Below are 68,083 nucleotides of genomic sequence, written 5' to 3' on the forward strand. Positions count from 1 at the left end.
TTATATAACAACAACAACAACAACAATAGTTGGTTTTAGTAATGAATTAAAGTTTTAAATTTGTGTAACATACAATATGATACTGTATTTAATATGTGCAACCAAGCAATGGTCTTGATTGTTTTTTAATTTAATTTTGTAAAATTTATAAATCTCTTTTCATATTTACTGTTTGGGTTTTCTATATTTCTCTCTGTTTTTCTGCCCCCTGGTTTATGTTTTCGAATATTTAATTTGAAAAACACCAAAAATAGGGACCTAAGGCTTGAATTAAATAAGGATAACTCCCCTGATATATTTATTTATTTATTATTTATTTATTTTGTCCAATACATATTGAAGAGAATAGACATGAAGTATTATATATAAAGAGAAGATATAAAAAAAGAGGAGAAGATATATGAAGGAAGAAAAGATATATGAGATATGAGATAAGGAGAGACAATTGGACAGGGGACGAAAGGCAGGCTAGTGCACTTATGTACGCCCCTTACTGACCTCTTAGGAACCTGGAGAGGTCAATCGTGGATAGTCTAAGGGAGAAATGTTGGGGGTTAGGGGTTGACACTACTGAGTCCAGTAATGAGTTTCACGCTTCGACAACTCGATTGCTAAAGTCATATTTTTTACAGTCAAGCTTGGAGTGATTAATATTAAGTTTGAATTTGTTGGTGCTCTTGTGTTGTTGCGGTTGAAGCTGAAGTAGTCATTGACAGGCAGGACATTGCAGCATATGATTTTGTGGGCATCGTAGGCGTCGTAGTTCTAAGCTGGTATATGGTATGATCTTTGTTATTCACCTGATTTCCCCAGTTTGGGGGCTTCTAATCTCACTGTACTACAAAACCCACATTCCTCAACCTGCCTTTCTTTTGGAATGCACCGGAAATGTTGTCCAATACCTTTGGCATTCTTTAGGTTTCCTCTTTAAATGCAGGTGACATTCCTTGGAAAATTCAGCATGCAGATGGCTGTCACAGCAGGGTAAGTGTTCTTTCTTGACATGTTAACGTTGCATAGATTTAGATAATGTTGGGCTGCTGTTTTTTTAATGTCTGATTACATTGAAGCTTAGAACAATTTGTCCTTACATTATCCTGTTTGGAATAGTTTGTTGAACAAGTTTTGTCAGACTTGTAAATTGTGTTAATTAGTCTTTAACATTCTCACATCTTGTTGATATTATGCCCAGTCATGTCACAATGTTGTTTCAAGCAGGGGGCAGCAACCTGCATTCAAAAGATCTTGTTCTTGTTCTCCTACTTCTGAGTAGCTAAGAGCACCATACTAACAAAAAACTTTGGAGTCTCCAAATTACTCACTCTAGGAAATCATTACATGCTGACACCAATATCATAATAAATCTTCCCTGGGAATTGACTTGAGTTAACAAACCTTTCTACAGGCTTAAGACAGAGACTAACAAAGTCTTTTTCCAGATATACAGACTTTCAAAGATGCTTTCCAGATATTCCCAAACTACCTTATTCCAGCAGACTTGAAATACTGGGAATAGATAATTTACAACTACATCACCTCCAATCTGATCTAAATGTAATTCAAAGAATCATATACCAAAATGTCCTTCCTGTTAATGACTACATCACCTTCAACTGCTGTAATACACGAGCACATAATAGATCCAAACTCAACTGTAGAAAATATGACTTCAGCAATAGAATGATCAATGCCTGGAATGCACTACCTGACTATGTGGTTTCTTCCCCAAACCCCAAAAACTTTAACCTTAGATTGTCTACAGTTGACCTCTCCCCATTTCTACTGTCCCATTCTCCTCTTTTATTGTTATTTTTTTACTTATGTTATGTTTTATATCCTATACATGTTTGACAAATAAATAAAATAAATAAGTATGCAGACTTCAGCTCTCAGAATTTGCCAGCCAGCAGGTCTGGTGCTGAGAATTCTGGGAGTTGAAGTCCAAATATTCAGAGGGCTCCCTGATGGACTACAGCTGGAGTACAGGAAATACCAAAGGACAACATAACTTTGTTGGCCTCCCGCTGGTTTGTCTATGCAACTGCCCACCCTTTCCATCACAGTTCTCAAAACAAAACTGTCAAGGTTGGGGAGGTGGGGTTGTTTTAGGACTGGCTGTTCTTTTCCAAAGTCAAGGTCTCATCAGGAACTTTGATGTGGTGCATGTTTGTTTATCTTTAATTTTGGCACACCCAAGACCTTTATTGTGGTGTTTTTCCTATGGAATATCATTGCTGATCTTGTAATGTGGCGAATAGTGCCCAGTGTAGGAAGTTAGCACCCACCCCTCTCCTAGGAATAAATGTAATATCCTAGGAAATATAAAAAAGATTAGATTAGATTAGATTAGATTTATTGGATTTATATGCTGCCCCTCTCCGTAGACTCGGGGCGGTTCACAACAATGGTAAAAAACAATACATATTTAGCAATCTAAATTACAGTTTTAGGTTAAAAAATCCAAAAGAAACCCCAATATATGAAAAACAAGCACACAATCGAATCATATACAGAAACTACATGGGCAAGGAGGAGATGTTTCAATTCCTCCATGCCTGATGGCAGAGGTGGGTTTTAAGGAGTTTCCGAAAGGCAAGGAGGGTGGGTGCAATCCTAATCTCTGAGGGGAGCTGGTTCCAGAGGGTTGGAGGCACCACAGAGAAGGCTCTTCCCCTGGGTCCCGCCAGACGACATTGTTTAGTCGACGGGACCCGGAGAAGGCCGATTCTGTGGGACCTAACCGGTCGCTGGGATTCGTGCGGCAGAAGGCGGTCCCGGAGATATTCTGGTCCGATGCCATGTAGGGCTTTATAGGTCATAACCAACACTTTGAATTGTGACCAGAAACTGATCGGCAACCAGTGCAGACTGTGGAGTGTTGGTGTAACATGGGCATACTTAGGGAAGCCCATGATTGCTCTCGCAGCTGCATACTGCACGATCTGAAGTTTCTGAACATTCTTCAAAGGTAGCCCCATGTAGAGAGCATTACAGTAGTCGAACCTCAAGGTGATGAGGGCATGAGTGACTGTGAGCAGTGACTCCCGATCTAAATAGGGCCGCAACAAGGCAGATTATTATATAGAATATCCCCGGAAACATACTTTTAGGCAGAAAAAAAGACTCACTCTTACTAGCCCCCTCTTTTGTCAATGTGCCATCAAGGAATGGCCCAGCTCACTCATCCTCCCACCTTTGTTAATAGCCTTGGACCAGTCTATTCTACATAACAAAGATCTACCTCCTTCAGCCAGCCATATAAGGAAGCGCTTTCATTTCACCATCACCCAGCAAGGCTCAGCCAAACACGAACTCAAAAACCTAGCCTACAGAGATGCCCCTGCATGGGAGTCTGACCACCAATTATATCATATCTATCATATCTCAAGACCTAAAATGGTCCCCTAATATCAAAAACATCATCAAAAAAGCACAACAAAGAATGTTCTTTCTGCGCCTACTCAGGAAGCTCAAACTGCCCAAGGAGCTGCTAATACAGTTCTACAGAGGAATCACTGAGTCTGTCATCTGCACCTCTATAACTGTCTGGTTTGGTTCTGCAACCCAACAAGACCGACACAGACTTCAGAGGATAATTAGAACTGAAGAAAAAACAATTGCTGCCAACCTGCCTTCCATTGAAGACCTGTATACTGCATGAGTCAAAAAGAGGTCGGTGACCTCTCACATCCTGGACATAAACTGTTTCAACTCCTACCCTCAAACCATTGCTACAGAGCACTGTACACCAAGACAACTGGACACAAGAACAGTTTTTCCCCAAATACCATCACTCTACTAAACAAATAATTCCCTTAACACTGTCAAACTTTTGACTAAGTCTGCACTTCTATTTCTACTAGTTTTTTCTCATTATTCCTATCACCCTTTTGCTCCCACTTAGGACTGTATGACTGTAAATTGTTGCTTGTATCCTAAGATTTTTAATATTGATTGTTTCTTCATTGCTTATTTGACCCCTACGACAATCATTAAGTGTTGTACCTCATGATTTTTGACAACTGTATCTTTTTCTTTTATGTACGCTGGGAGCACCAAAGACAAATTCCCTGTGTGTCCAATCACACTTGGCCAATAAAGAATTCTATTCTATTCTATTCTATTCTATTCTATCAGAGTGCGTTTTTATACAGGAAAATGAAAATCTGAGGTGGGGCCCAACAAAAGTTATAAAAACTCAGGGACTATCTCTTCACCCAACATCTGGAAGTATGTGATCCCCTTTTTCTGTTCGGGAACTCAGGACACGTGCTCCTCTCCCCCATTAAAACTTCTTTCCAAGAAATTTCCATGAATCCAGTGTCTTTTTCCCCACTTGGAACTGAACCCAGAAGAACATTCCTTACAACACCAGAAAACACAGTTCAATCTCATTCAATTTTGGACCACAATTTTGCAGCCCTTCACTGCAACTGGCATGTAGATATGATGATTGCAACACCCTGGGTTCATGTCATCACCATTTGGGACCTTCCCAGGCCAATCTAAGCATGGGTCTTGTGCCCCACTAATGTTCTGGATCCCAGTTTCACCTACTTTCAGGCCAGAATAATTTCACTCTAAAGCTGCTGCAATCTGTTCTGTCGGGCTCTCTGGTAGACTCCTCCCAAAAATTCACAGGTACAAATTTCAGACACACACACACGTTTGAAAATTCAAAACAATGTTCTTTATAATGAAAATTCACTTAAACTAAGCCCTCTTTTGGTATAGCAAAGAGCACTCGTCTCCAAACAAACTGGTCATTTGTACAAGTCCCTTATCAGTTCTGTGAGGCAATTCACAGTCCTTCTTCTTTCACAAAGTGAAACACACTTTGCTCTGGTTTAGTTTCAAAGCGGGGAAAAATCAGCACACAAAAAGTCAAAGTCAGTAAAGCAGTCACGAAACACAAAGATCAGATAATCCTCCACAATGGCCAAACCCACAGGCTGCTATTTATAGCAGCCTCACTAATTACCACAGCCCCACCCAACCACAGGTGGCCTCATTTTCTTTGATAATAATCTATCAGTTGTTGTTGCCTATGCATCGCTCTCCGCATGCGTGGCTGTCATTAACTCTTGTTCTGAATCCAAGGAGGAGCTAGATAATTGATCTCCTTCTGAGCTGTCTGCCACACTCTCCTCCTCCCTGTCACTCATGTCTTCTTGGTCAGAGGAGCCTTCATCTTCAGATTCCACCGGGGGCAAAACAGGCCTGCAGCATGTGGATGTCTCCCCCACATCCACAGTCCTTGGGGCAGGAGCTGGGCCAGAGCTAACCACAACACAATCCAAGTACAACAATCCAATCACAGCCAAGTTTATAAACTTTTCCTTTGATTCTGTTTTTCAACCTCTGTCTTCTTCCAAAACCCAGCCTTTCCAAATGCTGTAGTTTTCCAGCATGAGGTTAATTGCCAGCTACATAATTGTAGATATTATGCTGTCAATGGCAGGCACTTGTAGAAATAAAATAAACATTGTTCCCTTCACCCCACTCCCTCACCCTTATCATGCTGGCAAGGCAAAATTTGAACTAATGAAAACTGTATTAATCAAGCTTGACTCATTTGATACTGACATGTTAATATTCCAAGGCCCACTTCAAGGTCTGTTGGTGTTGGCTGAATGGACAAAGAAAAATGTTGCATTCATGTTGCGTTTCTCTTGATTTCTGCTAAAAAACAAAATAAAACATGAACTTTCATCTGTCTATAGAGATTTTCAGTCATCCAGGTCATGGTTGTCCCAAAGGTGCTTTTTTCAAGAGGCTACTGGACTTTCTGGTTTTTCTCATCCAAGATGAGATGATTATTATTATTATTATTATTATTATTATTATTATTATTATTATCATCATCATTATTATTATCATTATTATTATTATTATTATCATTATTTATTATTATTATTATTTATTAGATTTGTACGACGCCCCTCTCCGCAGTGAATGGCAATTTTTTTTACTATCACACTGTGGGCATGGCTTATTTTGTGGGTGTGGCTTGCCAGCCATGTGACCAGGTGGCAGTGGCTTGACAATCATGTGACCCAGGGTGGCTTAAAGGTCATGTGACTGGCTTAAAGGTGGCCAACTTGACGTCACTCACGTCAAGGCTTTGGGTTTGGGTTAGGGTGCCTGGCCTCTCCTCGCCTCAAAGAGATACAATTTCCCCATCTATTTGCTATTACTGACCATCCAAAATACACTATTTAATTCTATGTATATATGCCATATGTGTACATACATATTACACACAGGCACACAAAAATATACATTATCTACTATATAAACTGTATGTGTGTGTACACACCCACATGCATGCACAGCTCTTCTAAAACGATACACATTGAGCTTCATTTACTGCGATAGGAAAAACAGTGTGGTGACCAAAACTGGATGCAGTATTCCAGGTGTGGTCTTACTAAGGCTTTATAGAGTGATATTAGTACCTCGCTTGATCTTGGTTATATCCCTCTGTTAATGCAATTTAGGATTGCATGGGCTTCCTTCATATAACATTTGGTTAACGTGCCCTTATTTATTCCAGATATAATTAGTTTTAGTTGTTTTAGTATTGGATTGTTACATGCTGTTTTTATTATTATTGTTAGCCGCCCCGAGTCTGCGGAGAGGGGCGGCATACAAATCCAATAAATAAATAAATAAATAAATAAATAAATAAATGAATGAATGAATGAATGAATGAATGAATGAATGAATAAATAAATAAATAAAAAATAAAATAAATAAAATAAATAAAATAAATAAAATAAATAAAATAAATAAAATAAATAAAATAAATAAAATAAATAAAATAAATAAATAAAATAAATAAAATAAATAAAATAAATAAAATAAATAAAATAAAATAATAATAAAAAAAATAAAATAAAATAAAAAATAATAAATAAAATTAAATGGCCTGATCTACCGCTTTCTCTCCCTCTCTCCATCGCTCTCTCCCTCCCTCCCTCCTTCCCTTCCTCCCTCTCTCTCTCTCTTCTGAACCAAGAATGAAACCCCATTTGGAACACACCTGATTAGGCAACTAGAGATTAAGGGAGACTGCTTTTAGCCCTGACCATGTAAGGAAAGTTCTGCAGGATCAGATCAAATGTTTAGCACTCTATTCCCAAAGATCTCAATTAAACACCAATTAAAAACACCAAAGGGAGACATTAGCCTTCCCCAGTGGTGAACTCTACTAACCTTCCACTTAGGGAAGGATTTAGAGCAGGGATGGCGAACCTTTTCCCCCTCAGGTGAATAAGTCACCATTAGTTTAATGTTTCTGAGTTCCTATATTAAAGGAAGAAAAGTGGCATATAATTTTGGATGTGTTTCATGCTGTGCATCATTTTATATTGCCATTTATATTGTGTCTTCCCTTGTTCAATTTTTTTTTGGTTAAATACACACTTTCTCAGAGAGCAGGGCTGTCAAACTGATGTGTCACATGCTGGCCATGCCCACACCTGGTTTGTCGAAGAGGGGAAAAGTCCCAATATATCATGTGCCAATGACGTGAGTTTGATACCCCTGTCAAAGAGGAATAGATCTAATTACTTGAGCCTTTGTGCTGCCCTCAACTGCTTGTTCTTATGGACAAGCTCAAATAGCAATAGCAATAGCATTTAGACTTATATACCGCTTTATAGTGCTTGTACAGCCTTCTCTAAGCGGTTTACAGGATCAGCATATTGCCCCAACAATCTGGGTTCTCATTTTACCCACCTGGGAAGGATGGAAGGCTGAGTCAGCCTTGAGCCGGTGGTGAGATTTGAACTGCTGAACTACAGCTAGCAGTGAACTGAAGTAGCCTGCAGTGCTGCACTCTAACCACTGTGCTACCCTGGCTCTGATAGACCAAGGTAGCTATGGACAAATGAAAGATGAGAGTCCATTCATTCTGTAGGCTACAACTCTGAAAAGAAGCTCTTGACTATTCCAAATCCAAACCTGAGACCCAAAGTCCCACATTTTGAACAGTAGACTTTGCAAGCAGTAAAAATGCATGGAGAGAGGAATGGTTTCCTTCTATTGTACTATATCAAACTGGCAGATAAAAATTTGCATTGTATTTCCTACACAAGGGATCGTGTGCTCCATTACTATTGCAGAACAATGAGGACACCCTTAGCTTTTATAAATTGAAACATTCATATTTGTACATGCACAATATGATTGAATACAAAGCTATAGAGCACTATGCGATAACAATGTAGTATTTAGGAATGAGTTGCGTTCAATAAACCATGATGCTTATTTTACTTGTGAGTCCGTGTGATGTGAGGATGCAAGCCAAAAATATTCCTCAGCATCTTAAAGACAGATATACAGTATATTGCTCTTGAGTTAAAACGGTATGTCCCCATTTTGGTGGAGGGGTATGAATGTTGTCTGGTGGCAGGCACTTGAACACTGAGCACATTGTTATATGTTGTGTGTAAGTTCCATTGTTATTGATATTATAAAAATTAATAAAAATATTTTGAAAAAAAAGCATCTTAAAGTCACTGCTCCATCTACTGGGGAGAAAAGTCATTATACTTTATCCTTCCATTCCAGTCTTCTCCAATTTCATACCTTCTAATAAGTGGTTATCTTGGCAGGTTTAAGATGTGTGGACTTCAACTCCCAGAACTCCCTAGTAAAATAACCAGGATGCTAGGGAATTCTGGGAGTTGAAGTCCAGACAGCTTAAAGTTGACAAGGTGGGGAGACATTGCTCTAAATGTATAAAAACTCTGAATCCTCAGACTACCTAAACAACATTGAGGAATTTTGTGGCTGTGTGCATACAACATACTCAATCAGGGGTAAATGTAGACCTAAAAAGTGCTCTCATGCAACATGCTAAGCTTGGATACTCTCATCTTCATAGTTTTTCTGATCGTACGGGTGGGAATCCACATTTTTTAGTTAGAGTTTTTTAGGTAGATCTATCTGGAACCCACACCGCATTTCAGACATAAACACTCTGGAAAATGTCCAGAGATACTTTACTAAAAGAGCCCTCCACTCCTTCACTTTCAACAGAATACCCTATGCAACTAGACTTACAATCCTAAGTTTGGAAAGCTTAGAACAACGTCGCCTTAAACATGACCTAAGCATAGCCCATAAAATCATCTGCTACAACCTCCTTTCTATCAACTACTACTTCAGCTTCAACCACAACACACGAGCAGACAACAGATACAAACTTCAACCACAACACACGAGCAGACAACAGATACTTCAGCTTCAACCACAACACACGAGCAGACAACAGATAAAGTAAACCGCTCTAAACTCGACTATAGAAATACAACTTTAGTAACCGAGTAGTTGATGCATGGAACTCACTACCTGACTCTGTAGTATCATCACCTAAGCCCCAAAACCTTTCCCTTAGACTATCCACTGTTGACCTCTCCTGATTCCTAAGAGGTCAGTAAGGGGTGTGCATAAGTGCACCAGATTGCCTTCCGTCCCCTGTCCTAATGTTTCTCTCTTATAAACATTGTTATATCTTTGTATACTACCAATACGTACTTGAAAAAAACAAATAAATAAAAATAAATAAATAAATTATGCAAACCCAGAATGTGCGCTAATTAAGGAACCAAATCAATCGTGTCCTACAGTTCCCCACCCAGGTTAAGATTCATCCCTCATCCCCACACTCACAAGTTCATCACATGGACCACTCCAGTCTTCTCAGTGTCCATGATTCACCCTCTTCTTCCGGCTGGTGCTGAACAAAAGATGACCTTGAATCTCCTGGAAGGAATGTGTTATGACTAGTAACTTTCCCTTCTCATGCAACCACCCCTCCCCAATTTCCCACAGAATTACTATAATTGTGGCAGGCCAAAGTCTCTACTCAAATGATGGCTTGGGCCTAACGAAGTGACCTTCTGGTGATGTAATTTTGGCATCACAGATCCAGTTCTGTCTCTGCTGGTCTGTGAGTGCCGCCATCTTTGTTTTGAAATTTTGGGCATTTTTTTCTGTGTTTGGATGGCTATTCCTCGCCCTCTGCTTTGAAAAAAGTCCTCCTGCTCACACCCGGCTTAAAACCAACCTTTATTTCTTGGCCCGAAGCACAGCTGAGCTCTGTTTCAGGTTGAAACCATCTTTTAATTTTATTTTTATTTATTTATTTTGTCCAATACACGATAATACACAATGAAGGTTATAGAGGATATAGTAGAGAAGAAATATGAGATATAGGAGAGACTATAGGACAGGGGACGGAAGGCACTCTAGTGCACTTATGTATGCCCCTTACTGACCTCTTAGGAAGCTGGAGAGGTCAACCATGGATAGTCTAAGGGTAAAACGTTGGGGGTTATGGGATGATACTATAGAGTCCGGTAATGAGTTCCACGCTTCAACAACTCGATTACTAAAGTCATATTTTTTACAGTCAAGTTTGGAGCGGTTAATATTAAGCTTGAATCTGTTGTGTGCTCTTGTGTTGTTGTGGTTGAAGCTGAAGTAGTCTTTGACAGGCAGGACATTGCAGCATATGATCTTGTGGGTAATACTTAGATCATGTTTAAGGCATCTTAGTTCTAGGCTTTCAAGACCCAGGATTGTAAGTCTAGTCTTCTAGGGTATTCTATTTCGAGTGGAGGAGTGAAGAGCTCTTCTGGTGAAGTATCTTTGGACATTTTCAAGGGTGTTAATGTCTGAGATGCGATATGGGTTCCAAACAGATGAGCTGTATTCGAGGATTCTGTATTCTGAGCATGCATGGAAGTGAAATCGCACAAGAGGATGCACACACATGTGCAAACTACTCAAGACTCACTTATACCGCCAGGCATGGGGGAGTTGAGACACCTTTCCCCCGGGCTTTTTTATACTTTGTTTTATGTTTGGTATGAATGTGCTGTTTTGTTTTTTAAATAATGATAGGGTTTTATATGTTTTCAATATTAGATTTGTTCCACTGCTATATTGTTTTTATTGCTGTTGTGAGCCGCCCTGAGTCTTCGGAGAGGGGCGGCATACAAATCTAATAGATAGATAGATAGATAGATAGATAGATAGATAGATAGATAGATAGATAGATAGATAGATAGACAGACACAGACAGACAGACAGACAGACAGACAGACAAACAAACAAATGTCACAATGCTTTGATTGATCTGCTGATGTTCTTCCAAATCCACATGGAAGTGCCAAACATTCAATCTGATACTAGGTAAAAACCGCCCCTGCGTTCTGATGCAAGAATTTGAAAAAAATTCCACTCGATTATCTTCCTGGGCTCAGGATGGACTCAGGAAACAATTAATGCTTCCTTTAAAATACCGTTTCGGGAACATTTAAAGGGTGTGGGGGGGATACTGTAAAACTGGCAGCTTTGCAAATAAAACCCTATCAGCAGAAGCAGCGATAAACGCTTCGAAGCACAATGCCTGTGCCCTAGACAAATGTTGCTGGATGAGCAAGTTGTTGTAGTTTGGAAAACAAAGGCTATTTTGTCCAAGCTGATACTTGGTTAAAGAGTTTTTTTCTGGCTGGCTCGGTTTCAAACACACAGATTAGCTGAACATTGACAAAGAGGCATGCGAGGGCGATGGGGGAGAGAATGCAATTTTAGAAATAACACCCAACATTTCTTAATGCAGAGCGCCCCACAAAGATAACAATGGACTCGCTTCTAGGACTGGTAATAAACATCTGATTAAAATCCCCATTGACCTCACACTCTGATCTGATTTCAACACTGTCAAACTATTTACTATGTCTACACTACTATTTCTCCTAGTTTTTTCTCATCATTGCTATCACCCATTTCCTCCCACTTAGGACTGTATGACCGTAACTTGTTGCTTGTATTTTTAAGATTTTTATTAATATTGATTTGTTTCCTCGTTGCTTATTTGACCCATATGACCATCATTAAGTCTTGTATCTCATGATTCAATGCATGGGGGAATTGAGACATCTTCCCCAGGCCTATATAGTTTATGTATGGTATGTTGTGTGTATGTTTTTTAAATTATGGGTTTTCAGTTTTTAAAAAAATATTAGATTTGTATTTTACATTGTTTTCTATTCAATTCAATTCAATTTATTAGATTTGTATGCCGCCCCTCTCCGAAGACTCGGGGCGGCTCACAACAATAAAAACAGTATAACAATGGAACAAATCTAATAATAAAATTACATTAAAACCCCCCAACAATTTAAAAACCATACAACACATACATACCAAACATAAAATATAAGAAAGCCTGGGGGAGATGTCTTAATTCCCCCATGGCTGGCGATATAGGTGGGTCTTGAGTAATTTGCGAAAGACAAGGAGGGTGGGGGCCGTTCTAATCTCCAGGGGGAGTTGATTCCAGAGGGCCGGTGCCGCCACAGAGAAGGCTCTTCCCCTGGGGCCCACCAAATGACATTGTTTGGTCGACGGGACCCGGAGAATGCCAATTCTGTGGGACCTTATCGGCCGCTGGGATTCGTGCTTACAGTATTATTGCTGTGAGCCGCCCCGAGTCTACGGAGAGGGGCGGCATACAAATTTAATAAATAAATAAAATAAATAAATAAACTATTTACGACAAAAAATGATGCGTTATATCCAGGGATGGGCTGCAGGAGTTTGCAGGGGTTCGGGGAAAACCTCTACCTGAGATTCTGTGCAGTTTGGAGAACCCCCAAAACTCACTCCTGGCTGGCCCTGCTCACCTTCCCACCCCACCTCCTTCCCCACACAGGTAAGTGCAGGGGATGTGCAGAGGCTTGGGGAGGACAAAAAACAGATCTGTCAGAAATGCTGGGCATGCGCAGAAGCAAAAACACACTAAGATGCATGGACACACGCGAGAACCCAAAGCTGCATGCACAGCTCAAGTTTTACTACCGGTGTGCTGTCCTTGATCGTCCTGGTAGGAACCTGCTACAGCTTCAGCTCTAGAAATACAAGCTGTCTCTCAAATACCCAATCTACTGAGCATACAGTATTTTATTTCCAGATTCAATGTTGGCCATGTGCTGCCACCTGCTGACAAATCATGGTATGTTGACCAACTACATACCCTAAGGCAGTGTTTCCCAACCATGGGGGGAAAAATCTATTTATTTATTTATTTATTTTGTCCAATACACAATAAGGGTTTCAGTGGGTATATATCTATATACACATAGTAAAATACATGGTGAAGATTATAGAGGATACTCCTAGTAAAATATATCTAATAAATAATAGTAAAGAAGATATAGTAATAAAACATATCAATGAAAGAATAGAAGAGATATAGGAATAGAAGAAAGGTATAGGAGATATAGGAGAACAATAGTACAGGGGACGTAAGGCACTCTAGTGCACTTGTACTTGCCCTTTACTGACCTCTTAGGAATCTGGATAGGTCAACCATAGATAATCTAAGGGTCAAGTGTTGGGGGTTTGGGGATGACATTATGGAGTCCGGTAATGAGTTCCACGCTTCGACAACTCGGTTACTGAAGTCATATTTTTTACAGCCAAGTTTGGAGCGGTTAATATTAAGTTTAAATCTGTTGTGTGCTCTTGTGTTGTTGTGGTTGAAGCTGAAGTAGTCGCCGACAGGCAGGACGTTGCATTCGCTGACTGGGGAATTCTGGGAGTTGAAGTCCAGATATCTTCAAGTTGCCAAGGTTGGGAAACATTGCTCTAAGGCAGTGTTTTTCAACCTTTTTTCTTCAGGGGAACCCTGGTGGTGGTGGTAAATGGAGGCATCATGTCAGTCTTTCCCCTGCTGTGCCCCCTTTTCTCCACTCGGTGTAGACACTATGTTGGCTGGAAGAGAAGATGACGAAAGGCAGCTGTGGGACTAGCGGCAGGAGGCGGTCAAGGATACCGGGGAGCAAGAAGTAGGCCGGAGAAAAGCTGGTTTGTTTCTCCACAGTCCCTCCTCCTCCAGGGTCTCTGTTAATAGCCGATGGTTAATGGAAGCCTCCCCAGAAGCCGAAGTGGAGGAGCGACTCCTTCTCTCCTCTCCAGCCAGAATGAAGATAGACCCCCATCTCTCTTTATTCGTTCTGGCTGGAGAGTGTTTTGTCGAGGTCTCTGGTAGAATCCTCCCAAAAATTCAAAGGTACAAATTTCAGACACACACACATTTGAAAATTCAAAACCATGTTCTTTATACCGAAAAACCGAATGAACTAAGCACTCTTTTTCTATAGCAAAGAGCACTCGTCTCCAAACAAACTGGTAATTTGTACAAGTCCCTTATCAGTTCTGAGATACTTAGCTTGCAGCTGTGAGGCAATTCACAGTCCTTCTTCTTTCACAAAGTGAAACACACTTTGCTCTGGTTTAGTTTCAAAGCGGGGAAAAATCAGCACACAAAAAGTCAAAGTCAGTAAAGCAGTCACGAAACACAACGATCAGATAATCCTCCACAATGGCCAAACCCACAGGCTGCTCTTTATAGCAGCCTCACTAATTACCACAGCCCCACCCAACCACAGGTGGCCTCATTTTCTTTGATAATAATCTCTCAGTTGTTGCTGCCTATGCATCGCTCTCCACATGTATGGCTGTATCATTAACTCTTGTTCTGAATCCAAGGAGGAGATAGATAATTGATCTCCTTCTGAGCTGTCTGCCACACTCTCCTCCTCCCTGTCACTCATGTCTTCTTGGTCAGAGGAGCCTTCATCATCAGATTCCACCAGGAGCACAACAGGCCTGCGGTATGTGGATGTCTCCCCCATATCCACAGTCCTTGGGGCAGGAGCTGGGCCAGAGCTAACCACAACAGAGAGGAGAGGAGCCGCTCCTCCACCTTGGCTGCCGGCGACTTCCATTATCTGTCGGCTGCTGAGGGAGACCCCGGTGAAGGAGGAGGAAGAAGAGGCAGAGGAGGGACTGTGGAGAAACGAACTGGCGGGGGCAATGAAAGCCCAGACCTAAGGTGGAGGGGGTGGCGAGAGTTGCTGCTGCTACGTGATACTGTCCTGGTCGATATTTTTTTTCTCATTAAGTCGCGGAACCTCTGGCTGGCCCTTGTGGAACCCTTGGGTTCTGCAGAGCCCCGGCTGAAAAACGCTGCTCTAAGGATACTAATCATCCTTGATTTACGACAACAATTGGGACTAGAACCTCTGTAGTTAAGCGATGCAGTCATTCAGTCACCATGTGACTTCACCCATTTTTAACAACCTTATACCCCCTGTGGTTAAAGCAATTCACAGAGTTACTAGGCGAACTCCTAGCTTCCCCATCAACTTGGCTTTTGGGGGGAGCTGTCTGCCTGCTGGCTACTTGCAATTTGGCAGATAGAATCTCACCAGGCTCAAGGTTGACTCAGCCTTCCATCCTTCCAAGGTGGGTAAAATGGGGACAATATAGGCTGACTCTGCAAACTGCTTAGGGAGGGCTTTAAAGCATTGTGAAGCAGCACATAAGGCTCAGGGCTATTACGATTTCAGAAGCAGACATTCCAAGGTGACGCTTAAAAGGAATTTACTTAATATCCGGGTGATTCATAAATCATGCCAATTTCTTTTTAAAAATATGATTGGGTTTTATATGCTTCTTTTTTAATATTAGATTTGTTTCGCTATAATATTTTTATTATTGTTGTGAGCCGCCCCGAGTCTGCGGAGAGGGGCAGCATACAAATCTAATAAATTAAAGTTAAATTAAATTAAAATTAATTCTTGTCTTCGGAGAGGGGCGGCATACAAATCAAATAAATAATAATAATAATAATAATAATAATAATAATAATAATAATAATAATACTATAGCACGTACTCCCAAGTCTGAAATCCCAGAAAGAATTTTTTTAAACTCAAGTTTTATTACCCAATCAGAATTGTTCATACTTTCACAAATGTTTTGGTTATATATATATATATTTGGTTGTATATTGCACGAGTCAAAAAGAGGGCGGGTAAAATATTTACTGACCCCTCGCATCCTGGACACAAATTGTTTCAACTCCTACCCTCAAAACGTCGCTACAGAGTACTGCACACCAAGACAACTAGACACAAGAATAGTTTTTTCCCGAACGCCATCACTCTACTAAACAAATAATTCCCTCAAAACTGTCAGACTTTCTACTAAATCTGCACTTCTATTCTACTAGTTTTTCTCATCATTCCTATCACCCATTTCCTCCCATGTTGACTGTATGACTGTAACTTGTTGCGTATATCCTAAGATTTTTATTAATATTGCTTCTTCATTGCTTATTTGACCCCTATGACAATCATTAAGTGTTGTATCACATGATTCTTGACAAATGTATATTTTATTTTATGTACGTTGAGAGCATATGCACCAAGACAAATTCCTTGTGTGTCCAATCACACTTGGCCAATAAAAATTCTATTCTATTCTATTCTATATGTTGCTGTCTATTTGAGGTAGCCAAAGCAGCCGTTTTAGAATAAAGTTCTCCAACTTTATAAATGAAATCCAATATACCTGGCGGAGGGTTCAAATAATCTCTGTTCGCTCATTGTGTGCAGGGGTGGATTCACGATTCCACTGCTAACGCTGTTAATGTTCCTTCTGCTGCAAGCGTGCCCCAGGGAGATTTTGCTGGGGGGGCGGCATAACAGAAAATAATTGAGAAGCACTGCATTAGGGTCACCTGAGTGGTGCAAATTGGCGTGGATCCTTCTTGGAACTGTTGAAAGGACTGTGTTGTATTTTGGAGACGTCACTGTGATCGCTTTTTGCAATCTTCTGACAAAGTCAATGGGGAAGCCAGATTCACTTAACCAAGTTACAGACTGCCGTAGTTCACTTGACAACTTTGGCAAGGAAAGTTGGAAAATGGAGCAAAATTCACTTAACGTTTCACTTGGCAACAGAAACGTTGGGCTCAACCGTTGGGCCAAAATTCAAGGTCTACTGTACTACACTTGTAAGGTGATCTGGCAAAGCACAGCCTTCCCCCACCACTTTTTCAATTATATTTATTAATGTTCATGTTTTGGCAGTTTAGCAGTGCTTTGAAGTTAACCTTGGAATGCAACAATGCGGCTTGGCTCCATAAGATGCAGTCCCTATAAAAGCAAGGGAAATTGGAGCAAATGAGATCCAGTGCTTTAATGTGAAGCGCTCTTGACCTTCAACCTCCTTAAAGTGCAAGACTCAATTAAAAGGGAGGTTAGGATGGAAATAGAGTAGTACCAAGTTGAAAGGCAAGTCTAATGAAGAAAAGACTTCCACTGGGCTATCAAAATTGAAAGATTTGTGAGAATTTTTGGAATGCTGGAGAACGTTTGGCCAGGAAAGAAAAGCAGGGAGGATGTGTAGGTAGATATATTTAAGAAATGACAACATACCATATGTTGTGGTTAGCTCTGGCCCAGCTCCTGCCCCAAGGATTGTGGATGTGGGGGAGACATCCACATGCCGCAGGCCTGTTTTGCTCCTAGTGGAATCTGATGAAGGCTCCTCTGACCAAGAAGACATGAGTGACAGGGAGGAGAGTGTGGTAGACAGTTCAGAAGGAGATCAATTATCTAGCTCCTCCTTGGATTTGGAACAAGAGTTAATGATACAGCCACGCATGCGGAGAGCGATGCATAGGCAACAACAACTGAGAGATTATTATCAAAGAAAATGAGGCCACCTGTGGTTGGGTGGGGCTGTGGTAATTAGTGAGGCTGCTATAAATAGCAGCCTGTGGGCTTGGCCATTGGAGGATTATCTGATTGTTGTTTCGTGCCTGCCTTGCTGACTTTGACCTTTGTGTGCTGATTTTTCCCTGCGTTGAAACTAAACCAGAGCAGTGTTTCACTTTGTGAAAGGACTGTGAATTGCCTCACAGCTGCAAGCTAAGTATCTCAGAGGGACTTGTACAAATTACCAGTTTGTTTGGAGACGAGTGCTCTTTGCTATACAAAAAGAGTGCTTAGTTTATTTAAGTTTTCGGTATAAAGAACATTGTTTTGAATTTTCAAACGTGTGTGTGTCTGAAATTTGTATCTGTGAATTTTTGGGAGGATTCTACCAGAGAGCTTGACAGAACACTATATAGTGGGCTAATAATGTAGGAATGGGAAAGAGATCCAAATATTGGTGGTGATTCTTAATGCGATATACTAAATTCAGGGTCAAATTCTTTTCACTGGTCTTAAAAACAGACTTCTTTGATAGCACCCATCAATTTTTCCAAATTTCAAGTACAGTGGTACCTCATCTTACAAACGCCTCTTCTAACAAACTTTTCAAGATACGAACCCGGTGTTTAAGATTTTTTTTGCCTCTTCTTCCGAACTATTTTCACCTTACGAACCCAAGCAGCTGCTGCTGGGATGAAGGGGTTTCTTTTTCCCCCCTTTTTGGAAGAAATAAAAGGGAGGGGCTGCTTGGAGTAGGAAACATTTTGCAGAGAACGTGCTTGCAAAGGAACTGAAAGGGTGTCTTTTGAAGAAAGAAAAGGGAGGAGGGAGGGGCAGCTTGGGGGAGGAAAAATTTTGCAGAGAACGTGCTTGCAAAGGAACTGAAAGGGTGTCTTTTGAAGAAAGAAAAGGGAGGAGGGAGGGGCAGCTTGGGGGAGGAAAAATTTTGCAGAGAACGTGCTTGCAAAGGAACTGAAAGGGTGTCTTTTGAAGAAAGAAAAGGGAGGAGGGAGGGGCAGCTTGGGGGAGGAAAAATTTTGCAGAGAACGTGCTTGCAAAGGAACTGAAAGGGTGTCTTTTGAAGAAAGAAAAGGGAGGGGCGCCCCCCTTGCCTTTCTTCCTTCCCACTCACCCTTTAGCCTAGCCTTGCTTCTTCCACCCGCCCCCTTTAGCTGCTCCTCTCTGCCCTCTGTTCGCCTCCAAAGTTTGGGATTTTCCTGAAGGATTTGCACACATTATTTGCTTTTACATTGATTCCTATGGGAAACATTGTTTCGTCTTACGAACTTTTCACCTTACGAACCTCCTCCTGGAACCAATTAAGTTGGTATGATGAGGTACCACTGTATAGTCACCAGGACAAAAAGGCTGACATACAATTGTATGTTACATGGTAACCATTATTTACAAAAAAACCAGAGGACAAAAAGGCAAGTTTCTAGCACATTCTGCAAAAAAATATCAGAGACCTGTGCTATACCTACCCTTTCATTTAAAAGTGTTAGCAAAACTAAAGGTTTCACAGTACATAGTTACTTTAAGGAAATCAAGCCTTTCCTACAACTTGCTTGAAAATTATGGCCATTTTGTGTTTCAACATACCACACAAAAACAATTAACCTGGGCATGCTCTTATGGAACTTCACAGGCCTGCCAATCACGTGGAACCATCTCTTTCCCTCACCGCCAAGCCAGACAAGTTTGTGGTTCTTCCTCTGTCATTAAAGTGATATTCTGAGACAGTATTCTCCTAAATATTGGCAGTTTTACTCGAGGGTTTAATTAGAAAATAGTCCATCATTACACGTTATTGAATGTACGCATTATATAGTTCAAAAATAAGATTTTGCAGATAACTTCAATGCAACTCATCTCCAGACATAAAATGAAACTTCTCTCAGAATAGCTATTTAATAACACTTAAAATGAATCTCAAGAGGTGACAGATTTAAAGCAGCATACAAGATCTGTTTGGTAATAAGTTAATGCATGCTCATAAATAGTTGATTGTATGTATACTGTTCATTCAGTAGCATGCTGGTCCATTTCAAAACTCTTATTATTCCTCAGCTTCGGATCCTTCATCATCGTGACTGATCTGGAAATAACGCAGCTCATAGGTCTCCTTGTCGGATGCTACCACTCGCAACCAGTCACGAAGATTGTGCTTCTTGAGATACTTCTTCGTGAGATATTTAAGGTACCTTTAACCGTATGAAGAAAAATGAATTAGGGTCAATATTTGAGTGTCTACCAATTTAAAAAAAAACAACCCAGAAGACAAGAATTATGAAAAAGCAACCTTAGCAGTTGTTTGTTGAGTTCACTTTAATCAGTAAGACAAACAGGAAGGCTACGAAACCGAATTCTACTGTAACCTAATTTCAGATGAATACACCTCTATCATCTCCAGTCCTTATTTACTTCTAATCTTGCAAAATTGTCATGAGGGTGGCTAGCTAGGAATGATATGAAAAATTGCAAATGTTACCATATGTATTTAGAAACATAGAAGATTGATGGCAGAAAAAGACCTGATGGTCCATCTAGTCTGCCCTTATACTATTTTCTGTATTTTATCTTAGGATGGATATATGTTTATCCCAGGCATGTTTAAATTCAGTGACTGTGGATTTACCAACCACGTCTGCTGAAATTTTGTTCCAAGCATCTACTACTTTCAGTAAAATATTCTCTCATGTTGCTTCTGATCTTTCCCCCAACTAATCTTAGATTGTGCCCCCTTGTTCTTGTGTTCACTTTCCTATTAAAAACACTTCCCTCCTGAACTTTATTAACCCTTTAACCTATTTAAAAGTTTCGATCATGCCTTCTGTCCTCCAGATTATACAGATTGAGTTCATTAAGTCTTAATGCTTAAAACCTTCCACCAGCCCGTCTTTGAACCCGCTCAATTTTATCAATATCTTTTTGTAAGTGAGATTTATTTATTTATTTATTTGATTTTTATGCCACCCTTCTCCTTAGACTCAGGGTGGCTTATAACATGTTAGCAATAGCACTGAACACAGTATTCCAAATGTGTTCTCACCAGCACTCTATACAACGGGATCACAATCTCCCTCTTCCTGCTTGTTATACCTCTAGTTATTATTATTATTATTAATTAGATTTGTATGCCGCCCTCTCCGTAGACTCGGGGCAGCTCACAACAACAACAATGTAAGAACAAATCTAATAATTTAAAAAATGCTAAAAACCCCATTATTAAAAGCAAACATACACACAAACATACCATGTATAAACTGTATAGGCCTGGGGGAGATGTCTCAGTTCCCCCATGCCTGACGGCAGAGATGAGTCTTAAGAACTTTACGAACTTTAGTTATGCAGCCAAGCATTCTATAATTTATAATTTCTCCCTACTCTCACCTCCCCACTCCCCACAACAGAACAAGATTCCAGTGGTTAAGGATCTTACGTGGTAATACGGTAAAATGGCAAGTCCAATTTTTATAGGGACTTTCCATTAAACTTGTCATCTAATGCAATATATTTTGTTGCAGACATTCCCCCGCTCCTAGTGGGTTGCCTCGGGGTTCTCCAAATCAGAAGGCACAGACATGAATTTGTTCAAGGTGAGACGAACCTGGCCGAGGTCAGGGGAGTTCCTTTCACTATAAACAGACATCTAGAGGATAGGATACCTGTGACAAACCAGGTCCAATACAAAATGATTGCACAATACTGCTGCAAAGTTCATCCAATTGGAAAGGTACAACACTACAGGTGAGTGAGTGAGGAATTTGCTGAACCATGCCTTTTGTGGAATGTGCTTAGGTCAGGAAAGGAAGACATGGGTTTGGACTTTAGCATAGGTTAAACCTGAGTATGGCCCTTCAGCTATACACAGGAATTTCCATCTGCTAAAAGTCAAACAGGGGACAACACACACGTGTTAGGTTAGATCCCACAGTGGGCCTTCTCCGGGTCCCGTCAACTAAACAATGTCGTTTGGTGGGACCCAGGGGAAGAGCCTTCTCTGTGGCAGCCCTGACCCTTTGGAACCAACTCCCTCCAGAGATTAGAATTGCCCCCACCCTCCTCGCATTTCATAAGCTTCTTAAAACCCACCTTTGCCGTCAGGCATTGGGGAACTGAGATATTCTTTCCCCCTAGGCCTTTACAATTTATGCATGGTATGTTCGTATGTATGTTTGGTTTTATAATAAGGGTATTTTAGTTGTTTTAGTATTGGATTGTTATATGTTGTATTTTATCACTGTTGTTAGCCGCCCCGAGTCTAAGGAGAGGGGCGGCATGCAAATCAAATCAAATCAAATAAATAAATAAATAAATGTCTTTCAGCAATAGCCTGGACACTATGTTCCAACATTTTACAATATTTAAAAATCACTAACGGTGATGCAAAGATCTAAAGAAAAGCTGCAATACAAAATTAAAGAAAACCAACCTTTTTGAGAACTGCTTTTCTGACGTTACTGTGATCTTATTTTTAAAGCGTTCAATGTGAACTACATTTCCCAGGTTTCCTGTTTTTCCATTGACTTTAATTCTCTCGTTCAAGAACTGTTCCTAATTAAAAACAAAAACCAAAAGAACACTAGGGAATGGTGCCCTAGGTGTGGGTCTAGGGAAGGAACCCTAGCCAGGCAACATTTGTTATTACACTCACTGAATATAATTATATCCTGCAAGCACTTCCCCATGAAGCATATTAAAATTAATTCCACCCAAGAAACTTAGCAAACATAATACGTACTGTATCTGTATGCAAGCTTTCTGATATTAAATTAGACATCTACACACAGGGTGTCCAGAGGTGAAAGATTTTGCAATTCCCTGATATTTCCCTGTAACTTGCGATCTAGTTAAGGCAGGGTCGTAGATGACGTTATACCAAAAGGCTAAGCCATGGAGAAATATTTGGAGCTGAGGAAGCAAGTTATTGCCACAGTTATGCTCATTTAGCGATCTGGTTTTTTAAAAACATGATTTTCCCCTGACTTTTAAACATTTTAATATAGTTTGGTTTTTTTCCTTGATTTATTCCATTGTTTTTCACAAATTCCCTGATATTTCCCTGATTTTTGGACACCCTGTACACAATATACCGTATTTTTCGCTCTATAAGACGCACCTGCTGATAAGACGCACCTAGATTTTAGAGGAGGAAAATAGAAAAAAAATATTGGCGGGGCTTGGCGGCGGGCGGGACGCGCGAGGGAGCGAGCGATCCGGCGTGTGATGGCGTTGGGGTGCGGAAAAATTGTTCTTGTGTCTAGTACTCTTGTTGTGCTGAGCTCTATCGCCGTCCCACAGTCCTCCAACCCAACCAGCCGGCAGCTGAGTCGGGCTGCCCAGGAAGGCGAGCGGTGCGCGGTAGGCGCGGGACGGGGACAGGGGGGGGGAAATCGTCTGAACGTGCTGGAAAGCCCCCCAGGCCGGCTGCGATCTTTTAAAACAGCCGCGCCGCTTCCCAGCTGACTCCTGAAGCACGGAAGTTCGCCTTTGGCTTTTGGCTTCAGGAGTCAGCTGGAAAGCGGCGCGGCTGTTTTAAAAGATCGCAGCCGGCCTGGGGGGCTTTCCAGCACGTTCAGACGATCCCCCCCCCCGTCCCCCGCCTACCGCGCACCGCTCGCCTTCCCGGGCAGCCCGACTCAGCTGCCGGCTGGTTGGGTTGGAGGACTGTGAGACGTTTGACAGCGTTCGGATCCCCCCAGCAGAAGCCAAGGACCCCCAGAGTGGGGCGGCAGGGGAGGTGACCGCCTCTCCGCGTGCCGGGATACCCCCCCTCTGCTCCAGCGCCTCCCCCCCCTCCCTGCCTGCATCTTCGCTCCATGAGACAGGGCTGATTTTTCATCCTACTTTGGGAGGAAAAAACCTGCATCTTATGGAGCGAAAAATATGGTATCTGTTAATGGACTAAAGTAGATGCATTTATTAAGAAGCAATTTTAAACTCAATTACTTTTTTAGGGAAGGATTTTTTTGGAAAAAATTACTCTCCAAGTTTGTTTGCCTGAAATTAGCTACACCTAATTTTTCTCTGAAAAGAAACTACAATGATGAGACTCTTCTATCTTCCTTAACATTTAAACTCTTGTGCTACATAGCTCGTTAAATGGGTAAAATGAAGTTACTTACAAAGTTTCCTGAATCAAATATGCCATCTTCCACAGGATGGGTAAGATCAAGGTTATACTTGCAAGTTGCTTTTTTCACTTTGTCTTTTTGCTAAAAACCAAAAAAAACCAAACACATCCTTCAGGTTAATATCTGGTATTTTTATTTTGACAATTTCATAGTTTAAATATTCTGTAGCGGAGAACTTTCCTAATCTGACACACTGCAATGGGCAGGATTGTAATGCACTGAAAATCAACCCACAATGACAGAATTGTAATCCCAAAAATCTTTGAATGTGCAGAGCTTGATGACACTAGAACTGAACAAGAAAGCAGATTCCAGATTCTATGAAATTTGGAGTGTATTTTAGAAACATAGAAGATTGACAGCAGAAAAAGACCTCACGGTCCATCTAGTCTGTCCTTATACTATTTCTTGTATTTTATCTTAGGATGGATATACGTTTTTATCCCAGGCATGTTTAAATTTTGCGAATGATTAGCAAAGAGGAAATAATAGAAAGTTGTATATAGTGAAATCAAACATTTTAAATACTATTAAATAGATAGAGGAATAGATATAAGATTGTACTGTTAAGGAAATAAGTGAATAAATATATAATACAAGATATCCTGTATGTGTGTGTGTGTGTGTGTGTATGCATGCATGTATATAATAAAAGTGTATTAGGAGGCTTTATGTTATATTTTATCTGTATTTGGTTGTGAGCCGCCCAGAGTCCTTTGGGAGTTGAGTGGCATATAAGTCCAAATAAATAAATAAATAAATAATAAGCATAAGATTATATAAATAAAGTATAGAAATGGGGGGGGGGGGGGGGGGGGTTTAAAAAAACACTATGTAGAAGATATGTGTTGTATAAGAATTGAATATTGACTGTTGATATCTAGCACTGTAAGATCACCAAGAGGTAAAGGTTGACCTGTCAGTATAGACAGTTGGTTTTTTTCTTTTCTGTATTGTCTGTATTTCTTTTTCGTTGGTATGTTGCATATGTCATTTTGCTTAAGGTCTGTGTTCCTTGTTTTTGTACGGTCTCTTAAATGTATATAAATTTAATTTAAAAAATTTTTTAAAAAGAAAGAAAATCAACACTCAATGGAATTGTTACAGGTTTTGTTTAATCTCTTATCCATGGCTGGCTGGGGAATTGAAGTCTATCCTAAGGGGTCTGAAACTGAGAAATATTGATCTATAGCAGGGGTAGGCAAAGTTGGTTCTTCTATGACATGTGGACTTCAACTCCCAGAATTCCTGAGCTAGCATGACTGAGCTAACATCAGGAATTCTGGGAGTTGAAGTTCACAAGTCATAGGAAAGCCAACTTTGCCTACCCGATCTATAATCATGAGAATATTCCTCTCCCGAAAAGCATCCTAGGTCTTTTATCATTAATCCATAGATACATATTTCATCACTGACTAGGCTGGTCTTCCCTCCAAGAAAGGCTGGCAGGATGTTTCATAAGGCAACCCTCGCAAAAAGAGGTTTAAGCGTCCAATCGTAACGCGGCCTCCGTCCACCTCGGAGCGGCTTCTGCCCAGTTTCCAACGAAAGGAACGAGGCCACCAGCCATCTTACAAGGTCTCGGTTCCTTTCCTTCCCTTGAAACCACCCGCACCCGCTTCGCCTCGTCAACGACCGATAGCGCATGCGCGCGCAGGCAACGACCGCTCACCAGCACCATGTCGACCGAGTCTTCGGATTCCGAAAAAAAAGGCCGACAGACTCCGCACGGCCTGCTTTTATAGCGATCCGCCTATGACGCAATCTACGTAAGGCGTGCCGCACGCGCCCGAGAGATACTGTAAGTAGGCTCCTCTAGGAAACGCTACTCTCTATGGTTCCGGTTGGGGGCCTTTTATTTCAATGAGGCAAGGCATGCCGGGTAAAAGCGACGCTTCGTTCACGTGCGTTGAGACTGCAGCTTCCGGGGTTCTAAGCCGAAAGATAGTACGTAGTTTGGAAGTGATGGTTGCCAAATGTCTGATTGCACTCTTAACCCCGGGCGGTTGTTTTCTGTACATAATTATCTGCTGCAATGTCCTGCCTGTCAACGACTACTTCCGCTTCAACCACAACAACGCACGAGCACACAACAGATACAAACTTAAAGTAAACCGCTCCAAACTCGACTGCAGGAAATACAGTACTTTAGTAACTGAGTGGAACTGCATGGAATCCACTACCTGACTGTAGTATCATCACCTACCCTCCCCCCCCCCAAACTTCCATCTAGTCTGCCCTTATACTATTTCCTATATTTTACCTTAGGATGGATATGTTTATCCCAGGCATGTTTAAATTCAGTTACTGTGGATTTACCAACCACGTCTGCTGGAAGTTTGTTCCCAGCATCTACTATTCTTTCAGTAAAATATTTTCTCACGTTGATTCTGATCTTTCCCCCAACTATAAATATAAACCATAAATATAAATAAAATAAACTTCAGATTGTGTCCCCTTGTTCTTGTGTTCTTTCCTATTAAAAACAATTCCCTCCCAAACCTTATTTAACCCTTTAACATATTTAAATGTTTCGATCATGTCCTCCCTTTTCCTTCTGTCCTCCAGACAATCCAGATTGAGTTCATTAAGTCTTTCCTGATAGGTTTTCTGCTTAAGACCTTCAACTATTCTTGTAGCCCGTCTTTGGACCCGTTCAATTTTGTCAATATCTTTTTGTAGGCGATGTCTCCAAAACTTTACCCTACTATCCACTGTTGACCTCATCAGATTCCTAAGAGGGTTGCTCAGAAAGTAATACACATTTTTCTCAGCGTACAGTAATGGTACAAATGCAAAACTTCAGATATACATTATTTGAATTGTCGGGAGTGCATGTCAAAATTTTGCATTTCTTCAGACAGATAGCATAGCTGCAGCAGCGTTTCGAAATGGCACCTGTAAGTGATGTACATTACAAACAGCATGTAGTCATTGAATTTCTCACTCTGGAGAGACTGTTGGGAGCATTCACAAATGTTTGTGCACTTCCAGTTGTGTGTAGACTTCCACTTGTTTGGGCCAGAATGCCATTCGCGGAAGACATTTTTAAGGATGACGAAAAGGTGATTTGCACAGTGCAGAAATGGCTTCGTGACCCAAGGAGTGGTACCGACAGGGCATTCACGCCCTTGTGTCTCACTGGAGAAAGGCCATAGAACCGGATGGAGATTACGTGGAAAAATAGGGAGTGTAGAAGAAACATTATTCTTTGGAGAGAAGCTGCTTCTCTGGCAATACTACACTGCTAACCAGAGCCGGGGTGGCGCAGCAGGTAGAGTGCTGTACTGCAGGCCACTGAAGCTGACTGTAGATCTGAAGGTCAGTGGTTCAAATCTCATCACCGGCTCAAGGTTGACTCAGCCTTCCATCCTTACGAGGTGGGTAAAATGAGGACCCGGATTGTGGGGGCAATATGCTGGCTCTGTTAAAAAGTGCTATTGCTAATATGTTGTAAGCTGCCCTGAGTCTAAGGAGAAGGGCGGCATAAAAATCAAATAAATAAATAAAAATCAAATAAATAAATTTGTTAGACCAATTCTGGAATACAGCTCACCTATCTGGAACCCGCATTGCATACCAGACATTAATACAATCTACAAGAAGAGTCCTTCACTCCTCCACTACTGGGATTAGACAATTACAACTACGTCGCCTCCGATCTGATCGAAATGCAGTTCATAAAATCATATACCAAAATGTCCTTCCTGTTAATGACTACTTCACCTTCAACCGCAGCAATACACAAGCACATAATAGATTCAAACTAAATGCAAACCGCTCCAAAATCGACTGCAGAAAATACAACTTCAGCAATTGAATGACCAATGCCTAGAATGCACTACCTGACTCTGGTTTCTTCCCCAAACCCCAAAATATTTAACCTTAGATTATCTAGTCCAGTGGTCCCCAACGTTTTTTCCACCAGGGACCAGTTTCAGCAAGACAATTTTTCTATGGCCCAGTGGGGGCGGAAAGGGGCGTGGTTGGGGGCGGGATTAAGCATGGGGGTGCTGGTCCTCCCCGCCCCTCTTTCCCGTCATCGTCCTGTGGCCGGCAGAACCTGTCTCCCAAGCCCTCTTGCCCAGCGGGAGCTAAGCGCTGGAGAGAGGGGGTCAGGCTGGCCCTCCTGCCTCCCCCCAGCCAAAAACGCAAAAGCGCCCCGCGGCAGAAGCCAAAAGAGGCTTGAGGCTCTCGGTCCTTCCCGCCCATCTGTCCCATCCATCGTCCTGTGGCCGGCAGAACCTGCCTCCCGAGGCCTCTTGCCTGGCGGGAGGCGAAGCGCTGGAGGGAGGGGGTGGCGGCATGAGGGCCGGCAGCTGCTGACTCCACGGACCGCTGCAACATGCCCCGCGGCCCGGTACTGGTCCGCGGCCCGGTGGTTGGGGACCCCTGATCTAGTCGACCTCTCCCCTTTTCTAAGAGGTCCGTAAAGGGCACCACTGTGCCTACTGTCCCTGTCTTTTTGTCCTCTTTTATCGTTACTTTTTACTTAGGTTTATACAAACTACTACTATCCTATACATGTTTGACAAATCAATAAAATATTCTAAAATGACTGTTTTCCAGTTCCATGCCTTGGTTAAGACCCACACTTGGAATACTGCATACAGTTTAGCCATATCATAAAAAAGATGTTGAGACTGCAGAGTGAAGACAAAAGAAAGCAACAATGATTAGGGGACTGGAGGCTAAAACATGCAGAATGGCTGCAGGCATTGAGTTTAATGAAAAGGACTGGGGTGACATGATAGCAGTGTTCCAATATCTAAGAGACTACCACAAAGAAGAGAGTCAAAACTATTTTCCAAAACATCTGAAGGCAAGACAAGAAGCAACTGATGAGAAGCAACCATAGAACTAAGAAATTTCCTTAGAACAGTTAATTAGGGAAACAACTTGTCGCCACAACTTGTGAAAAACGTTCAGCCGGAAGATTGGACAACCATTTTTTAAAAATGGTATAGTCAAATCTGCTAGTCCCACAGCAATGTAGACATTGTCATTTAAGCCAGGTACAAAGGCCTGCCCAGTTTTCCCCTCACATTTCTTTTATTGCCTTTATCTAGCAATCAAGAAACATATACTGCTCAAAAAAAATAAAAGGAACACTTAAACAACAGAATATAACTCCAAGTAAATCAAACTTCTGCGAAATCAAACTGTCCACTTAGGAAGTAACACTGATTGACAATCACTTTCATTTTGTTGTCAGCACATTCAACTTCCTACAGAACAAAGCATTCAATGAGAATATTTCATTAAAGGGTGTGTTGAGTGTTCCCTTTATTTTTTTGAGCAGTGTATATTCTGTAAATAGAAGAAAGAATTTTTTGAAAAGACTGAAGAGTAAAATTACTTAAGCCTGTTCCTGCTGAACTGTCTTCATGATTTATCTACGTTGGTTCTGAGTTCATGGCTGAGCATTCTGGCATCTATCCACTTCCTAACCACTTGCTTTCAAATGTAGAATTTCCGGACAAGTTAAGCATGCACTTCTGCCATATAGGTGATCCTAGGCTTACAACAGCTCATTTAGTGACCATTTAGTGATCACTTGTATGAGCGCCTGTGATGGCCTGGGTGCTCTGCCAGAGAAAACGGGCTCCTAAGTTGTTTTCGGCTGCAGAAGCCTCCAGCAAAAACATGGCCCTCCCGAGCTCCGTTTTCAATGGCAGAGGCATTCAGAGTAGCCCTACAGGCCAGATCCTGGATCTTGAGTTTGACACCCCGGTCTAGTTTAATGAAAAGGTCTAAGGGTGACATAGCAGTGTTTCAATAACTAAGGGGTGCCATAAATAACAGAGGGCCAGCCTATTCTCAAAAGCACCCAAAGGCAGGACAAGAAGCAACGGATGGAATCTAATCAAGGAGAGAAGCAACTTAGAACTAAGGAGAAACTCCCTGGCAGAATAATTAATCAGTAGAACTTGCATCCAGAAGTTATGAATGCTCCAATACTGGAAGTTTCTAATTAGATATCGACAACCTTTTAGGTGCAATGAAGTATGTTTCCTGGCTAAGTAGTGGGTTGGACTAGAAGACCTCCAAGGTCTCTTCCAACTCTGTTATTCTCTCAGCAGTATTTTTCCTTAAAATCTATGCATGGAGATCACTGATGTTAAATAACAGAACCAGTTGCTGAAGTGCTATGAACTGAAATAGTCTCCCCTCTAATTTCCTGAAAACATTATCTATGATGAACAGGAAATATAGAAGTGACAATAAAAAATAGCCTTTAAGTTTAAACTTTATTTTTTGTTACTGTGACTCAAATAACTCAAACATTTTGTTAAAACAAGTCATTAAAAGCCAAGAACTCTTAAACATATGAACACTTCACTATTACAGAAACGCAGAAAAAGTACAAACCTTTCAAGTTTTGCTTTTAAAGTCAAGGGCACTCTTATATAATGAACTTTGCATACATTACTTGCCAGTAGGTATAATTGCATACTTATGGGAGCTTCCTATTGTGGCAAATACAAAACCATTTCCCACCCTCCCCCACATTTAATTTTAAACAATGAATTTTTAAATGTAACAGTCACTGAATGTGAAAGCCCAGAATTCTACAAGTACAGTACCACAATCTACACACTACAAAGACCAATGTCTCTAATTATACTGTGAAAATTTTTGATAGTAACAGACAAGGGTTCTTGCTCTTTACACACTTACAAAAATTTAACACAGCTTATTCCATTACAATTCCCAGACATAGTCAGCATTCCAACATTTAAAGCTTACTGATGTCAAACATGTCACCTAACCTACAGGGTAGATGGATCACAATGTTTGACTCCTTTAGACTAATTCAATATACTAAATTTTACTTGTGTCCTAGGCATGCTATAAATTTATGCAATACAAAACCCTGTTACAACTTTTAAGCAGCTTTGTTCAAATAATCAACTTAAGCTCTTTCACATCTTCACAAGAGCAGCCCTGAGAATATACTCAAGTCATGGCTCAACTAGCAGTGGTTTCGTTGCGCACAGATGCAAGACAACAAAGACATCAAGAGGTAAATTGGGGTTTTTACAAAAGAATCCCTAACATTAAAGGAAAATATATATATCCGCAGTCCAATGAACAAAAGATAATGGACCCCAAGCAAATAGGTTAGATCATAACAAACTGACAAGAGGACTATTTCAGACTTCATTTTGGCCCTCAGCTTGTAAGATTTTGACCCTGCTCTTGAAAATTAAATGTGGTTGGTTTCAACTTAAAAGTAAAAACAATCTAAACATGGATTTGTAGGAACATGATAGTCCTGAAATAGCTGAAAGAACCTGAAATAATATAGCATTGTTTCAATAGCAAAGTTTATTGTAAACTTAGTGGGTTTGTAGACAATTAACCTCTACAAGAGAAATGGCTTTGCTATTAGCTTGTTGGAAATACTGTAGTTTTACCGGTGTCCTACATAAGATCTACCTAATAAGACATTGTATTTTTTTCCTGACTTGTGGTTTCAGACGGCTAGGAATTAATCTGAAGTCTTTCAGGAGTGGGTACTTCTGGTAATAAATTCCTAAAAGATGACACCACTAGGGAGATACTAGCAGGACTCCTTAAATATCATAACCTCAGTATTCTCAGCTGCTCAGGCACAATAGATAACTGTTGGACAAATGATCATCACAAATGATGCTAGCAAATGGGAGTCCACATTTCAAACTGTGACTTCCATTCCTGGTATGGATATTGACAATACAGTATTAAGGAACACTCACATGATTAAACTTTTAACAATAAGCTAGAATCCTTCAGCTTCCTAGTAGCCCTAGATCTTGAAACATGTAGTTATTTACCATTATAGCAAGACTGTGCTTTTTTTTCAAGTTTATTGCCAAATTAAGTTGTATTGTGCCCCTATTCTGCATAGATACTTGCTTAGTTAACTCTAGAGCTCATAAAAATCCAGATGCAGTTTCTTTCCTCATCTATTCTAGCTTTACTGACTGCTTAAGGGCAATTCTATTAACTTAAGCTCAAAATCCTATTTACTATCATCCACCACCACCACCCAAAAAACAACAAAAAACCTGCCAACGAACTAAGCATGTTTTAAGAATCTAGTCACTAGTTCAAGTTAGTTATTTGCTACCAAAGTATAAGGCAAATTTAAGTGATTAGGTTCTCCCCAAATGCTAATCAAGCTGAAACATGGCCTTGCAAGCGAAGATCACATGGATAATAGGTTGATTAGTAGTTAGGCATTTGCCTATGCAGTGTAACCAATCCTTCTCAAGTAGGTTTTGAATCAGAACAGTTTTATTATAGTCCAGAGGTTCGTGTGTTTGACAGAGTTGCGCTATCATAGTTCTTTATAAATTCTACAAGACAATCCATGGCTCAAATTCTGTTCAGTGACACAGGGTTGAAATTTAGCCTTCAGGCCATTGATAGGTACAGGTTTGCTTCAATTCCTAAACAAAAAAAAAGTTTACTTCTGCCATAAACCTAAAAAAAAAGGTAAAAGCCAAATTAAATACTGTTAACTCTTGAGGCATTGCCTTGTTTAAAACTGGAAGTGGTTGAACTCTACATTGAAAACAAAGGCCGCTAGTGAATCTCCTCCTCTCTACCCTGCTCCAACATTTGTGCACTATTAACCAGAGTATGAAAGCATCCAGCAATTCTGGATGTTTACATCACAGCAAATTGTGACCAATTAAGAGCAAGACAGCAAAGCTAGTTTGCTGTACACAGCCAATCAGCACTGGCATTTTGATCACATGAGTTCCGTTGTCTCTAGCTCAATTAGGTTTTGCAGTTCCGTGCAAGCCACATTTTACCATGTTTAAGATTTTAAAACAAAGTTACTTTAGTTTCTTTAATATTTACGTAAACTCAAACTGAGTACTACCTTGGTATTGGCACTGCTATACAGTCTCATTTGAGCAAAGCATACTACATTTGAATACCTCATGATCTAAAATGACAGTTTTTGACTGCCTTGCCATTCCTGTAAGCACTTGAACTTCAGCAATCTTAAGATTGCCAAACTGCTTGCAACATCAGTCAGCACTATTTTCAAACAAAGACACGAGGTTGCTAGTGAAGGTTATAGCTTTGGTGATAATCAGAACTAAAATACAAGATTTGTAGTTGCTGGTACTTTAGCAACTGTTTGATTCAGGTGGTCCTATTTGCAAGGTTTTATGGCTACAGCACATTCTTCACTCATTGCAGACATGACCGACACCTACAGAAGGAGAACAAAGAATTTTGTTAGGTTCTACAATTCCATGATATTTTCATTTCAATTAACACATCTTGTAGTTTGCTACATTAGTATTAAAATTACTATTCCTGTAACAAATTCATTTCTCATAAATATAAGAAAAACTAGGGGAGCACACTAAGCAAAAACATGGTTTACTTATTTGTAGAATATTGTGTATGAATCTATGCTGGTTTGTAGGTTTTTGATTTTATAGATGGGAATCCAGCTAATTTTGCTTTGTTCATTAATTGCATTGGGTTATCAAAATAATGTGGAAAGACAATAAGATATTTAGAAGTATTACTAACCAAAGTTACAATTAATGTTCATTGTAAAGAATAGAGCATACATTGGTGACTTCCACTTAGAATATGAATGCAAAGACTGAAAGAGACTTAACTCAAAACTAACCATATCTTTGACAATTGAAACAATACCTTAATCTGTGTGGTTTTTATTTTTAAATTGTTTTTACTTATTTTATAACTTGTAAACTGCCCAGAGTCACCTTGTGGGAAGATGAGTGGCATAAAAAATTAATAAACCAACCAATAAATAATACACTTGGATTCTAGATAGAAAGCACTTCCTTTGTCATATAGAAAAAAACTGTTATTCATGGAGGAAAATAAAATATATTAAAAACACTCCTAAGGTAGTTGATGTCATTATCAAGAGAGTAAAATCCTTACCTGGAAATCTTCTCCTGCATTGTATTTTCCCTCTATTTCTTTTCCTAATTCACCTTCCGGGACTTTTAGATCTTCTCGAACTTCTCCACTTTCTGTCAGCAAAGAAAGGTAGCCATCCTGTATACAGATTAGCTGCAAGATATGGTATAAAGTATTTTATTCAATTACATTCTTCATTAAAATGGGGAATGATAGAATTGCAGCGTTGAAAATAAGTCTTCTGTTGTTCTTTTTGAGAATGCCTATCCTGAAGTTATCAGAATGATCTGTGAATTTAAAATATCCTCTCAGCGTATTTCTCAATGTTGCCTTTTCTCAAACCAATTTTTAAGCCCATATATTTTAAAGAACTACAGTATGATTTCTATTTTCTCACATCAATTGATCATTGATTTCAGAAAATCTTTTTAGAAGATATTATCAGAAGTGGAAAGACAAAAAGAATATATTCTTTATTGTTCATTGTTAAAACTATTAATGTTACTTCAAACTAAGATGTCTCCAAAAGCTTTAGATTTTTTTGGAATCTTGGTATCATCTTGCAATATCTGGGACCCAGCAAGAGGCAAGCCATTTGATTACTGCTACACCTCCTAAATGCACATGTGCAAGTAGTTCTTGACAATTCATTTGATGATGATGTTCATCCATAATTTTCGAAGAGGACCTTGACATCTTAGGGGGGATGTCAAGACTTGCAAGACATCCCTCCCCCCAAAGTGGATGACTGAGAGGTGTGCATAGTCAACCTCTCTCTCTCTTCCCAGATTCCATCTTGCTCCAATAGCAGGACAAGAGTCAAGACAATTCATTTAGTGGCTATTCAAAGTTACGATGGTACCCTGACTTGTGATCATTTTCACATTTACAACCACTGCAGCATCCCCATGGGCATGGGATCAAAATTCAGACACTTGGCAACTGCCTCATATTAATGATGGTTGCAGTGTCTTGAGGTCATGTGATTCCCTTTTGTAACTATCTGACAAAATCAATAGGGAAGCCAGATTCACTTAACCCTTACTGACTTCATGACTAAAGTGATTCAACAACTATGGTGCAAAAGGTTGCAAAATAGGACAAAATTATTTAACTGTCTGACCTAGAAACATAAATATTGGGCTCAATTATGGTGATAAGTTGAGGACTACCTGTATGTTCTTTCTAGTTACATAGGAATCATACAATCCAGAATATTGTATGACAACAACTGTAATGAGACCTTTTAGGAGCCTGTAATGATAGATACAGGTAGTACTCAACTTACAACCATTCATTTAGTGACACATCAAAGATACAATATTAGGGGGGGAGGGGAGAAACCATTTTTCAGTTTCATGATCATATAATCAAAATTAAGGTGCCTGGCAACTGGTTCATATTTATGACCACTGCAGTGTCCCAAAGTCATGTAAAGTAAACGGGGTAACAGATTGATTTAACAACCAGGTTGGTAATTTAACAACTGCAGTGATTCACTTAACTATGGTAAGAAAAATCATAACTGACAAAACTCACTTAACAAATGTCTCAATAAAGGAAATGATTGGCTCAATTGTGGTGATAAGTTGAGGACTGGAATTGATACTACGCAATATTAAACTGCAAATAATCCCGTTAAGAATAAACTGTTGCAAATCTAGGTATCCCTAACTCAATTTCAGCATCACAAAGGGACAACTGGGGGTTCATAGGGTCCCCAATCTCAATTGAGGCTTCCATTTTGTACATATCTAAACAGCAAGTCCAAGGATTCAGAGACATACTTACCTGGTAATCATTCCTCTTGATATTTGGAACATCCATATTATGAGTGGAAGGGCATATATCTTCATACTTTTTGCCAGTGAACACATCAATACCAACTAAATGAACCTATTTAGAAAACAATCATATAATTAGGTTATTAAGAATATTGTATTTCACATTTTCTCAAAAGTTGAGGGGAAACAAACTAGCTATGAACGTGTGTTTCAATATAGATTCTGCAGTATTTTGAATATGTAATGTCACTGAAGACTAGTTTCATTTCTAACATTCTCATTTCTAATGTTATCAATGTAGCCAGTCATAAACTAGTTATTTTGTATTATGTATATTTTAGATGTTTTCCCAAAGGCTCAAAATTATAAGGTGTTTGCATTATACATAATAGCTGTATTAAAGTATTGTATGTAAAATAATGCCTAAGGTTAATCAAGTATTTAAATGCAAATTCGTTACAGGCCTTCGGCAACACAATAGTTGGGTAAATGGCGTAGTTTAGAGGGAAGCAAGTTCACAAGATTAATTTAAATGTCAACTCTCCAGCTCTTAGCTAATAACTATTCTGCTAAAGTGCAATCTATCAGAAGCATATTTACATATAAGACAACTTTATAACTTTTAGCATTTCGCATTCTGCAAATTTCAAAGGTAAAATTCAGTTAAGCTATTTCTATATTCTTTACTAAACTTAGATTAGTAAAGATTCATTAATGCAGTCCAGATATGTTTAGAATCTTAAAACTAATTTGTAGAAATAAAGCATGCTACACACTGGCATCTGGATTTCCTCCACCCCTTCACTTCTTGCACAAGTAGATTTTCCCCTTCATTTATTGGCAAGTTATGTTCAATTATGACAAGGCACAGAAAAGGCCATGTTAGCTAGCAATTCTATAGTTTCTGGTCCCAAAACATTTAAAAACAGACCATGGAGAACTGGCTGGGGAAAAAAATGATATGCAGAATTAAAGCACAATGCTTGACTTAATCCAATGTGCCATTTTGGAATTCGTTCGTTTGGTATGCAATTTTATTTGATGATTGAATCAGTTTGTAAGAATAACCAACTACAAATGCAGTTTAAGCAAAATGAAATAATGACAAATAGTTAATATTCATAAGACACTACTTGTGCATCAAAGCAGTAAAAGAGGTAAATTATACTCTGAGATTACCTTGGCATGACCATGTTTGCCAGTTTTGGAAGTTGACATTTCCACAATCTTGCAGGGACGTCCCTTCAGCACCACAAAGCCATTCTTACGGAGTGCAGAACACTGCATTGGGTAAGTGGCAGAAGCACCAGCATCTCCAGTGGTGAAGTCAACTTCATCCGCCATAGTACAAAATAAATTCTAGAAAATACTGTAATTTCCAAGAGACAGTTCTCAGCCTTTTCATAGATACCATCAAAATTGCTACTGATGCTTTAACCTAATGCAGTATCTACACGGCATTATGCAGCAAATAATAAGTAAGGTTTATTCCTCTTATAGATTTTAACTAGTCTCAACTGTTTCACAAACTTTTTTGCACCCAATTCCTCACCATTTAGATAAAAGAGCTTATATTGATATGCATTATTCAGATGAGGAGGAAGAAAAGAGGAAGCTACAGATAAAAGTTATGAATATTTTAAATTAGTTTGAAATTCCAGTCAGGTATCAAAGAAGAGATGTGGCCACGGTAATATAATTAGGATAACATAAAACTTTCTGACCCTCAGGTGGAGTTGGAGTGATAGTATTGGTGTCTGGGAACAATACAATTTGAGGTATTTTTCAAAATCGTTTTTTCAGATTATATCCTCCAGGAGCCAATAATTAAGAAACAAGTAAAACTGTTTTATTTATGTCAGTTATTCACAGGCCACATTTAAAATGCTTGAGAAAAGCAGAAGCCAGCAAGCAGTAGGGAAACTAATACACCATGCTTATTTCAATTAATAATGATGGCTAAGCCAAACCATGTTGAAATTACTGCAGAGGTTTTTATTGAAGTCTGGCCGTAACAGTAGTATTGAATGCATTGAGATTCAGTTTTCAGTTTCTTAAACAGATTTGTCATTTCAACTATCACAAAGAAGCATGATTCATCACCATTATAGAAACTACAAGGGTGTGTGTTCTCTCAGTGTGCAAGTAAGAAGGAAGGCGGAGGCAGCTGCTGCCAGAGGCAAAAAGAGACTGCATTTTGGCAGCCATCATTCTTGCCTGCTCCTCCTCTACGTATGACAAACCGCCTCCCTCCTTTTTTTTAATTGGTCTCTTCATATCCAGACAAATACCTACTCAGTTCCTAAGAGAAAGAGTTGTCCCTTTTTGGAAGAGAATATTTAAAATGCCCCAGAACTTTAAGAGATAAGCAAAGCCTTTGCAATTGGGGATTTATTACCACCAAACCTGAAATTCTGGGAAGACCAACAAGGTGTGACCCAATTGCCCTCGGGACAATTTTGCAAATTTCTAACTAGGGATTTGGGCAACACCCTCTTTTATAGGCCGGACAGAATCCCTGAATTGCACTTCTTCAACAAAAGAGAGGAACGAACCTGTAAAATCCCAAAGCTGTCTTGAAAGGTCAAAAGGAGGCGGCCCTGGCTCTGCTTTTATGTGTTTTAACGGATTATCGTGATGAATGGGAGGAAAGAAAGGGGAGGGAGTTGAGGCGGACTGTCGACTCAGCAGCAGTTATCAGACCGCCCTTTCTATCGATTCCCAAGGCCGCAGGCGACCCGAGTTAACTTTTAAAAAAGGCTCTTTATTGCGGGTTGTTTTTTTTTTTTTGCAAGCTACGGGGAGATTGCAACCTACCCAGCAAGGGGGGGGGGAGCTAACGAGGAAGTCTGTGTATTGCCTACTGTCTGTCTTTGCTAGCTGCATATGGCTTGCTGTTATGGCCTTTGTTAAAAGGACATTATAAATAAACGAGTATTATTATTATTATTATTATTATTATTATTATTATGTTTGAGGAGGGCAGGCAAGGAGGCCCCGACCCTGTCGAGATCCACGAGGGCTCCCCCACCCCCAGCGGGCGGAGTCATTCATTCTCGCCAGCCATGCGAGCTACCTACCTGGGTGGAGCCGCGCGGGCAGTTCGGGAAGGGAAGGGACACGAGAGGCAACCTCTCCGTTCCTTTCCCGGGCGAGAGAAAAAGGAAGCCTCGGGAAGAGAAGGATGTCTGGGCCTTCGGTAAAGGCGCCGCTCGTGTGAGGTAAAGTCCGCCCGGCAACGCCTTCTTGAGGCGAAAGAAAAGCCGGAGGGCCTCTCCTCGGGGCTTGCCCCCCCCCCCCCCATACACACACATGGCTGGGCTCCGAGCCGGCAAGGAAGCGGGAAGCGGCGGCTAACATGCGGCCGGCGGCGGGTGAAAGGCCTCCGAGCTTTCCCCGCCGTTTCCCGAGCCCCCCGCTTTAAAGGTCGGGCGGAAGACGGGAGAACACCGCACACGCGCCCGCCGGCCCGCGTCAGGCCAAGCACTTACCTCACGCGGCGCAGGAAAAGACTGACGGGGCGTCGCAGCAACGCACACGCGCACAGCCGCCGCCGGAAAGGGAAGCGGGAAGGCGCGTGGGGAGGTTGGGTTGGAGAGGAGGGGGGGGGAGAGGGAAGACAAGCTGCGGAGAAAAAGGGACGCAAGGGCGTGTGCAGCGCGTCCCTCGCGCTGCCCGTAAGCGCTGGGCCCCGCCCACTCCCCACAAGCACCCTCCGCCATTAGCTGCGTTGAAGAATGGCTCCACCCACCTCACTTAGACCTCCCGCCAGGATCTCTTCCAGTTTCTATTCCTTGACGTCCTCACGTTTCCTACGGGCGGGGGGGAGGGTTAAATTATGCCTGCGTCTGCCACGTCATCAGTCCGCGCCCATGCGTTTGAAAACTAGGCATGGACTGGTCAAAGCACGTGGTCCTTGTAAGGAAAGTCAGGCGCGGTTGAAATGGTTTCAGCCGTTGGGTGGGGAACCGTTTATTAAGGGCGGGACCAGATAATTTGGTCAGATAATCAGCGCGCGGAGTTTTATGTTTTGCGGAATAAGGTAGGGGAACACGAAAGACATCCCAGATCCACTGGCCTATGGAGATTCTCAAGTCTGCAAGGAGGTTGTCCAAAATCCTTTTGAAGGAAAAAAGAACAGAATAACATAATTAGAAAAGGGAGCTTGGAGGTTTCTAATCCACCTTTTGCTCAGGAAGGAGAATCTCCAGTATTTTCTTTTAAAAAGTACACTGCTCAAAAAAATAAAGGGAACACTCAAAATAACCCATCCTATATCTGAATGAATGAAATATTCTAATTAAATACTTTGTTCTGTACAAAGATGAATGTGCACAACAACATATGAAATTGATTGTCAGTCGGTGTTGCTTCCTAAGTGGACAGTTTGATTTCGCAGAACTTTGATTTACTTGGAGTTATATTGTGTTGTTTAAGTGTTTGTTTTTTTGAGTAGTATATAAACCTTCCATTCTCCACCGTCCAAGTCAGAGCTGAAGTAGCATAGATTCTTTATTGGCCAAGGAGTTTGCCTTGGGGTATATGCTCTCAGTGTACATAAAAGAAAAGATACATCTGTCAAGAATCACAAGGTACAGCACTTAATGATTGTCATAGGAGTCAAATAAGCAATGAGGAAACAATATTAATAAAAAATCTTAAGGATACAAGCAACGAGTTACAATCATAAGTGGGAGGAAATGGGTGATAGGAATGATGGGAAAAAACTAGTAGTACAGTGATCCCTTGATTTGCGCGTTCTCGATTAGCGCGAAACGCTGCAACCCGGTTTTTCAAAAAATATTAATTAAAAAATAAGTCCGCGGTTTTTTTCCTACACCACGGTTTTTCCCGCCCGATGACGTCATACTGATTGCTGATTGGCCAAAATCTCGACCAATCGTTGCAAATGCAAAAAAAAGCTTTGCAACTGTTGGAACTTGTTCAGACTTGTTGGAAGATGCCTCCTAAACGTTGCACACGGAGTGGAGGCGGCGACGCTAAAAAGACCAGGAGGATACTCACAATTAAAGAGAAAATTGACATTTTGGACATGCTGAAAGGGGGACGCTCTTATGCAGATGTTGGTCGGCAGTATGGGATCAACGAATCGAGTGTGCGAACCATTCGGGACGACGAGAAAAAGATAAGGCAAAGTTCTCTGATGGCATTCAACAAGGCTGCAAAAAGAATGGTGACGCCTAGAAACAAACGGCTTATGAAGATGGAAGCTGCTTTGTCCCTGTGGGTACAAGACTGCCGCAAAAAGAGCATTGCTTTGGATACCAACACTATAAGGACCAAGGCCCAGCAATTGTACAACCGTCTTGAAGACACAAAAGGAGGCGATGCAGATGAGGGAAACGCAGGTAAGGGCTGGGGTTTTTTATTCTGTCATTACATACTGTATTTAAGTGTTTTTTAAGGAAGGAGCAGGGAAGGAGGGAAGGAAGGAGGGAGGAAGGAAGGAAGGAGGGAAGGAGGGAGGGAGAGAAGGGAAGGAGGGAAGGAGGTGGGCATTTACTCTGTATGCTTTCATTCAAGTCACTTCTCTCTCCCTTTCCTGTCATTCTTCTGCTTCTTCAGCCCCAGCCACATTCACAGCAAGCAAAGGGTGGTTTGAGAAATTTCAACGGCGCTATGGCCTGAAGAGTGTGTCATTGCATGGAGAAGCTGCCTCAGCAGATACAGGTGCAGCAGAAAACTTTGTCCAGCGCACGTTTAAAGACCTAATTGCAGAAGGGGGCTACCTTCCAGAACAGGTGTTCAACATGGACGAAACAGGCCTGTTCTGGAAGAGGATGCCTTCAAGGACTTTCTTGATGCAAGATGAAGCCAAAGCGAGTGAAGAAGAGGAGGAAGCGGAAGCTGAAGAAGCTGAGGAAGAAGAAGATGTTGGCCTAACGCTTGAGCGGCTTGCAGAACTGAACAGAACTGCTGCACATCTGCAACACATGGTGGAACTTTGGGATCCCAACATGACTCGCTCTATACAGTTTAACGCCTCCCTTGACAACATCTTTGCACCATACAGATCCATGTTAGGCCAGAAAAAGAAACGGCGCCAACAACTGCCCATGACCATGTTTGTCACAAAAACCAAGAGGTCTGTCACACCATCACCTGCAGCGTCCATTGTAGAAATGGTGATAGAAGAAGATCCCTAGTTATCCCAGTTATGCTAACCCCCACCCCACCCCAAAAAATGTAAATAAATATGTTATTGTTCATAACTTAAGAGTCTTATTCAATGTGTACAGTAATGGTAATTAAGGGGATGGGAAATGGTAATTTATGGGTTAAAAGTGTTGGGACTGAGTGGCACACAGTACTGTACATACTGTACAGAAGAATGAATGAATGAATGACTGAGTGAATGAATGAAATTCAAACACAGGTGAGGGCTGGGGGGTTTTATTCTGTCATTACACAGTACAGTACAGTTACAGTTTAAGTGCTTTTTGAGAAAGGAGGGAGAGAAGGGAGGGAGAGAAGGGAAGGAGGGAGGGAGGGAAGGAGAGAAGGGAAGGAGGGAGGGAGAGGAGGGAAGGAGGGAGGGAGAGAAGGGAAGGAGGGAGGGAGAGAAGGGAAGGAGGGAGGGAGAGAAGGGAAGGAGGGAGGGAGAGAAGGGAAGGAGGGAGGGTTGCCATTGCCGCCAGCGCTGCCCCAAGAAAGCCGGTGAGAGGAAGGAAGGAGGGAGGGAGAGAAGGGAAGGAGGGAAGGAAGGAGGGAGAGAAGGGAAGGAGGGAGGATTGCCATTGCCGCCAGCGCTGCCCCAAGAAAGCCGGTGAGAGGAAGGAAGGAGGGAGGGAGAGAAGGGAAGGAGGGAGGGTTGCCATTGCCGCCAGCGCTGCCCTGTGGGTAGCGGCGAGGAGCCCGGAAAAATCACCATTGCATTGCCAGCCTCCGAACTTGCGTCGCTCCACCTTCTGCGCATGTGCGGCCATGGAACAAAGGGCGCGCATGCGCAGATGGTGTTTTTACTTCCGCATCCAGTATAACGCAGAAATCGGTTAGCGCGGGAGGTCTTGGAACGTAACCCCCGCGCTAACCGAGGGATCACTGTAATAGTAGAGCAGTAGTAATTTTTTGGATGAGAAGTGAAACATTTTTCCCAAAACAACAAAGCCTATAAGTCCAGTTGCCTCTTGAGAAAAGGCACCTTTGGGATCCCAGATCACTTTGCAGGCAATCCATTTTCCCCAAATTGCATGAATTGTCATTGAAACACTTTCTTGTGACTTTGTGCTGCTGCCATCAGCTAAAAATTCATGGAGTGCCGACTAGACCAGTGTTTCCCAACCTTGGCAACTTGAAGATATTTGGACTTCAACTCCCAGAATTCCCCAGCCAGCATTCCAGTCCCTTTCCCCTCCAGCTTATCTGATAAATTTAATGATTTCCTTCTGAACAATCCATTATGTTAGGTGCTATTAGTAACTCCCCCAACAAACAATACAATTAGTACTAAGGGTGCAGCAAAATGTATCTTCCAGGTGCACTGTATAGAATTGTTTATCAGGGATTCCATTAGTTAATGGCAAAAGTAATGAAATACTGTACTATTAAAGTCAGCAGGTATAAAAGGACAAGAGGTAGAGCTTTCTCCCAAAAATCTTGACTGGCCGGGTTAGATTTGTGGACTTGGATGGGGGGATTCCAGGTCTAAATCCAAGCCTTTTATTGGTGTAGGAAGGGGAAGTTGCTCAAACTTACTGCATGAGAGATTTTACAAATGGGAAATTGAAATGAAGGCCCACTTTTTTCCTCTTAGAATATCATTGTAATGTAGAAATAAAAGGTTTATTTTTGAATATATATATTAAACTGTCCCTTTTAACCATTAGATTTGTACTATGTATTGTTGTTGTAAGCCGCTCCGAGTCTCTGGAAAGGGGCGGCATACAAATCAAATAATAATGATAATAATAATGATAGTAGTAGTAATAATAATAATAATAATAATATTAATAATATTTCTTTAGGGTTTTTTTACCCCATCTTTATTATTTTTACAAATCACTTGAGGCAATGAACATAGCTGATATAATATTTATTTCTCTTTTTTTCCACATAATAATCCTGTGAGGTGTGAATTGATCTGAGAGTAATTGGCCCATAGTTACCCAGCCTGTTTTCATGCCTAAGGCAGGGTTAGATATTACATATTATGGTTTGTTGCACAGTCAGTCATGTTCATACTAGATCTGGCATTTTTGTCTACCTATCAAGTTCTTCCCAAGAATGTGGACTAGACAGATGTGGAAGTTTGAAGGTCTGAAAGATATTGTCACAGGATGTAAGTTCTGAATAAAGCTGCTTTTTGCAATTGATGGTGATTTGTCAATGCTGATGGAGTTTACGTGGAGCTCCAAACATTTTGGAATTACATCCAAGGCACCTATTTCTATTGGTACACTTTTGCTTTCTTTTGCCACAATCATTCTATTTCTATTTGCATTACTTTGTATTTGTTCTTTCTCTTCTGTCTCCAGGCTCAGGCCCACTATGTGGACATTTTTGTCTTTCTTCTTAACAATTATTTATTAGATTTGTATGCCGCCCCTCTCCATCATTATGTTAGGTGTTAATTAATGTTATATTACAGTATATAATTAATGTCTGAGATAACATATTGATATTAGAAGTATTAAAAGGAATCCCAAAAGTTTTACAAAGTCTGGAATGGATTTCAGAAAGAAAATGGAGTTTCAAAGCCAGTTTATCCTAATGGAGCACTACCCTTCTCTCTTCCAATTTAATGGAAGCTAGTTACCAGGAAATTCTTTAGAGATTAATGAATCTGATTCACTGTTCAATGGAAGAATACAAATTAAAGCATTTCAAACAGATGGTTTCGAAAAGAGGCAAATGTACCTTTTCTTATATGTACACTGAGAGCATATGCACCAAAGACAAATTCCTTGTGTCAATAAATAAATAATTGTATTCATTTCTGGTCTCATTTTAAACATAGGTAACTCCCAGGTCACAAAGGCAATTGGGACTGAGATTGCTGTCAAGTGATGTAATTGAGAAGCATAATGTCATATGTCCTGATTGCTTAGTGATAATAATCCTGGCAGTGCCAGTTGCTACCATAAACTCCAAGATCTGTGGGATATTAGGAAGCAGTGAGTAAGGAACACAGAAGTGTTAAGTGGGAAGATGGGGGCTAGGCCTGAGGTAGGCTGTTCTCAAAAGCAGGAAGGCCAGGAGAAGGCAAGCTCTACACCACATGAATGCAGGCAGAACAGGCCATACTTACAGGAATAGCTTGCAAAATTTCCGGCTGGCAAGAAAACTTGCAAATTGCAACCACTATGACCATGTGTAACTTGCGAGAGTTGATTGTCAAGAACCCAAATCGCATCTTGTGTTTGCAGGGATATTGCAAGCACCAGAACTTCAGTGCTATTGCAACTTTGAGTAATCACTAAACAAGCAAGGATGATTCTACATTCAGTTATGGGCAGAACCCATAGTGGTGACTTCACCTTGTGAACAGATATATTAAATGTAGATGCCACCCAGCTCCCAGGAACTCTGGGAATATGAAAATAAAATACATTTGCCCTCTCCAAGTTGTGTTGGATTGCAATGGTCACTCTTTCCAGCCATTCTGGTCAGCATATTCTTAAATTTTGACTGCCATGCTTTTTTCTCTCCATCATTGCTGTAACCCTTTGAGAGATCATTACCGAAATCATTTCATGGACAATGATATGAATCTGACAATGCAGTCCTTTTTTTACTTGGAACTGTCACTGAGAGCTATTCTTCAATACCTATCTTTAAGCCTCCAACCTGATGAATGTTCCAGAAAATGATCAAGCTTAATCAACACCTCTCAGAAATTCTTTTCTTAGGAGCACTCTACGTAGTCCTCAATTTATGACCACAATTGAGCCCAACATTTATGTTGCTAAGTGAGAAATCCATTAAGTGGGTTTTGCCCCATTTTACAACTTTTTGCCACATTGGTTAAGTAAATCTTACTTGTCAAAAGGTTGCAAAATGTTAAGGTTAAAAAAGATATTTTTTTATGTATTTAACCCACCCTTTGCATTAAACAGTCATTCTATAATGTTTCTCAGCTGGAACTACATGTTATATCCTACCAGTTTCTTTAATAAAGTACAGTAATACTGTAGAAGAATTTTATGAATTTTTAATGTATTTAAAATTTTCAATGGATTTAATAGATTTAAGCCCCCTTTGAAAACCCATGAAGTAGCGAATCCGCAAAAGACGAACCGCGAAGTAGTGAGTGATTACTGTAGTTAGTTTTAACCTTAAAATTGGACATAGGATATTTCTATTATTTTTTTCTATATGTTGTAAGCCAGCTCGTGTCTTCAGAGAGGGGCAGCATATAAATCCAATAAATAAGTACATAACTAAATGTGATGACCCTGGGACACTATAAATGTCATAAATGTGAGTCAGTTGCAATTATCTGGATGCTACAATGGTCCTAAGTGTGACAAATGGTCATAAGTCATTTTTTTTCAGTGTCGTAACTTCAAACTAAAGGTGCTGTTGTAAATTTTACAGTAGCTTAACAGAATTTCCTCTGAAAGCATTTTTCATTTCACTTCAGGAGTCTTTTTCAAAGCATCACATTTTTTGGAGCATAAGATGCACCTTTTTCCCTCAAAAAAGAGGGTGCAAATCCAAATGTAGCCTGCCCAGTCTCTCAAATGGAGGTTTCAGAGGCTGAAAAAAGGCCTCTAAAATGGAGCTTCAGAAAAAAAGCCTCTGAAATGGAGGTTTCAGAGGCAGAAAAAAGTGCAAGAGTCAGAGCTCACAACCAGTGAACCTGCTTCTAAAATGCATCTCTGGGAACAGCTGATTGGATGATTTCCTGGAGGCTGATCCACCCGCCAATCAGCTTTTTTTCTTATTTTTCCTCCCCCAAAATTAAGGCGGGCTTATACTCAGGTGCATCTTACAGTCTGAAAAATACAGTAGCTTCTCTTCAAACGAGAAATGGGCTTCTAATAATTGAAAAGTATTTTCTGGCTTTGTTTCTCCCCAGAATTAAACTGAATAAACCTCCTGCTGGAAATCAGCAGAGAGAATGTCATGTGGAATATTTATTCATTTTAGCCATTGTCTATCCCAGTGTTTTTCAACCAGTGTGCCGCGAGACATGGTCAGATGTGCCGCGAAGCTCAGAGAGAAAGAAAGAAAGAGAGAGAGAAAGCAAGCAAGAGAGAGAAAGAGTGAAAGAAAGCAAGAGAGAAAGAAAGCAAGAGAGAGAGAGAAAGAAAGAGGGATGGAAGAGGAGAGAGAGAAAGACATAGAGGGAGGAAGGGAGGGAGAGAGAAAGAGCAAAAAAGAGGAAGGAAGAAAAAGAGGGATGGAGAGAGAAAGAAAGAGGAAGGAAGGGAGAGAAAGAGGGAGGGAGAGAGAAATAGAGAGAAAGGGAGGAAGAGAGAGAGAGAGAATTTTTTTGTCCAAACCTTTTTTAGCCGGCCCCCCCCCCCCCCAATGTGCCCCAGGGTTTCGTAAATGTAAAAAATGTGCCGCGGCTCAAAAAAGGTTGAAAATCACTGGTCTATCCACTGCAGGATGAAGGCCTCTTCCCAATTTATGCGGTTCTGGGCTTTCTTTTGTCAGTTGGGCCCACAATGCTTGCTGGTTGATGTCATCAATCCATCTTTAGTGCTTTTTTATCAAATGGAATTCATTCTGTGACTGCCTTGTTCCACCTGCCATCATTTCAGTAAAGCCTTGCAATACATGTCAGAGATGTGTATTGCATGGTTTTATCCAGCAGATGGGGCTGGTGGGCTTGAAATAACACAAAAAGGCTGTGCATTAGAAGCATGCATGGTCATTGCTGAATGTGTGCAAATGGCTTAGGGCCACGGAATGTTTAATTTAGGCAAGCCATTGAAGTTACAGGAAGACATCAAATGGAGCAGACATCTCTCCTTTGGATCTTATTGCTGTTTCAGGAGAGTGTTGAATAAAGCAGGGGAAATTAGGTGGTAGCTATAGAAAAGTGAGAAGAGCTGCAACTATCTTCCTATCTCTCTCACACCTAATCCAAACAAAGCTGGTTTGTTGGTTTGTTTAGCCCAAGATTTATAGGTTTCCTTTCTCCTGAACTGGTCAATTCAAAATGTCTGGCAGAATTTCCAGAGCATCACAGTTTGTTCTAGATTTGTAGGCTTTGATACTCCTTTATGCAAAGGAATTTTTTATTTTCTTCTTGATAGACCCCACTATATGCGAGTTGGAAGTAATATTCCTAACACCATTTTCTTGAGCTCTTCAGGGCTGTGTCCTAAATCCCCTATTGTTCACTCAGTTGACCCAAGACCATTGTGCAACATTTGTCACATTGTGAAGTATGCAACATGATTCCACATTTGGAATACTGTGTTCTGTTCTGGAGACCTCACCTACAAAAAGATATTGACAAAATTGAACGGGTCCAAAGACGGGCTACAAGAATGGTGGAAGGTCTTAAGCATAAAATGTATCAGGAAAGACTCAATGAACTCCATCTGTATAGTCTGGAGGACAGAAGGGAAAGGGGGGACATTATCGAAGCATTTAAATATGTTAAAGGGTTAAATAAGGTCCAGGAGGGAAGTGTTTTTAATAGGAAAGTGAACACAAGAACAAGGGGACACAATCTGAAGTTAGTTGGGGGAAAGATCAAAAGCAACATGAGAAAATATTATTTTACTGAAAGAGTAGTAGATGCTTGGAACAAACTTCCAGCAGACGTGGTTGGTAAATCCACAGTAACTGAATTTAAACATGCCTGGGATAAACATATATCCATCCTAAGATAAAATACAGAAAATAGTATAAGGACAGACTAGATGGACCATGAGGTCTTTTTCTGCCGCCAGTCTTCTATGTTTCTATACAACAGTTGTAGGACTTATTCAGGACGACAATGACGGTGCTTACAGCAAAGAGATAGAGGGTTTGGAGAACTACGGTAGTGTAATAAAAACAGCCTTGTTTTAAATGTTGGAAAAACTAAAGAGATCATTGTCAATTTCAGAAAAGGCATTAGTTACTTACTTACTTACTTAGTTAGTTGGTTGGTTGGTTGGATTTATTTGCCGCCCAACAGCAATATGAGTTCAATAGGCATAGCCACGCAACTCTGAGTATTAATGATTAGATTATATTAGTAGAGTTGGAAGGTACCTTGTAGGTCATCTAGTCCAACCCCCCCACTCAAGCAAGCGTCCATATACCATTTCAGACAAATGGCAGTCCAATCTCTTCTTGAAAATCTCAAATGTTGGAGCTCCCACAACCTCCGCAGTGAAGCTGTTTTTGGTTGATTGCTCTCTCGGTCAGCTTCTGTTATTCCTTGTCTGGTGCCTTAGAAAACAGCCTGAACCCCTTCTCTGTGTGGTGCCCCCTCAAGTATTGGAACACTGCTATCATGTCTCCCCTGATTGGCCAAACTCAGTTCCCGCAACATTCTTTGTATGTTTTATTGCAGCATCCTGCTGGTCAAAATGGGGCACGGGGTTCATGCCCCCCCCCCCTGTTTTTGGCTGCCTGAGGCACCCCGGGCCTCTCCTTTGCTATTTCCAGGCCAGCCCCATGGGCCAGATTCCCATGGGGTGCTTCAATGTTGAGTTGTGCCCCCCCCCTAAAGAGAGACGATCACAAGCACCCTGTCATACTGCACTTTTGAGAGCAGGCAACAATTTCATTTTTAATGTGTCCCAGTATGCCCACAGTAAAAATGACAATAAAGGTTATCTATTTGAAATTCCATTTGTGCAGACTCTTAAGGAAAATATCACTGATCAAACAGTAAACAGTGACTCCTTGCTCTACTGAACTGGAGTTGAATGTTAAGAAAACAGTCAAGGATCTTTTTATAGGCTCTGCTTTGCTACAGATTTACAGATTAACAGAGTTGGAAGGGACTTTGTAGATCATCTAGTCCAACCTCCGCTCAAGCAGGAGAACCTAACCATTTCCAACAAATGGCAGTCCAATCTCTTCTTGAAAGTCTCAAGTGTTGAAGTTCCTTTTTAATTTTTTTTAATTTTTTAATTATTTATTATTTTATTTTTATTATAAATAAAATTAAAAAATTAAAAAAAATTAAAAATCAAGTGTTGAAGTTCCCACAAGCTGTTCCACTGTTGATTGTTCTCACTGTCAGAAAGTTCCTCCTTATTTCTAGGTTGAATCTCTCCTTGATTTCTCCTTGATCAGTTTCCATCCATTATTCCTTATCTGACCTTCAGGTGCTTTGGAAAGTAGCTTGAGCCCCTCCTCTCTGTGACCGCCCCTCAAATATTGGAACACTGCTATCATGTCTCCCCTGGTCCTTCTCTTCATTAGACTAGCCATGCCCAATTCCTTAAACAATTTCTCATATATTTTAGTTTCCAGTCCCCTAATCCAGTGTTTCCCAACCTTGGCAACTTGAAGATATCTGGACTTCAACTCCCAGAATTCCCCAGCCAGCATTCGCTGGCTGGGGAATTCTGGGAATTGAAGTCCAGATATCTTCAAGTTCTCAAGGTTGGGAAACACTGCCCTAATCATCCTGGTTGGTCTCCTCTGCACTTCTTCTAGAGACTTAACATCTTTTTTATAGTGTGGTGATCAAAACTGGATGCAGTACTCTAGGTGTGGTCTAACTAAGGCTTTATAGAATGGTATTAATCCTTCACTAGATCTAGATTGTATCCCTCTGTTAATGCAATTGGCTTTTTTTGGCTACCGCTGCACACTACTGGCTCGTATTTAGTTGGCTGTCCCTCTCACAGTCACTGCTATTAATTCTGGATTCACCCAATATTTTGGCTTTTCCTACCTAAGTATAGGACTTGACTTTTTTCTACATTCAATTTCATTTTGTTAGATAGGGCCAGTATTCAAGTCTGTCAATACCCATCTGGATCTTGAGCCTATCTCCTGCAGCAGGGATAGGCAAAGTTGGCTGTTCTATGACTTGTGGACTTCAAGTCCCCGAATTCCTGAGCCAACCACGCTAGCTCAGGAATCCTGGGAGTTATGTCCACATGCCATAGAAGAGCCAATTTTGCCTACCCTGTCCTATGGTATTAGCTATTCCTTCCAGCTTAGTATCATCTGCAAATTTGGTAAATTCCCCTCCTATTCCCTCATCTAAGTCATTTATGAAGATATTGAAGAGTACTAGACCTAAAACAGAACTTTGTGGTACCACTTGCTTACTTCTCTCCATGTAGACTTCAACACATTAAGGACTACTCATAGAGTTCGGTTTGTCAATCCATCTGGTGGTGAAACTATCTATACCATTTTTTTCTAGCTTACAAAGAAGTAGGTTATGGTCTACTTTGTCGAATGCCTTGCTGAAGTCTTAAGTATTGAAGCAGAAGTTAAAGCGCCATTTAAATTTTTATTCTTGTACTAAACAAGGGCTTGAAGTGTAGGGGTCTTTTAGCTCTCATTCAATTTTGACTAAGCAGCCTTCAGTAACTCCAAGTTTTTAGACAAGCTTTTTCATCTCCCGTGAATTTAGAAATGCTGAAGTGAGTTCGTTGCTTTAGATAACTGTTGGTACACTATAAATATACTATTATTTCAGGGTGCTAGTATGGCTGCCTGCAGTTTTCATTCTTTTATTCCTATAATGGCATATGGATAAATCATTATGGGACCCCCAACAATCTGTCCTCATAGGGATCCCTTCCAATTCATGATTGAAATCCCTCTATCAACAGCTATGGTTCTTACAGGCATGCAGCAAAATCCATTTAGCATGTCTTGTGACAAAGATGCCTTAATCTTTCTCACTGCCAACCCACATTATGTAAAGGACCTTGGAATTCTAATATCGAATGACCTAAGTGCTAAAGCCCACTGCAACAATATCGCCAAAAAAGCCTCTAGAGTTGTTAACCTGATCCTACGCAGCTTCTGCTCAGGCAACCTCACTCTAATCACAAGAGCCTACAAAACTTTTGCCAGACCCATCCTAGACTACTGCTCATCTGTCTGGAACCCATACCACATCTCAGACATCAACAGCCTTGAAAATGTCCAAAGATATTTCACCAGAAGAGCCCTTCACTCCTCCACTCGAAACAGAATATCCTACGAAAATAGACTAACAATCCTAGGCCTAGAAAGCCTAGAACTATGATGCCTAAAACATGATCTAAGTATTGCCCACAAGATCATATGTTGCAATGTCTTACCAGTCAATGACTACTTCAGCTTCAACCGCAATAACACAAGAGCACGCAACAGATTCAAACTTAATACGAACCGCTCCAAACTTGACTGTAAAAAATATGATTTCAACAATCAAGTTATCGAAGCGTGGAACTCATTACCGGACTCAATTGTGTCAACCCCTAACCCTCAACACTTCTCCCTTAGACTCTCCACAATTGATCTCTCCAGGTTCCTAAGAGGCCAGTAAGGGGCGTACATAAGTGCACTGGTGTGCCTTTCGTCCCCTGTCCAATTGTCTTTCCTTTCTCTCACTTATCATATATACAGTATATTCTTTCTTTCATATTTCCTCTCCTCTAAGTTCACTTCCACCTTCTTTTATATTATCACATGTCTATTTTTCTTCCTATGTATTTGTGTATTGGACAAATAAATAAAATAAAAAAATAAAAATAAAATTATGGGACCCCCAACAATCTGTCCTCATAGGGATCCCTTCTAATTCATGATTGAAATCCCTCTATCAACAGCTACGGTTCTTACAGGCATGCAGCAAAATCCATTTAACATGTCTTGTGACAAAGATGCTTTAATCACCATTGGGTAACAGGGCTCAAGTGCAAGCTATGGGAATGGCTGTGAACAGTAGCGTGGCAATGGTGAATACTGTTTGTGGCAAATTCATCTAAATAGCATCTGAGGGGAAAACCTATTCACAGCCCTTCACAGCTGTGGGTGGTTTTGTGAGGCTAAATTCCCATTGTGAGCCAGGAGGTTCTTTGTTCCCTGCTGTAGTTGCTCTATTGAGCCTGATAAAGAAATCAATTCGACTTTAACATTTAAATGGCCCATTGCTGCTGCCTTAAACCAGGTTTTCTTTTAATGAACATCTATCAGTCTTCTTAGGACTCAGGCATAATGTGATTTAGATTCTCATTTATGCTTCAACTGCAAAACTCATTTCGGCTACTTTGCACTTTAGACCAACCCTGGCCTGATGAAGGCTGCTAATGCTGTGAGCACTAATGTAACTACTAATGTAGTATTTTTTTCAAACTTGGCAACTGTAAGCCGGTGTGGACGTCAGTTCCCATAATTCCCCAGGCAGCTTGCTGGCAGGAGAATTCTGGGAGTTGAAGTTCACCTTTTTTTAAAGTTACAGATTTTTTTTAAAAAAACAGAGCTTTGTAGCTTTCTCTCTAGGGATGTCTTCATTGGGGTAGAAGGGACAGGGGAATCAACATGAAACCCACAAGACTGAGGTTTCCAGAAATGTATGATGCTGCCACTGGAAATAGCCTTAATTTAGCATCTGAGCATCTGATAAAACAAGCAGGCTGGAGGAAACTGAAATAAATATTTATATGTATATTGCAGTAAAAGAGCTTTTGTTAATCAGAATGGATCTCAGACGGGGAAGGGGGTAACTATGACTTTGTGCATACATAGTGTATTGTTTATCAGTTGTCCATTTAGCCTTTCCCAAGCTGGATCTGGTTAGGAATACCCTGTTTCCCCGAAAACAAGACAGCGTCTTATATTAATTTTTGCTCCCAAAAATGCGCTATGTCTTATTTTTCAGGGGATGTCTTATTTTTTTTCAATAAAGAAAAAATGTAGCTTAGAGGGAACAGTGTCGCCAATGCGTGTTTTATACCGTATGCATCTTTCTGATCTGTTCCGAGAATTGACATGTCAATTCTTGATCCGAAAGGCGCAGCAGACCCCCTATCTATTTAAAACTAGGGTATATGGTAGGGTGCGATCCTGCTGCAGCAAAAACACATCCAAACACGCAGCTGCAAATTTAAATCTGATTGATGCAGCGTTTTGGGATGCAATTTATGGACAACAGTGTTATACTGTATATGTTTTGTTTGGGAATGCTGCGAAACGAAAAGTCTCCTACGTCTTACTTTCGGGGGATGCCTTATATTAGGCAATTCTATGAAACCTCTCCTATGTCTTACTTTCAGAGGTGACTTATTTTCGGGGAAAGAGGGTACTGTACTGAAGTACCACCCTGCCCAGATAACTTAGCCGGGGGTGATGGCAGATAAAGACTAAATCATTTCAGAAGCAGGTGTGGGTTCTAAATTGTTTTACTACTGGTTCTGTGAGCATGGCTTATTTTGTGGGTGTGGCTTGATGGTCATGTGACAGTGGCATGGCTTCATGGTCATGTGATTCAGTGGGCATAGCTTTGGGGCAGCGGCTTCGGGAGACACAGGCCTGGCTGGGGGCTGGTAGGCTAGTGTGAATGTTACCTGTGTGTAGACAGGAGGAGGCAGTTTTGTGGATGCACATGATGAAGGCGAGGCAGTGACAAAGGCAGGGCAGGGCGAGTGTCTGAGTGGGAGACAGGTTCAGGGGCGTGGCCAGCCAGCAGTCATTACCAGTTCGGCAACCGTGGCCAACTTACCGCTACCATTTCTCCCAAACCGATGTGACTCAATAGCAACCCGCCACTGCTGGGAAGCACTGATTGGAGATTTTACTAATCGGAGTTACAGTGGTACCTCATGATACAAACTTAATTGGTTCCAGGAGGAGGTGAAAAGTTTGTAAGACAAAACAATGTTTCCCATAGGAATCAATGTAAAAGCAAATAATGCGTGCAAATTCTTCAGGAAAATCCCAAACTTTAGAAGGGAGGTGAAGAGAGGGCAGGGAGGAGCAGCTAAAGGGGGTGGGTGGAAGAAGTAAGGCTAGGCTAAAGGGTGAGTGGGAAGGAAGAAAGTCAAGGGGGGTGCCCCTCCCTTTTCTTTCTTCAAAAGACACTCTTTCAGTGCCTGTGGCTGTTCTCTGCAAAGTCTTTCCCCCTCCAAGCTGCCCCTCCCTTTTCTTTCTTCAAAAGACACCCTTTCAGTGCCTCTGCAAGCACACTGTTCTCCTACTCTTGTTAATGCAAAGTCTTTCCCCCTCCAAGCCGCCCCTTCCTTTTCTTTCTTCAAAAGCCACCCTTTCGGTGCCTCTGCGAGCACACTGTTCTCCTACTTTTGTTAAGGCAAAGTCTTTCCCCCTCCAAGCCGCTCCTCCCTTTTATTTCTTCAAAAAAGGGGAAAAAAAGAAACCCCTTCATCCCAGCAGCAGCGACTTGGGTTCGTAAGGTGAAAATAGTTCAGAAGAAGAGGCAAAAAAATCTTGAACACCGGGTTAGTATCTTGAAAAGTTCGTTAGAAGAGGCATTCGTAAGATGAGGTACCACTATACAATCTTTTTTACCCTGGCTCAGTTACAAAGAGGAGGGCTGAAATAACCATCTTTCCATTGCAAGAAATTAAAATAACCCAACTGCAGTTACAGCAGATCTACAGCCTCTAAATGAAGTAGCTCTTGGGATGCTGTTTCTTTTATTTAAAGTCTGGCAAATTTATCATTATCCCTAGTTGTAGGAAATATTGATGGCCATTTGCAATGTGCTACTTTTTAATGAACAGCATGGGTATTTTTTGTGTGTGGGTAAATCAATATTAGTCTGTTCTTTATATACAATGTCCCTTTCTGTTCAGCTGAACATTATTTACACAGAGGTTATTTGGAGGGGAGAACTCGTTCTAAAATCTATTTTCTATTAGTGTAAAAAGAAATGCCTCCCCCCCTTTTTTTTTACTCCTAGCAAGAATGATTCAAGTCTTCAAACAGAATTGCAAATGAAGAATGGATCTTTAATTTTGTTTATATTTGTGTGGTGGTGGAAACAGTTAAATTTTATCTATAATTTGTTGCTCTGTCATACAGCTCAATACTATTGAAGAGCTGTTCCATATGGAGACATTTTTGGATCTTATTTTATTTGTTTGTTTGTTTGTTGGTTGGTTGGTTGGTTTATTTATTTTATTTTATTTTATTTTATTTTATTTTATTTTATTTTATTTTATTTTATTTTATTTTATTTTATTTTATTTTATTTTATTTTATTTTATTTTATTTTATTTTATTTTATTTTATTTTATTTTATTTTATTTTATTTTATTTTATTTTATTTTATTTTATTTTATTTTATTTTATTTTATTTTATTATTTTATTTTATTTGATTTGTATGCCGCCCCTCTCCCTAGACTCGGGGCGGCTCACAACAATAACAAGAACAATGTAAAAAACAAATCTAATAATTTAAAAAACACTAAAAACCCCATTATTAAAAGCAAGCATACACACAAACATACCATGTATAAACTGTATAGGCCCGGGGGAGATGTGTCAGTTCCCCCATGCCTGACGGCAGAGATGGTCTTAAGAACTTTACGAAAGGCAAGGAGGGTGGGGGCAGTTCTAATCTCCGGGGGGAGCTGGTTCCAGAGGGTCGGGTCCCCCACAGAGAAGGCTCTTCTCCTGGGTCCCGCTAAACGACATTGTTTAGTCGACGGGACCCGGAGAAGGGCAACTCTGTGGGACCTAACCGGTCGCTGGGATTCGTGCGGCAGAAGGCGGTCCCGGAGGTTTTCTGGTCCGATGCCATTTTATATGTACCAGGTAGAGCTAGAGCAGAAATATATCGGATTCAGATACATTTTTGTAACAGGAATTTTGTCCCAGGCTTGCATATTTTTTAAAAAAATGACATTGCTGTTTGGGATCGTTCAAGCCACTTCCACCTTGTCGCACGGCTGGCAAGCCACTCCTACCCAGTCACATGACCAATAACTCACACCCACAGTGTGGCAGTAAAAATTTTGGCTGCCCATTACTGGGTACAGGTTAGTGCAGGCCACACATGGAGGCTTGGGGAGGGCAAAAAACGGGCCTACCAGAAGTTCAGGAAGGCCTCCAGAGGGCCTCTGCAGCCTGGGAAAGCTGTTTTCACCCCTCTGGAGCTTGGGGAAAGCCTCCGGAGCCCAGGGAGGACAAAAACACCCTCCCCTGCTGTGGTGTAGGAGGCTGGCTAGGCCACGCCCACCCAGCAACTGGGCAGACAACCCCTTGCTAAAATTTCGAAGCCCAACCCTGTCTAAAGCTAGTGCAGGTACAACATTTTTGGAATGCCCGAATATTTACAGATAAATAGTACGTCCAACTCGTTAACGTTTAATCTGAGATTGTTTTTTTCTCTCTCTATCCAGTTTAACATCCCTGTATGAATAAAGACAAAGATGGCAGGGGAACATTTTGGCTTATTTCCCAAAGCAAGATTAGTATAATTGGCTACTAATTGAATCATTTCTAGGCTAGCCACCCATCCTTCTTTAGTGTCATATTTTTGAAAGGTTGTCTAATTACACAACATCTCCCCACTGATGCTTTTCATTCCAGTGGAGCAAATGCAGGCTCTGGGTGGTCCCATTTATGTTCTGGGTTATCGATGCAAATTCATGTAGCTTTTGTATCATGGAGTGCCTTTTCTGAGCTATGTCTTAATTGTTATACCCATATTTGGGCAGAAATAGATTAATAATGAGGATCTACATACCTGTAACATTGTCGACTAAAAGGTTCTCTAGGAAGAATTGATTTGGAAATGGGTCTGATATTAATAATTAATAATAATAATAATAATAATAATAATTTATTAGATTTGTATGCCGCCCCTCTCCGAAGACTCGGGGCTGCTCACAACAACATTGTGAGCCTATGAACACATTATTCAAGGATCTGCCTTCAATATAAGTTTTCATACAGGTTGTTGTTGTTATTATATTCTTATTCTTATTCATTATTATTATTATTATTATTATTATTATTAATTAGATTTGTATGTCGCCCTTCTCTGAAGAATCGGGGTGGCTCACAGGTATTCCTGGCTTTAAAAGTCACTTCCTTAAATCAGCCCCCATTTCCCCCCAAGCATATGTGCAAAAGCCTTAAAATAAAAATTAAACTGTTTAAATTAAAATAGCAGGGAAGTGACACACACACACACACACACACAGCAGATCAGAAGCGAGACTTCCATAATTGTTGAAGGGTGCACACTTTCTGCATTCCTCACTAAATGTTTTCTAATCAAAAAAGCTTTCAATATCTTCCTTTGTAGGGAACGCTCTGTTAAGTTTGATTGCCTTTTGTTGTTGTTGTTCTAGCTGCACAATATCATTTCATATCTTTAGATTTTGATGTGTTCTGAGATCCAAAGGAAGTGGAGTAGGGAATCCACTTGAGTTGGTGAATTCTGAGAAAGAACCAAATCTGAAAAGTACCTTATTTTTGAAGCAGAGAATTCAGAACACCCAAGCCCAGTGATAGCGAACCTATGGCACAGGTGGCACGCAGAGCCATATCTGTCGCCACATGAGCCGTTTTTATTTATTATTTATTTATTCGTTTGTCCGATACACAAATACATAGGAAGAAAAATAGACATGTAGTAATATATATAAGGGTAAAGTGAACTTAGAGGAGAGGATATATGAAAGAAAGAAAATATATATGATAAGTGAGAGAAAGGAAAGACAATTGGACAGGGGACGAAAGGCACACCAGTGCACTTATGTACGCCCCTTACTGGCCTCTTAGGAACCTGGAGAGATCAATCGTGGAGAGTCTAAGGGAGAAATGTTGGAGGTTAGGGGTTGACACAATTGAGTCCGGTAACGAGTTCCACGCTTCGATAACTCGATTGTTGAAATCATATTTTTTACAGTCAAGTTTGGAGCGGTTCGTATGAAGTTTGAATCTGTTGCGTGCTCTTGTGTTGTTGCGGTTGAAGCTGAAGTAGTCATTGACCGGTAGGACGTTGCAGCGTATGATCTTGTGGGCAACACTCAAATCGTGTTTTAGGCGCCGTAGTTCTAGGCTTTCTAGGCCCAGGATTGTTAGTCTATTTTCGTAGGATATTCTGTTTCAAGTGGAGGAGTGAAGGGCTCTTCTGGTGAAATATCTTTGGACATTTTCAAGGGTGTTGCTGTCTGAGATGTGGTATGGGTTCCCTTAACTCAGCTCCAACGTGCATGTGTGTGCTGTCCAGCTGAGTTTTGACTTGCACAGAAACTCTGGGAGGACGTTTTTGGCTTCCAGAGAGCTTCCAGGGGGATGTGGAAGGACGTTTTTATCCTCCCTCAGCTCCAGGGAAGCCTTTGGAGCCTGGGGAGGGAAATACCAGCCTACTGGGCCCACTAGAAATTGGGAAAGTGGCCATTTTTGGCCTCCACGGGGCCTCTCGGGGGTGGGGGAAGCTGTTTTCACCCTCCCCAGGCATTGGATGATGAGTGTGGGCACTCACGCATGCACAATACCATGTTTCCCCGATAGTAAGACCCCCCCGATTGTAAGACATATGGGGGGTTTCAGGGGGGTCGGCTAATATAAGCCATACCCTGAAAGTAAGACATATGTCTTACTTTCGGGGAAACACGGTACTAAAAGCGAGGGAGGCGTTGGAGCAGTTTGCGGTGCCCTGGCGGCGGTTCCCTCCGCTTTGACGGCGCTGGTCCGCTCGCTCGTCCCTGCAACCGACCCGTTTCCCCGACACGCGTCTGGAGGGGAGGAGCCGCTCTGCGCAGTTGGGCAGCCCTGCCTGCCTGAAAGGAGGCGGGCGAAGGAGGGCGCAGCTCTGGCCGCCCGCTCGGCTCGCTTCTACAACTTCGGACCAGCGCCGTCCTTCGCCTCGCATTTCCGGGTTGGCGAGCCTGGATTGTTTTTCCTGCGAACGCTGGTCCCCGCTAAGCCTTCTGCGCCTGACTCGGCGAGGCGAGAGGGAAGAAGGAGAAGCGCAAGTGGATGCGGAGCGAAGGACGGATAAATGCCTCCCGGGCGCTCCGCATCCACTTGCGCTTCTCCTTCTTCCCTCTCGCCTCGCCGAGTCAGGCGCAGAAGGCTTAGCGGGGACCAGCGCTCGCAGGAAAAACAATCCAGGCTCGCCAACCCGGAAATGCGAGGCGAAGGACGGCGCTGGTCCGAAGTTGTAGAAGCGAGCCGAGTGGACGGCCAGAGCTGCGCCCTCCTTCGCCCGCCTCCTTTCCGTCATGCAGGGCTGCCCAACTGCGCAGAGCGGCTCCTCCCCTCCAGACGCGTGTCGGGGAAGCGGGTCGGTTGCGGGGACGAGCGAGCGGACCAGCGCCGTCAAAGCAGAGGGAACCGCCGCCAGGGCTGCTGCCGCGCTGCCGAGCAGATCAGCTGCTGGGCGGCCGAAGAAACCTTCCCTGGGTCTTCCCGACTTCACCCTGTCAATTTGGTGAGTGGAGGCGGGAAACGGTGGGGGGGGGGGTATGTAAGACATACCCCGAAAGTAAGACCTAGTGGGGCTTTTGGGGGTAAAAAGAAAGTAAGACACTGTCTTACTATCGGGGAAACACGGTAGCATGCGCCCACACTCTTTCAGCACCTAAGGAAAAAAAGGTTCACCATCACTGCCCAAGCTTTCCACCTATAGTAATTTATAAGAGAAATGAGTATAGTCAGACCCAAATCATCACAGTCTCTCTGGATCATTTATTCATTTCTTTTTTTCCCCTCCCAGAGATTCAGTTCTGGTTTCAGGCTGAAAGCAAAAATAAATAAAAAAAACACACCACAACCACCACAGAGTGAAGCGAGGCAGAAAAACTCATAATAGCACAGAAAATCATAATGGGGTCACGTAGCCTGCGTTGGTTGCATTAGTACACCAGGCTCATTTTCAAGAGTAGGAAGTGCACATTGTCAAGCAGTCATCTGAACACAAGAGCAACCTCCTAAGAGCAGTAATGTTGGCAGTTAGGAAAACACCATCAACGCCCTGCTGACAAAGAGGCTTTTCCTAAAGTCTATTAATTCTAATGCCTTATTAGCTGACCACAATCCCAGGGACATTGTCTGAACCTCCAGAAGTAAAGTAATGCCCCCATTTAGCTAACACTCATGGTTTGATCACAGAGGCTGCTTTAATGATTAGCAAGTCGGTAAAACTGTAACAATGAACTGCCTGCCTGCCTGCCAGGAATATATGTGGGATTCCGCAGAATGGACGGCAACAGTAGGCCAGAGTTTAGTTGATGGATTTTGCACTATGCCATAAGCATAAATAGAACATAATAGATTTGGAAGGGCACTTGGAGGTCTTTTATTTATTTATTTGTTTGTTTGTTTGTTTGTTTGTTTGTTTGCTTGTTTGTTTATTTATTTATTTTGTTTGCTTGCTTGCTTCTTTCTTTCCTTCCTTCCTTTCTTTCCTTTCTTTCCTTCCTTTCCTTTCCTTCCTTCCTTCCTTCCTTTCTTTCTTATTCTTTCTTTCTTTCTTATTCTTTCTTTTCTTTCTTTCTCTTTCTCTTTCTCTCACTCTCTTTCTTTCTTCATCTTTCATTCTTTCTTCATCTTTCTTTCTCTCTCTCTCTTTCTTTTTCTTCATTTTACTTCCTTCCTTTCCTTTCCTTCCTTCCTTCCTTCCTTCCTTCCTTCCTTCCTTCCTTTCTTTCTTTCTTTCTTTCTTTGTCTTCTATGCTGCCCAATCCTCTCAGGGCAGCTTACAACAATAAACAAGAAACAATAAAAAGAAGTCAAATGTACAATTTAAAGTCTAAAACCCTGATTAAAACCCATAATAGACTACAGTGGGCAGCTCAATTTTTGCTTCTGGTGCGACGTAATCAGTAATGGGCAGCCAAAATTTTTACTGCTACACTGTGGGTGTGGCTTATTTTCTGGGTGTGGCTTAATGTTCTGGGTGTGGCTTGCCGGCCACATGATCAGGTGGGAGTGGCTTGAATGATCATCATCGTTCAAGTGAACTGTTAAGTCCTCGACTTACAGCCTTAGTAGTGTCGCTCGCTGGGGTGACAATTTGCTTCGCATTTCCTGTGCTCTCCTTCCTGGATCATACACACATCCGCCTCAAGCTGAGTAGCGAGACGAATGGGTGCTGCCAGAAGCATAAATGCTCCCAGCATCGCTTCCACCCATGCCTTCTGTTTGCACTTCAGGTGGGAGGCGGCCGCGAGAGGCTGGAGGGGAGCCGGGCAGGAGAGAGGGAAGTTCGTCCGAGGCCAGGAAGGAGGAAAGAGGAAAAAAGCAAGGAGCGCAGATGCAGCAGCAGCAGAGAAAAAAAGGAGAGCTGAGCTGAGACCAGTAATCCAGGAAGTGACAGCCGCCAATCAGCTGTGCACACATCTTCATATTCACCAGTGGAACTGCCTGCTGCCCATCCCTGGGCATAATCCCTTGCATTAGGGTAGAGTTGGGGCAACTGAATCGAGCTGAGTGTTTACTGGCCAAAGATTGATTGATTGATTGATTGAATTGATTGAATTTATATTTATATGAATTTATATGACACCCCCCTCTGAGGACTCGAATGCCCTTCCTATCACCAATGCAGAGTTTGTGGCTGATATTTACTCATAGTGCCCAGAGAGAGAAATATCTGCTGCTACCTAGGATCTAATTCACAGCCTCCTAGTTTTCAGATTGATTAGGATAATTACTATTGAGACCTGATAAAAGAACAGCTGAAGGATCCAACATTCTGGTAGAAAAAAGTTCCCTTAAGGTGGAATCAGAATTTTATGTGATTTGGAATAAAGTGTATATATGGATAAATAAGAAAAAGAAGTAAAAGTAAAACTTATGTGAGAAATGTAGAAGTATGGTTATGACTTAAATTTTGTGTTCTACTTAGTTTATATATGAAGGGTTTTTTTATACAAGGTTAAACAAAATTTCTTCTTTTCATTTAAAGTAATAAGTTGATTTAAAGTATTAATAAGGTATTCTTTTTTCTGTATGGAAATTTTTGACTTCTAGAATAAGTGGAGAAATTGCAACTCCAATTTTATGTTAAATGTATGTTTGTCAGTTTTGTAATTTTTATGAAAAATTAATAAAGTCTATTATTAAAAAAAGAAAAGAAAGATGGTGTCCAGCAGGAGTCTGAAAGCTCTGAAGAGTAAACCTCTGGTCCTGGTGACCGACCCAAATTGAAACCTGAAGTTGTTCTTTGTCAGATCTGAATAGTTTTATCCAGAGGTGGGATTCAGCAGATTCTGACCAGTTCTGGAGAACCTGTAGCAGAAATATTGAGTAGCTCAGAGAACTGGTAAATACCAACTCTGACTGGCCCTGTCCTCATCTATTCTCTGCCTCCGGAGTCCCAGCTGATTGGGAGGAAATGGGGATTTTGTTGTACCCTTCCCTTGGAGTGGGGAGGGAATGCATATTTTGCAGCAGGCTTCCCCTGCCATGCCCACCAAGCCACGCCCACTACACACCTACTATAGAATAGTAGTGAAGAATGTTTGTTTGTTTAACTCAGCGTTTCCCAACCGGTGTGCCGCGGCACACTAGTGTGCCGCGAGACACAGGCAGGTGTGCCGTGAAGCTCCCCGCCCGATCTGTCCCCTCTCCTTCGCCGCCGCCCCCTGCCTTGGGGCGCGACTTCTCTCGCGGCGGCTGCGGCTGCAGCTTCAGCTCATCGGGACGAAAGCGCTCCCAGCCCTCTCTCGCAGCCCCCTGGCTGGGAGCGCTTTCGCTGCGAGAGAGGGCTTTCTCCATCCATTTCGGGAATGCCCGCCCCGCCCCTCTCGCATGTCGCTCCCCTTTTCTCTCAGCCCTCCCTGGCTTCGCTTCTCAATCCCTCCCTCCTTCCGTCTTTCCTTCCCCTCAGCCGTTCTGTCTGGGGGTCTCCCGCTCTTCCCTTCCCCGCCTCCCAGGCTTTGCCTTTGCCACCCCCCATCCTTTTTTGGTTGACAAGGAGTCCTTTGCCGCATCCCGCAGTTCGCACTCGGCTCGAGGCCGCTTTCCCTGGCTGCGCTCGGAACCGACAGGGCGCTGCTATTTCTCTTTCTCACTCTCTCCCGTGAGGCGGGGGAAGGAAAAAAAAAAGCAAAAAAAAACTTCTTGCAGTGTGCCCGTGCTCGTCCCTTCAGCAGCGAGGGAGGGAAGTCAGAGGGCGAGGGAGCAAGCGAGCGCTCTTATCCTCGGTGCCCTCTGCAGCCTGCCTTCCTTCTTCTTTGCCGCCGCTGAGGGACGGAGAGAAAGATAGAAAGGAAAGAGGGAGGGAGAGATAGAAAGGAAAGAGGGAGGGAGGGAGACACAGAGAGAGAGAAAGAGAGACATAGCAAGAGAGAGAGAAAAAAAGAAAGAAAGAGATAGCAAGAGAGAGAGAGAGACAAAGAGATAGCGAGACAGAGAGAGAGAGAGAGAAAGAGAGAGAATGAAAGAGAGATAGCAAGAGAGGCAGAGAGAGAGCAAGGGAGAGAGAAGGACATAGAGGGAGGGAAGGAGGGAGAGAGAAAGAGAGCAAAAAGAGAGGAAGAAAAAGAAAGAGGGATGGAGAGAGAGAAAGAAGGGAAGGAAGGAAGGAAGAGAGAGAAAGAGGGAGGGAGAAATAGAGTGAAATGGAGGAAGAGATTTTTTTTTGTCCAAACTTTTCTTTAGCCCCCCTACGCCCCCACGCCCCCCCCGTTCAGTGTTCCCCAGGATTTTGAAAATATGAATAATGTGCTGCGGCTCAAAAAAGGTTGGGAAACACTGGTTTAACTTCTATGCCACCTTTCTCGAAGATATCATAATACCACCACTGGGCTTATTCCAATCAATCTGAAAATTATCCGGAGATTTACTTGTCCAAGCTTTTGGATTCGTGCTGGAATCCATCCTCAGGGAACATCTCTGAGCAGAATATACTAGAACTGTTCTGGTAAATTCTAGGAGAGAAAAGTTCTATGTGAATGGGCTCCAGCATGAGTCTGAAAACTTAGAAGACTAAACCTCTGGTCCCAGTGACTGTCCCAGATTGGATCCTGCACAACATTATCCTGGAACCTAGAATAGGATAGAATAAGATAGGATAAGATAGAATAGAATAGAATATTTTAAGTACACTGAGAGCATCTGCACCAAGACAAATTCCTTGTATGTCCAATCACACTTGGCCAATGAAGAATTCTATTCTATTCTATTCTATTCTACTCTATTCTATTCTATTATATAATGCTTAATCTGGCCAATAAATTAAAGGATATCGCACAATAACCTAAATGAGAAACTAAATACTGTGTTTCCCCGATAGTAAGGCAGTGTCTTACTATCTTTTTACTCCCAAAAGCCCCACTGTGTCTTACTTTGGGGGTATGTGTTATATTGTCCCGGGCACCGGGGCCGGCTCATCTTCGGGCTTCGGCCCGGGCGAGGCCTCTTCTCCGGGCGGGCGGCATTAGGCGGCGTTGCGCGGCAGGCGCGGCTGCCCGTCGGGCCCGGCCTCCATCCCTCCTGCGCCGCGGCGGGTCCGGTCCGCGATGCGCGTCCTGGGGACACCCGGCTGGCCGGCTCCGGAGGCTGCGGCTCCTCCCGCTGCTGCCCAACGCCGAGGATGCCCCGCGCCCAGCCCGGCTACGGCAGCAGGCAGGCAGGCAGCCCCAGGCGCGGCGGGGAGAGCAAAGGCGGCTTCGGCCCGGGCGAGGCCTCTTCTCCTCCAGGCAGGCGGCGTTAGGCGGCGTTGCGCAGCAGGCGCGGCTGCCCGTCGGGCCCGGCCTCCATCCCTCCTGCGCCGCGGCGGGGCCGGTCCGCGATGCGCGTCCTGGGCGCGCCCGGCTGGCCGGCTCCGGAGGCTGCGGCTCCTCCCGCTGCTGCCCAACGCCGAGGATGCCCCGCACCCAGCCTGGCTATGGCAGCAGGCAGGCAGCCCCAGGCGCGGCGGGGAGACCAAAGGCGGCTTCGGCCCGGGCGAGGCCTCTTCTCCTCCGGGCGGGCAGCGTTAGGCGGCGTTGCGTGGCAGGTGCAGCTGCCCGTCGGGCCCGGCCTCCATCCCTCCTGCGCCGCGGCGGGGCCGGTCTGCGATGCGCGTCCTGGGGGCACCCGGCTGGCCGGCTCCGGAGGCTGCGGCTCCTCCCGCTGCTGCCCAACACCGAGGATGCCCCGCGCCCAGCCCGGCTACGGCAGCAGTCAGGCAGGCAGCCCCAGGCGCGGCGGGGAGAGCAAAGGCGGCGGCGGGAGTAGCGGACGCCTCCCTTGCTTTTAGTACCGTGTTTCCCCGAAAGTAAGACATATGTCTTACTTTCGGGGTATGGCTTATATTAGCCGACCCCCCTGAAATCCCCCATATGTCTTACAATCGGGGGGGTCTTACTATCGGGGAAACACGGTAGCATCCTGGCTTCCATCATTTCAGCCACAGCAAACTTATCTAGCATTAACATTAACCAAACTTAATATGTTGCATGATTATGTCTGCTGTAGCTTTCTGATACGATTAGATATATTGTGTGAACACAATTTCTGAGTTTATATACAGTATTTATAAATTTGCCCAGAGCGGTGGAAAATCAAGCCCTAGTGAGCATAACTAAAGCATTAGATTTTTATATTCGAAGTGATGAAGTATTAACAAAGTTCGATAAAGATACAAGATTCTTCATATTTTTCTCAACCATAAAAATCACTCTGGTGGCCAGGCCGACTCAAAATCCCTCAGCCTAATCTATTTCAAATTAATGTTTGGGAAGATTCAACTGGTTAATAGGAAAAGAGGATTATATCCTCTACCGGATACAGTATCAATGTAGTAATAAAAACAATAGCATTGCATGAAACCACAGGGGAAACACTGTTTATTTCCAACCTATCAAAACTGTAGATAATGCATGATTACATAGATAGCACTTTCCTCTTTTAGATATTGCCTCTGGCAGAACAACTGGTAGGCATAGAGTAACAAAATAACAGAGTTTGGAGGTCTTCTATCTAGTCCAGTGGTTCTCAACCTCTCTAATGCCGCAACCCCTTAATACAGTTCCTCATGGTGTGGTGACACCCAACCATAGGTTAAGCCTCAATTCTCCCAACACAGCTTTAAGCTGATTGGCAGGAAGGTCAGAGGGACATCCCTACTGTAAACACCTGATTGGTCGGATTGTAAAAATATATTCCAAGGTGCCGGAAGAGAAGCTTTAGTTCCTAACACCATGGAAAATTTGTCTTTTCCCATGGTCTGAGGCGACCCCTGTGAAACGGTCGTTCGACCCCCATAAAGGCCCCGACCCCCATGTTGAGAACCATTGATTCTAGTCCAATCCCCTGCTCAGGCAGGAAATTCTGTACCACTCGAGACCAGGGGTGTATTCTAGCTTGCCTCATTGCTGGTTCGCTTCCTGAAATGCTGTGTAGACATGTGCACATGTGCAGTGCTAAAAACCCAGCTTCTACACATGCACAGAAACAAAACACAACATGGCGTCACCTATGGCGTCACCAAAAGAGCCTGTTCGAGAGCGTGGTAGGGCTTGGTCGCTGCTGGTTCCATGAGCAGGGGACAATTCCCGCTACCGATTCTATATAATGGGTCCGAACTTGCAGTAACACCACCTCTGCTTTAGACCAGTGGTAGTCTAATCTCTGGTTAAAAACCTCCACCCACAACTTCTGGAGGCAAATCCAGAAGTCATGATTAATAGTTCTAACTGTCAGGAGATTTCTCCTTGGTTAATTCCCATCCATTGTTTCTTGCCCTGCATTCAGGTGCTTTGGGATTTTTGCTCTTTGGTTAGGCTCTATTGTTTTTAAAAATAATTTATTTATTTATTCAATTCATATGCCACCCATCTTTCTAGGGCAGTGATGGCGAACCTTTTTTTCCCCTTGGGTGCCGAGAATGTGTGTGTGTGTGTGCTATCGCGCATGCATGAGTGCCCACACCCATAATTCAATGCCTGGGGATGGTGAAAATTGCCTCCCTGCCCCCCCCCTGGAGGCCCTATGGAAACTTGAAACAGCCATTTCCCAAATTCTAGTAGGCCCAGTAGGCTTATTGTTCACCCTCCCCAGGTTCCAGAGGCAAAAATGTCCTCCCCTATCCTCCAGAGACTTTCCAGAAGCTGAAAATGCCCTCCCAGAACCTCCGGGTGGCCCGAAAATCAGCTGGCTGGCACACACATGCGCATTGGAACTGAGTTGGGGTTATTTATTTATTTATTTATTCATTCATTCATTCATTCATTCATTCATTCATTTATTGGATTTGTATGCCGCCCCTCTCCATAGACTCGGGGCGGCTAACAACAACGATAAAAACAGCATGTAACAATCCAATTAATAAAACAACTAAAAACCCTTATTATAAAACCAAACATACCATGCATAACTTGTAATGGCCTAGGGGGAAGGAATATCTCAACTCCCCTATGCCTGGCAGTATAAATGAGTCTTGAGTAGTTTACGAAAGACAGGGAGGGTGGGGGCAATTCTAATCTCCGGGGGGAGTTGGTTCCAGAGGACCGGGGGCTGCCACAGAGAAGGCTCTTCCCCTGGGGCCCGCCAAACGACATTGTTTAGTTGACGGGACCCGGAGAAGGCCAACTCTGTGGGACCTTATTGGTCGCTGGGATTCGTGCGGTAGCAGGCGGTTCCGGAGGTAATCTGGTCCAATGCCATGTAGGGCTCGTGTGCCAGCAGATATGACTCTGCGTACCACCTGTGGCACTTGTGCCCTAGGTTCGCCATCACTGTTCTAGGGACTCTAGGCCGCTCACAACCAAAATTAGAACATACAAATAATAATTAAAATCTCTAAAAACAATTTAAAAACAGTTTACATTCAATAGTTAAAAACCATTCATTATCATATATGGCCGGATCACGATG

At 42.0% G+C, this 68,083-nt stretch overlaps 3 protein-coding genes across 4 annotated transcripts; 1 reads left to right on the forward strand and 2 right to left on the reverse strand.

Annotated features, from left to right (window-relative positions):
* Positions 1 to 19,477: 19,477 nt before the first annotated feature.
* Positions 19,478 to 25,502, reverse strand: RPL22L1 (ribosomal protein L22 like 1). Its single transcript, XM_070754143.1, has 4 exons — positions 25,401 to 25,502; positions 23,720 to 23,809; positions 22,027 to 22,148; positions 19,478 to 19,795 (listed from the first exon to the last, which is right to left on the reverse strand). The coding sequence occupies exons 1-4, from the start codon at positions 25,407 to 25,409 to the stop codon at positions 19,651 to 19,653; spliced, it is 366 nt and encodes a 121-aa protein (XP_070610244.1). The 5' UTR covers positions 25,410 to 25,502; the 3' UTR covers positions 19,478 to 19,650.
* Positions 25,503 to 29,960: 4,458 nt separating this feature from the next.
* EIF5A2 (eukaryotic translation initiation factor 5A2) lies at positions 29,961 to 39,614 on the reverse strand. 2 transcript variants are annotated; one of them, XM_070753623.1, is made up of 5 exons: positions 39,173 to 39,614; positions 36,601 to 36,790; positions 35,429 to 35,533; positions 33,659 to 33,790; positions 29,961 to 32,945 (listed from the first exon to the last, which is right to left on the reverse strand). In XM_070753623.1, the coding sequence occupies exons 2-5, from the start codon at positions 36,763 to 36,765 to the stop codon at positions 32,886 to 32,888; spliced, it is 462 nt and encodes a 153-aa protein (XP_070609724.1). In that variant the 5' UTR covers positions 36,766 to 36,790; positions 39,173 to 39,614; the 3' UTR covers positions 29,961 to 32,885. The 2 variants fall into 2 exon arrangements, with proteins under 2 accessions (XP_070609724.1, XP_070609723.1); XM_070753622.1 differs by lacking the exon at positions 39,173 to 39,614 and adding an exon at positions 38,913 to 39,147.
* Positions 39,615 to 39,901: 287 nt separating this feature from the next.
* LOC139168530 (tigger transposable element-derived protein 1-like) lies at positions 39,902 to 41,654 on the forward strand. The gene is made up of 2 exons (XM_070754144.1): positions 39,902 to 40,790; positions 41,008 to 41,654. Exons 1-2 carry the CDS (start codon positions 40,331 to 40,333, stop codon positions 41,586 to 41,588), a joined length of 1,041 nt encoding a protein of 346 aa, XP_070610245.1. The 5' UTR covers positions 39,902 to 40,330; the 3' UTR covers positions 41,589 to 41,654.
* Positions 41,655 to 68,083: the final 26,429 nt, after the last annotated feature.

This window comes from Erythrolamprus reginae, chromosome 5 (genome assembly GCF_031021105.1).
Source record: "Erythrolamprus reginae isolate rEryReg1 chromosome 5, rEryReg1.hap1, whole genome shotgun sequence".
NCBI lineage: Eukaryota > Metazoa > Chordata > Lepidosauria > Squamata > Dipsadidae > Erythrolamprus > Erythrolamprus reginae.

Bases quoted from the DNA above. Each gene is read 5' to 3' on its own strand.
- RPL22L1 (XM_070754143.1), bottom strand. The intron at 22,149-23,719 runs GTAAGTAACTTC...GTTTTTAATTAG, and splicing joins TATTTGATTCAGGAAACTTT to GAACAGTTCTTGAACGAGAG. The intron at 19,796-22,026 runs GTTGGTTTTCTT...ATACGGTTAAAG, and splicing joins GAAAAGCAGTTCTCAAAAAG to GTACCTTAAATATCTCACGA.
- EIF5A2 (XM_070753623.1), bottom strand. From the start codon at position 36,765: ATGGCGGATGAAGTTGACTTCACCACTGGAGATGCTGGTGCTTCTGCC. The intron at 35,534-36,600 runs GTAATCTCAGAG...TTTTCTAAATAG, and splicing joins GCAAACATGGTCATGCCAAG to GTTCATTTAGTTGGTATTGA. The intron at 33,791-35,428 runs GTAAGTATGTCT...CATATCTTGCAG, and splicing joins TCAAGAGGAATGATTACCAG to CTAATCTGTATACAGGATGG.
- LOC139168530 (XM_070754144.1), top strand. From the start codon at position 40,331: ATGCAAAAAAAAGCTTTGCAACTGTTGGAACTTGTTCAGACTTGTTGG. The intron at 40,791-41,007 runs GTAAGGGCTGGG...CTGCTTCTTCAG, and splicing joins TGCAGATGAGGGAAACGCAG to CCCCAGCCACATTCACAGCA.